At 51.7% G+C, this 63,140-nt stretch overlaps 1 protein-coding gene across 5 annotated transcripts; it reads left to right on the top strand.

The window, feature by feature from the left end:
- Positions 1 to 15,502: 15,502 nt before the first annotated feature.
- On the top strand, positions 15,503 to 59,991 carry SOX13 (SRY-box transcription factor 13). 5 transcript variants are annotated; one of them, XM_060129145.1, is made up of 15 exons: positions 15,503 to 16,099; positions 35,865 to 35,959; positions 48,381 to 48,579; positions 49,753 to 49,876; positions 49,965 to 50,051; positions 51,218 to 51,390; positions 51,820 to 51,888; positions 52,383 to 52,497; positions 54,945 to 55,030; positions 55,239 to 55,401; positions 55,811 to 55,920; positions 56,058 to 56,154; positions 56,470 to 56,613; positions 57,417 to 57,699; positions 58,443 to 59,991. In XM_060129145.1, the coding sequence occupies exons 2-15, from the start codon at positions 35,910 to 35,912 to the stop codon at positions 58,717 to 58,719; spliced, it is 1,977 nt and encodes a 658-aa protein (XP_059985128.1). In that variant the 5' UTR covers positions 15,503 to 16,099; positions 35,865 to 35,909; the 3' UTR covers positions 58,720 to 59,991. The 5 variants fall into 5 exon arrangements, with proteins under 5 accessions (XP_059985128.1, XP_059985149.1, XP_059985132.1 ...); XM_060129166.1 differs by having other exon boundaries at positions 57,483 to 57,699; XM_060129149.1 differs by having other exon boundaries at positions 52,386 to 52,497.
- Positions 59,992 to 63,140: the final 3,149 nt, after the last annotated feature.

Genomic DNA, 63,140 nt, shown 5'->3' on the forward strand with positions numbered 1-63,140 from the left:
GGTCATAGAAGGCATAGGTTCCCACTCTCATCTTCAATCATGAATCATGGAAGGTCTGAATGGAAAGGGATCTTAGTCATAAACTTGTCCAATCCCTTCATTTTATAGGTGAACAGAAATCTGAGGCGGAAGGAATTTTCCTCAGGCTACTTAGTTTTTTTCCAAGGCCAACTCATTTATTCATTTATTTATTCCTTCCTTCATTAATATATTCTTATTCATTCATGTAAGACATATTTGTTGATCTTGTACTATGGGTCAGAGACTGCTCTGTTCTAAGAACAAAGTTGAATAAGTCACAGTCTCTGCCTTGAAAAAATCTCCCAGCCTAATGATGGAGATAACAAGTAATCAGACAATTACAATGCAGTGCCAAGTACCATAACAGAGGTGTTTTCAGGGTGCCATGGATGGCTGGTGTGAAGATAAGGGTGGCCAGTAAAGGCTTCAGATAAGACATTTTAAATGGATTCACCAGTCAAAATAACTCTTCTTCACTCCAGAAAGAGCTCTGCGAATCTACAAACTATTTGTTTTAAACAAGGCAAATAGAAAGCAATGCAAATCTCAATAAGCAGTCATCAATTAATCAATTAGCTAATTTTGTGTCCAGCATCATGATATGAGGTTTGGGAGAATACGAATTATGCAGATGATTAAATCATGCTTTCCAGAGAATAAATATTCTCTCAGATTCCTGTTTACACGTTGATTTTCTTTTTTGCAGATGGCTGATCCCATCCATAGACGGTAAATATATGTTGAAGCTATGGAGTTATCTTACTGATACTGACATCTTATCTATTATCTCCCTACCCATTGCTGCATAAAAAATGACCCCTAAACTTTGCATCTCAAAATAATAAACACTGTTATCTCACACAGTTTCTGAGGTTCAGGAATCCAGGTGTGCTTAGCTGAGTGATTCTGGCTCAGATTCTCTTAGGAGGTCTCTTGGGAAGTTATCAGCCAGGGCTGCAGTCTCTGAAGACTTGACTGGGGCTGGAGTGTCTGCTTCCAAGCTCACTCACATGGCCGTGGGCAGGAGGCCTGAGTGCCTTACCACATGGGCCTCTCCACAAGGCTGCTTGACATGGCAGGTGACCTCTCTCAGAGTGAATGATCCAAACGCCAATCTGCCTTTTATGACCTGGTCTCTGAATCACATATTGTCACTTCTACCGTATTCTGTTCATCAGAAATGAGTCACTAAGTCCAGCTCACACTCAGTGGAAAGGGATTACAGCAGGGCAAGGGCATGCACACCTAGAGGTGGGCATCACTGGGAATCCATCTTGGAGACTTACTACCACAGATATCCTCACAGACTGACTACAATTTGAAGAATCTAGAAGCTTAGTGACATTGAGATTGAAATGGCCAATTCACCTTTGCCTAATTTTCCACATAGAACTGCAAAAAAGGACCTAATTCTTAGAAATGAAATTATCTCATAGATCTAGTTACCTCCTAAAATAAAAAGTAATAGGAGTTTAGGGCCAAGACGGAGGAGCAGAAAGACCCTGAGCTCACCTCCTCCCACAGGGACACCAAAATTACACCTATTTACAGAGCAACTATTGATGAGAAAGACTGGAAGACTACCAGAAAACAGCTTCTGCAACTAAAGATACAAAGAAGGAACCACAACAAGATGGATAAGGAGGGCAGCGATGTGGTATAGTCCAGACCCATACCCCCGGGTGGGCAGCTCACAAACAGGAGGATAATCACAATTGCAGAGGTTCTCCCTGAGGAGTGAGTGATCAGAGCCCCATAGCAGGCTCCCCAGCCTGGGAGTCCTGCACCAGGAAGACGAGCCTCCAGAATGTATGGCACTGAAGGCCAATAGGACTCATTTCAGGGGAGAGCCAGGGGGCTGTGGGAAATAGAAACTCCACTCTTAAAGGGCACACACAAAACCTCACATGCTCTGAGACCCAGGGCAGAGCAGTAATTTGAAAGGAACCTGGGTCAGACCCACCTGCTGATCTTGGAGAGCCTCCCGGAGAGGCAGGAGGAAACTGGAGCTCAACCTGAGGACAAAGACACTGGCAGTAGCCATTTCGGGGAGTTGTTTCTACCATGAGGACCCTGGCGCTGGTAAGTGCCACTTTGGAGTCCTCCCTCTGGCCTATTAGGGCTGGGACCCAAACCTGCCCACCAGCCCGTGGGACCCAGGACCAGGATGCCTTAGGCCATGTAACTAGCTGGGCAGAGTCTCAGCCCCACCCACCAGCAGGCATGCTGCCTTAAGACTCCTTGAGCCCATAGCGGCCCTGGAACCTGGGCCTGTGCAACAGAGGGCCCAGGACCCAGCACCACACACCAGTTCACTGGCACTAGCCCCGGGACCCATAGGGTCCTGCAGCCAGGACACAGCTCTGCCCACCAGTGGGCCAGCACTAGCCCCAGGACCTGGCCTCACTCATCAATGGGCAGGCACCAGCCCTGGGATCCCATGGACCCTGGCCCCACCTGCCGACAGCAGAAACCAGCCCTAGGACTACCAGAGCCTTGCAACCTCCCAAACCAGGACACAGCCCACCCACAAGCAAGCTAGCACCAACCCCAGGACCCCCTGGGCCCCAGCCCCACCCACCAGTAGGCCCATACCAGCTCCGAGACACCTTGGACCCCTCAGCCAGCTGTCCCAGGATCCAGCCCCACTCACCAGCAGGCCAACACCCCAGACCCTGCAGCCAGCCACGTCAGGAACTGGCCCTTCCCACCAGCAGGTTGACACTAGATCTGGGACCCTCAGACTCACAACCACCCACTGCAGAACCCAGCTCTACCCACCACTGGGCCAGCACTAGCCCCAAGATCCTTCAGGGCCTTGTAGCCAGCACCCTTGTGACTCAGCCCTGGCAACCAACCAGACCAGGGGCCAGCCATGCCTACCAGACTGCCCACAGTAGTTAGCCTGCCACCAGAGGAGGACCTATGCAGCCCAAATATAGGGCACCCCTAGAACATATAGCTCTGATGATCACAAGGGAGAGCACTGCTGGAACGTATAGGATCTTCAAAAGGCCATTTCTCCAAGGTTGGGAAATGTAACCAACCTACCAGTTACATAGAAATAAAAATAGCAAATTAGGCAAAATGAGGTGACAGGAATATCTTCCAAATGAAAGAACAAGGTAAAATCCCAGAAGAAGAACTAAGTGAAGTGGAAATAGGCAATCTACTCAACAGAGAGTTTGAGGTAATGACTGCAAAGATGTTCAAAGAACTTGGGAGAAGAATGGATGAACAGAGTGAGAAGTTAGAAGTTTTTAACTGAGTTAGAAAATACAAAAAAGAACCAAACAGAGATGAAGAATACAATAAATGAAATTTAAAATACACTAAAAGGAATCAACAGTAGATTAAATGATACAGAGGAACAGATCAGCAAGCTGGAAGACACAGTAAGTGGAAATCACTGAAGCTGAACAGGAAAATGAAAAAAAGGAATAAAAAGAAATGAGGACAGTTTAGGAGGCCTCTGGGACAATATCATGCACACTAATATTCACATTACAGAGGTCCCAGAAGGAGAAGAGAGGCAGAAAGGGACAGAGAGCATATCTGAAGACATAATAGCTGAAAACTTCCCTAATCTGGGAAATGAAACATCCAGGTCCAGGAAGCACAGAGTGTCCCAAATAGGATCAGCCCAAAGAGGACCACACCAAGACACACTGTAATTAAAAATGAAAAAAAAATTAAAGATAAAATATTAAAAGTGGCAAGAGAAAAGCAACAAGTTACATACACGGGAGACTATCAGATGACTTTTCAGCAGAATCTCTGCAGGTCAGAAGGGAGTGGTAGGATATATTTAAAGTGATGAAAGGGAAAAACCTACAACCAAGAATGGTCTACCCGGCAGGACTTTCATTCAGATTTGACGGAGAGATCAAAAGTTTTACAGACAAGCAAAAGCTAAAAGTTCAGCACCACCAAATCAGCTTCACAAGAAATGTTAAAGGGACCCCTCTAACCAAAAAAGAAAAGGCCATGAGAAACATGAAAGTTACAAATGGAACAATCTCGTTGGTAAAGGCTAATATACAGTAAAGGTAGTATAAATCAACCATGTATAAAGCTAGTAGGAAAGTTAAAAGACAAAAACAGTAAAATCAGCTATATCCACAATAAGTAGTTAAGGGATACACAAAACAAAAAGATGTAAAATATCATGTCAAAAACATTAAATGTGGGCTTCCCTGGTGGCGCAGTGGTTAAGAGTCTGCCTGCCGATGCAGGGGACGCGGGTTCATGCCCCGGTCCGGGAAGATCCCACATGTCGCAGAGCGGCTGGGCCCGTGAGCCATGGCCGCTGAGCCTGCGTGTCCGGAGCCTGTGCTCTGCAACAGGAGAGGCCACAACAGTGAGAGGCCCGCGGACCGCCAAAAAAAAAACCAAAAAAACAAAAAAAACATTAAATGTGATGGGGGTGGGAGGAGTAAAAATGGAGGGTTGTTAAAGTGTGTTTGAATTTAAGAGATCAGCAACTTAAAATAATCATATATATATATTGCTATGTACAGTATGGGGAATATAGTACATAACTATGTATTACCTTTGTTATAGTGACATATCATAACTAGACTTATCGTGGTGATAATTTTGAAATGTATAGAAATACTAAATCACTATGCTATGTTGTGTTACAGGAACTAACATAGTGTTGAAGGTCAATTATACTTCAAAAAAAAAAAGGCCAGGGCAGAGGGATAAATTGGGAGATTGGGATTGACATATATACACTACTATATATAAAATAGATAACTAATAAGAACCTACTATATAGCACAGGCAACACAACTCAATATTCTGCAATGGCCTATAAGGGAAAAGAATCTAAAAAAAGAATGGGTATATGTATATGTATAACTGATTCAGTTTGCTGTACACCTGAATCTAACACAACATTGTAAATAAACTATACTCCAATAAAAATTTTTTTAAAAAGCAAACAAATTCATAGAAAAAGAGAACAGATTTGTGGTTACCAGAGGCAGGGGTGGCTGGAGGGGGAACTGGATGAAAGTGGTCAAATGGTGCGAACTTCCACTTATAAGACAAATAAGTACGAGGGATATAATATACAGCATGATAAATACAACCCACACTGCTGTATGTTATATATGAAATTCTTGAGAGTAAATCCTAAGAGTTCTCATCACAAGAAAAAGAAGTTTTTTTGTTTAATTTTGTATCTATATGAGATGATGGATGTTCAATAAATTTTGTGGTAATCATTTCATGACATATGTAAGTCAAATCATTATGCTGTACACTGTAAACTTATAAGTGCTGTATGTCAATTGTATCTCAATAAAACTGGAAGGAAAAAAAAAGTAATAGGAGTTTTTACTGAGAAACCTATCCAGCCCCGTGCTGGGAGAACTACTTTAGATATTAGGAGGAAACTTCAAGGAATCTTCTGGAAGGATGTAACTATTATCCTTTGATAGTTTAGAATTATACAGGATTATGACTCAATTTATTTATTTTAAGGACTGAAGACAGAAAGGAGTGGGGATGAGGGGTATTATGGACTGAATGTTTGTGTCCCCCCAGAACACACATGTTGAAGCTCTAACCCCCCAGTGTGATTTGGATGTGAGACCTTTGGGAGGTAATTAGGTCTAGATGAGATCATGAGGGTAGGCCTCCATGATGGGAATTAGTGTTCTTATAAGAAGAGGAAGAGAAGAGAGATGAAAGCTCTCTCTCTTCACCAAGTACAAATACAGGGAGAAGTCAGCAGCTTACAGGCCAGGAAGAGAGTTCTCATCAGGAATTCAATCAGCTGGCACCTAGATCTTGGACTTCTAGCCTCCAGAATTGTGAGGAATGAATTTCTGTTGTTTAGGCCACCCAGTCTACAGCATCTTGTTACAGTAGCCTGAGCAGACAAATACAAGGGTTTACTGTCACTTGATTGGGTAGAAGCAAGACTAAATTCACAGTGTTAGGATTCTACTGAGCTTTCAGTGGTGGAAGAACCTGCAGGCTTTCACAGCAGCCTCTGTTTGCAGAGGGGCCGGGCTGATGGCAGGGAGCTCCAACAGCTGAAGAAGTAACTGAAAGTGTGACTGGGGAGCATGAAAGTAACCATTTTCAGGGCCAACTTGGAGTTCTAAGCCAACAATAGAAAATTTGGAGAGGAATCACATTGCTGGTGGAGGGGTGGGGTCAGTATGGTCATTGGTGTAGATTCCTTTGATGAAAGATAGTTTTTAACAGAATAGGTTCTTCTGTTTGCATAGTTTTTTCATGAAAAGGATTTTTAAAGTGGGAACAAGAGCTAAGACCTAGCTTACTTTTCCAGGACTCAAGAAAACAGGACGCAGCAAGGAGGCTTGTACAGTCATGAAATGTGGCAGCTCATCCACCCTCATGCACCCTGGTGACAAGGAAATGTTCTCTTTCTTGCCTACAGGAGCAACCCAGCAGGGATATATCTAACTCTTCTCTGAAACTTCTCAGAAGGACATGATTCCAGGCTCACCTCAAAAGAAGGGAAAGTTTTGGAGGCGACCTACATGCTAAAGAGAACCGATTCAGCTACTGTAACAAAGGCCAGTGTCATAGTGTCTCGGTTTATTAGTCTCTCCCGTAATTTTCCAAAAATAAGCTGTACAGAGCTTCATGGGGGCTCTGTAGTATCAGAGACCCAGACTCCTTTTTTAATGCCCCATCTCATGGTCTGAGATACCTAGTACAGCTCCTGCCACCATAAGGGAGAAAGAATGGGCAGATTACTTCCTTTCTTGTCAAGGACATGACCAGAGAGTTGCACGTATTACTTTACTATAGGGCAGCCAGGAAGTTGTATTATCACTTCTGCTTAGGTCCTATAGGGCAGAACCTAGGCACGTGGCCATGTTTAGTTGCAAGGGAGATGAGGAAATGCAGCCTTTTGATTGGCAGTCAGTTTCTCAGCAAAAACCTGTATTATTCTAGAAGAGAAAAACATCTTGTGGGAAAACTAGCAGTCTCCGACACAATAACCTCTTTTAATCTTGCATGGAAGGAGGGCAAATCAGATTAGTCATAGGTAAAGATACTTTTATTAGACTATAAACTTTATGATGGCAAGGAGACTAGCTCTTTTTGCTCTTCACTGTGTGCCTAGCACACAGTTCATGCACATAGTAGGTTCTCAATATTTATCAAATATATGAATGAATGAGAGACAGCTAAGATGTAAGGATTTCAGAAGACCCTCCACTGTGCCTCTTCCCAAGGACTTTTGTTGCAAGGATCCAGAGAACTTGGTTTCTTGTCAAAATTAAACCTGAGGAGTTATGCTGGGATTCCTTCCCAAAGCGAAATTCCTACCCACCACAGCCACCCTTACAAATAGTGTGGTTTCTTTACAGCCTTGGTCTAACATCTAGTGATGCTTAAGTGTTAGATGATGCAGTGCAGTCTGATGGCATATGATGTGAGAAAGCTAGGCTCTTCCAACAGTTCTAATGTGCTATTACTATAAGCAAACCTGATATCTTCCGGGGAGAATTTTATCCCAAGGTCTCTTATATTACACAGATTAATTCTTATAGATGGGAGGAGCCAGCTCTGCAGCAAACTGGGCATCTATTGGGAATTGCTGGGAGGGTCAGCTCAAGGAGGTACAGCCTCCAGCCTCCTCAGCTTGGGGGCTGGGTTAGCATCCCAGCTCTCCCCTGAGGGCTGTGTTTCCAGCCTCGGCATTTAATAAGCTGAGAGAATTGAAAACAGTAAAATATGGAAGATAATACAACAGTCAATAAAAAGATAAACTAAGAAGAAATAAAAAGATGGTAAGACCAGTTCTACAAAAAGGCAGCAGGCAAAGTGATAATATGAACTAAAAACAAACCAAATAAACTAAAAAGAAATTAAAAGATGGAACAAAGACACGGTAAGGCAAAGGTTAGAAATAGTAGATGGAAAATAAAAAGATAATACAATAACAATAAATCTAGAAGATAAGATGAGATAAAAGAGTATAAAATATCTAGAAGAAAGAAAAAACAGAGATTAAAAATGACTGAGATAAGTAAAATCATTAAAACCAGAAAAATAAAAGACTAAAGGGATTAAAAACAATAAAATGTGTTAAACCGATACCAAAAGAAATAAAACATTTAAAAGACTGGTCTATGAGGGAAGAGAGTAATAGCTCAGTTTTGTTTCAAGTTAAAATAGTGCTGCAATGCAAGTGCAAAAGCCTTCCCCTTCATGCAGACACATTCTCTGAGTCCAGGCAGCCTCAAGGTTGTGCAGACCTCCCAACCCCTAAGCACCCATGGTTACTTGCTAGGGCTGGTCTAACAAAGTGCCACAGAGTGGGTGGCTTAAACAGCAGAAGTTTATTTTCTCACAGTTCTGGAGCCTAGAAGTCCACAATCAAGGTGTTGGCAGAGTTGGTTCCTTCTGAGGGCCACAAGGGAAGGATCTGTCTCAGCCCTCTCTCCCTGGCTTGGAGGTGGCCATCTTCTCCTTGTCTTTCCTCTGTGTGTGTCTGCATGCAAATTTCCTCTTCTTATAAAGACAACAGTCCTATTGGCTTAGGGCTCACCCTAATTACTCCAGTTTAACTTAATTGCCTCTGTAAAGACCCTGTCTCTAAATATGTCACATTCTGAAGTATTAAGAGCTAGGATATAGGAATCTGGGGAAGGGCCCATAATAGCATCCCTAAAAGGAGTTCCTGGGAGGATACCCTCCAGGCAGAGAGATAAGAGCAGAGAGCAGAACCTTTGACTTTTTGCCTAGTTTGGGGCCTCTGACGGAGCTGAATTTTTTTCTCCTTGATTTGGATTTCTGATTAATAGTCTTCATTTCACTTGAACCCACAGGGCAGTAAGGCTGAGCCCAAGAAGGATAAGACTGTGGAGTCCCTGACCCATTTTGTCTCATGACATTAGGGCTGCTGGGAGCAAGAAATGTCCTGGCAGCCAGTCTCCTGTGCCTAACGGAGAGGCCCACCCACAAGGCTGGGCTGGTGTGCCTAGCTTCTCCTGCCAAGACACTTCTGCTCTGGCTACAAACACCTTGTGATATCGAAGGTGCCTTCTAATTCCCTGCAAACCCACAGCAATGATCTCCAGCTGGGTTGTGGCGCTTGTACATCATTGTCTTCTGCCTTTTCCAAGCAGGGGAGCCTTGGAGAGCTGGGCACTGGAACACCCCACTCTTAGGAATGAGTGTTCTGTACTTGGTTTCTCTCTGAGGTGGAGCTCAGAACTGTGTGCAGTGGAGAGAAGCCTGGAAAGTCCTTCTCTTGGGGAAGAGGAAGCCCTGACTCACAGATGACCTAGCCCAGATCACCTAGTTCAATCTCCTCCTTAATGGATGAGGAAATAGAAATCCAGGAAGGAAAGACTTGCTCCAGAGTGTTCTCTCCCTCCCCCCTCAACACGCACATTCACTGGGCGGGCAGGCAGAGCCCAGCCCCCAGGCTGCCTTCTGACAGGGCCAGCTTCCAGGGCCTTCAACCTGTGTAGCCATACATGCCCTGCGCTTGATTTAATGCTGCTATCGCCATCTTGAATTCTTAATACTTTGAAACAAAGATGCCACGTGTCATTTTGCAGTGGGCCCTGTAATTTGTGGCGGCCAGTCCTGCCCCTCGCCCCACTTCCCACTGTGTTCCGATGAGGAAGTAAGCACGAGCCACCCAAGCTCTTTTGGCCACGAGCTGTCGGGAACAGAGACTTTGGGTACAGTTCTTAGCACAAGATAAGCCCTTCAGAGAAGGAGGAGGAAGGGAGGACGCCTTTGCTTCAGGTCCAAGGCTGTCCCTCTGGCCTCGATTCCTCAGTGAGTCCTCAGCTGGGGCACGAGCCTCAGTCACCCACCTCGAATCTGCAGCCTGCGGACTTGGCCTGTCCTAGCCCTGTTCTCTTCAAAATCCCCTCAGTCTCCCCGGCAGAAACCCAAGGGGGCGGGAGAGGGGAGGGATGAAAGGAAAGTGAAAGTATCAGCCTCTCTGGATGGCCCTTCTCCTCCTCCTCCTTCCTCCTCCCCCCCGGTTGCCATGGAGACCAGAACAAAGCCTCTCTTTCCCCTCTTTTCTGGATTGTTAATTGTCTTTACTCCATGGTGCCTTTGTTAATTGTTGCCAGTCCCTCCCAGGATGAGATCTAGGTCTCCTCAAGACAGGAAAGAGAGTTAAAAAAAAAAGTTAGGGGGTGGGGGTGGGGCAGTATAAGCCCCGGGGTGGGGTGGAAGTGAGGAGGGGAGGCTGCAGCAGGATTTTCTAAATTGCCCAGGCTTCTGGGAAGCGGACACCCTCTTTACCTCTTTCACTCCGTCCCTCAATCAGCTGCCTTTTCAGGTGGGGCCCAATGGCCCCCCTCTGAAGGAAGGGATGGGAAAGAATAGAAAGAGAGAAGAAAAAAACAACCATTGTGTGTACGTGCACGTGTGTGCATGTGTGTGCATGCATGCGTGTGTGTGTGTGGCAGGTGCCCTCTCAGAGGGAGGTGGCTGTCCTTGCACTGCACCCATTCCAAGTTGACCATTGAGACATGTGGCCTGCTTTTTATCCCCAGCATTTAGGACTACTAGTAATTAAATTTACAGAGAGAATGCCTGCTAGTTCTGGAGGTGAGAATGACTACTCCAGCCCTCTTCCCCCTGCTCGATTCCCCATAGTAGCTACACATGTGAAGAATAGAGCAAAGATGTTTTAGAAGCACGCACGTGCGTGTGTGTGTGCATGTGTTTGTATATGTAAAGGACTCAAGTCATCAGCACTAGTGCACTCAAGAGCACACGCACCGAGTGGGGTCCCTGTGTGTGCACACGTGCAATTGTGTTGCGGGGGGTAGTATGGGTTGAGACCTCTGTCCTTCATTGGGAGAAAGTCCTCCACTTGGGGGACGGGAGGCTGACTCACGTAAGAAGCAAAGAGCTGTTTCTACTTCTAGGGTCTAAGCTAGAATCTAGGCTGTTAAATAATACTCAAGTGTTAGTTGTATGGGTCAGAGTCTAAGGACCCCATAAGAAGTGAAGCAAGGTGGTATAGTAGAAAAAGCATGAATTTGAGGGCCAGAAACCTGAATTCAAATGTCAACTCTTGCCCCTTCATTATGTGGTCTTGGAAACTTCCCTTCCTCTCTCTGAGTGTTATTTTCCTCATCTGTAAAGTGGAACTGTTCCCATCTTCAGAGAGTTGTTGAGAGATTAAAGGAGATCACGTGGGACTTCCCTGGTGGTCCAGTGTCTAAGGCTCCACGCTTCCAACGCAGGGGCCCAGGTTCAAACCCTGGTCAGGAAACTAGATCCCATATGCATGCCACAACTAAGAGTTCACATGCCACAACTGAAGATACCGCATGCCACAGTGAAGATCCCGCAAGCTACAACTAAGACCTGGTGCAGCCAAATAAATAAATAAATAAAAATTAGAAAAAGAAAAGGAGATCATACGTATAAAGTACCAGCCTTGGTACCTCTCCTTTCTGTGCACAAAGAGAGGACCAGAGGAGATGGTTCTGGGAGGCTGATTCCTTCCAGATCTTATATTCTCAGATTCCGATAGGCAAATGAAACATTCTATGAATCCACCTGTTATCTTCCTGATCAGCTTCCATACTAATCAATACTGAGGGCGACTCTCTGGAAAAACTTGGGTTAAACTGAGTTAGAGGCCCACCAGCGTCAGCTGGAAGGGAGTGCCTTCTCTGAAAGCCGAGGCCCACCTGAGCGAATACTCCTGATTCACTCCTGACTCAAATGTCTGACTATAGGGACCTAGAAAGGCACTTCCTCGGTCAGTAGGAGGAAGAGCTGGTGCCCAGACAAGCTCTGCTAGGCTGGGCCTACCCTGACCTGACCCAAGCTACAAGCTCCCTCCTCTAGGCTGCACAGAGAAAATGGCCCGTGGAAGGTGCCGGTGGTCTTGCGGGGAAACAGGAAGGGCTTCAGGCAAAGCAGCCAGACAGGGATTTCCATGCGCTCTCAGCTCACTTCCTCTCCTGGAGCTTCTCTCCCAGGCCCTGCTCCTGTAACAGTGAGGAAAGCAATTCACAAGATTCTGTGAATTTAATCCTTGTATACTTCTCCAACATGCATTTGCATTTTACACTTTGTCTCTAACCTTGGAGGTTAAAGCAGTGTGGAGAACCTCAGCAGCCCCGGACACTGCAGCCCCCACCAGTGTCTCAGGAGCATGTTTGCCACCACACGAAGTGGATTGGAGACCACACTCCCTGAAGCCAGTCAAAGGCATTCCTTCAGCAAATTTATTTTGAGCATCTCCTATGGGCTCTGGAAATTAAATGGAAAAGTAGAGCAGACAAGTTTCTTCCCTCACAGAGCCTACAGTCTAAAGTAGAAACAGAAAAGCACAAGAAAACAGAAAACCGATAAAATAAGTAAATATCAATTGTTGTAAGTGATATGAAGGCGGCAAATGGGGCCTAGAAGAATAAAGGTGGGAGATGGGGGGTAGGGGATGATTGTAGGTGGGGAAGGAGGATAGATGAAGGAAAGGACATTTGTGTTGAGAGCAGAGAATGAAATGGAGCCACTCTGGGAAGGGCAGGGTTTGGGGAGGCACTTTCCAGGTAAAGAGATATTTATAGGGTTTGAGGTCTGGTTTTAGGCTGATACTTTAATATGGGGATTGGGCAAATTTTGTGAGATAACCATTCAGGATTGAAGGACACAGCAAGGGGAGGGTCTTGAAAAATAAACAATTGTTTGATAAGCTAGTGGTTTGCCAGGTTAAACAAACTATTGTCCTGAGAAGGGGGCTGTTTGAGCAGTCTATTGTTCAGATAAATTGATTTTCAGGAAGTTCCTGAGGCAAATAATGAAGTTACTTACTGGTTTACAGTCTTATCTTCCCGGGCAAGAAATTTCTGGAACAAATATTAAAGTCACATCAATGTAAGCAGCCTTAGTTAAATTATGTGGCTGCAAGGAGTCTCAGTTCTCAGAAGCAGCAAGGCTGTGGTAGTCTAGCTGAGAGATGACGATGGCCTGGGCTAGGGTGGGGACAGTGAAGACAAAGAAGTAGATGGATTGGAATATATTTTTGGAGACAGATCAACAGCACTCACTAAGTAGATTAGATCAGAAAGAAGGAATCAAAGATGACTCCTAGGTTTTAGGTTCAAGCCACTGGGTAGGTGGTATGATTTGCTGAGATGGGAAAGATGGTACAGGGTATAAAACAGGCTTAGGGGGGAGGTTATAGGCTCAATTCTGAACATGTTAGGTTTAGGATGTCTGTGAGTCCTTGGGTAGAAATGTCAAGTGTATGGTTGGGTACATGGAGTCCTGGAGACTTAAATAAAAAATTGGGAGAAACATCAGTGCCTCATTTGTATTTAAAGTAATGGAAACAGTTAAAATTTCACCCAGGGAGAGAAAGTAGAGAGAAAGGAAAATGGGGTACAGGAGAGCCCACAGGACACACCCACCTGGAGACAACGGTGGAGGAATAAATATAAACAAGGGAGGCTGAGAAAGGGCAACCAGCGAGGTCAGAAGAAATTCAGGAGAGTGTGGAATCCTGAAGTGTTTTGAGGGAGTGGTTAAATGTGTAAGTTTGATTGGTGTTCCCAGGAAATAGTGTTGTAGTACAGAAAGACCTAGAATCTTCAGAGTCAAATCACTTCCTCCCATCACTTACTGGCTATGACTCTGAGCTTCATTTTTCTTACCTAAATGGGGATAATGATACCACCCTCACAGAGTTGGGATAAGGTACAAATAGATGTTATATATGAAAATAGTACTGTGCCTAAGACACAGTAGGCAGGTACTGTAAAGATCCCAATTCAAGTGGCAGTGACTGGGAAGGGTGGACACCAATGAAGTAAGATATAGTGGGCGGGGATACTGGAGAGAGGAAAGCCCACTTGCCACCTCTCCTTTCTTCCTGTCTCAATTTGCCACAGCTAAGGATAGCTACAAGGAGGGATCCATAATGAGACTGCCCATTGAAGCTGATCAGGGGCCAGAGAAAACAGCCTGACATATGGAAAACACAGGTATGCTGGCTGGGAGGAGGAAAGGCTTGGCGGTACCTGGCTTCATAGTTTCTGAAAGGGCTTCATCCACAGTCGTCCAAAAGCCGGACTCTGAAGAGTTAATGTTGACTTCCCTCGCCTCCTTACCCCCACCTGTTTCTTCCTTTCCATCTTCCTTACCCCCAGCTCAGGCCCACATTATTTTTACCCTGGTTACCGCCATTGTCTGGTCACTGGCCTCCCTGCCTTCAGTTACACTGATCTCATCAGAGGCCCTGCTTAGAATTCCTCAGTGACTGATTGATTCCCTTCAATCAACCAACTGATTGACAAATATTTATCAAGGATCTGCTCTTTGCCAAGACCTGGCTAAACACAAGGGAGCCGGAGAGACCCATCCCTTCCCTTGTGGTGCTTACTGGGGAGTCAGACAAATGAACAGTTACCATATACTATCTATGACTGGGGGGCTTCCTGAGCCCATACATAGGAGAGGTACCTGACGCAGATTTGGCCATCAAGAGAGGCTCTGGAAGAGTATATATCTGGGCTGAGACCTAAAAGATGAATAAGACAACTTAGCCAAGGAAGGTGGTGGGGAATGATGAAATCCAAAGCCTCAGGAAGTCTTAGAGCCTGGCTGACCATCACCTGCTGAGATGCTGGCCACCTGCACTGTGGGCACAGTGTTATTTGCAGATCCAGGATTGCCACGCCTTTAATCTGCTCTACTTTCCAAGATGCAGTTCAGATGACACCTCTCCCAAGAAGACTCTGATCTCTGTCCCAGACCCTAGTGCTCTCGATGGTCTCCACGCCCCATGTGCCTGGCTGATCTCAGCACTCTTCCACTTCACTGCAATCATGTGTTCACTACCTGTCTCCTTCCAGAAAGGGCAGGGCATTTCTCATTCATCCTGGTGTCCCCAGCACTCATTTGGGCCAGGCATAGCCATTTAATAATACATTGATTTAAAGGAATCCCCCCCCCCCCACTCCCTGCCATATCGAACAGGTCAGGGAAAAAAATAAAAGACTTGAGAGAGTGCAAAATGACAGGACTAGGGAGTGGTCTGACACATCAGGAAGCAGTCTAGCTGCAGGTGGGATCAGGTTCCTAAGGGAGGTTCTGAAACGGTTTTTAAGAAACCCTAAATCCAGGTTATCTGTCTGGAGGGGTTAGTAGACTGGGAGTTGGATTGACAACTTCTTGGGTCTTGCTCTAAGGAGCGAAGATCCTCTATAACGACCTCATACCTGGGCAGTGAGAGTGGACAGAATCCACCTCTTTCTTCTATTCCTTCCATCCCCTCACTCCACTTCCACCCATCTCTGCCGCCCAGGAACCTCAGCTCTTTCCTTTCCAACAGAGGATTCCGGCTGGTGATGCCTGGAGGGACCTGGCTGCAGGGAGGAGGAGGGAACTCTCTGTCCCTCCCTCCTTCTCCATCTCCCCACCCTTCCTCCCTCCTCCTCCCTCCTCCTCCCTCCTCCTCCCCCGGCCCGCTCTCTGTCTCCCTCCCTCTTTCTCCTCTGAGGCTGTGGAGTCGCCTCGCAGCAGCGAGCAACGAGCGCCCTGCTCCCAGTCCCGGCTTGGAACTTAACTGTATGAGTGCGGGTCCTGGAACCCCGGCCCCGGAGCTGCGAGTCCGGGTCTGAACCTGGGGCGCAGCGGTCAGCCTCCGAGGCCCTGATTTGGGACCGAGCCGAGGCTCTGAGCGCGGAGCGGGAGAGCCGGACGGGCCGGCGCAGCAACTGGCGAGTCAGGGAGCAGTACCGCGGAAGGCAGGGAGACGGCCGCGAGCTGAGGGCAGAGGGCAAAGTGCAGAGAGCGACCTGGCTCGGCGGAGGGCGCCGCCCGGCCGGAACGGAGCTCTCCGCCCCGGACGGCGGCCAGTAGTAGGGTGCGGACCCGGGGTCGCCACGAGTCCCGAGCGACTCCCCGGCCGACGGCTGGGGGCGTGCCTCCTCCCAGCCCAGCCGCCCCAGCCCAGCGCGCCCGTTCGTAGCGTCGCCGGGGCATGTGAGCGGGAAGCCCAGGCTGCCAGCCGCGAGGACCCGGACGGAGGAGTAGCAGGAGCGCGGAGCCGAGAGCCGCGAGCCCAGCGCCCGGCTGAGTAGTAAGTGCGCCCCCTCCGTGCCCAGAGCGCGCCGCCGCGCCCCCTCTCCAGCCCTCCGAAGTTTTGACACTCGCGACCTCGCGTTTCTGGGCACACGCCGGCTCTTTTCTCTACGAGTTTCCATCCTTTGCAAAGTTTTTTAAAAAGGAGCGGACCCCCACCTACCCCTCACTACTCCGGCGGTGGCGTCTGTTCGCGGGCAGACCCGGCTCCTTGTGGAGAGAGGTGGCAGCCTGGTAAGGCCGTGGGTGTCTGTTTCTGTGTGCGCACCACAGGAGCCGGGCTTGGGGTGCCCCCACCCCGCCACGGCCGCTTCTCGCCCACCGGCCGGGGGCACTAGGTCTTTCTCACCAGCCCGTCTGCGCGCCCAGTTCAAGGATTTCCCAGCGGGAAGCCGAGGCGACCAGTGCGCGTCCGGCTTGGGGCTCCGGTGCCCGCACCGAGGCGCAGATCTACCCCTGTCCTGGTTGTGTGGGGTGCCGGGGGCCAGCCACGCAGCCCCTCTCACCCTTCCAGGTTCGCTTCCCAGCGGACCAGCCGGGCGCTGCATCCTGTTTGTTTTCTGCTCCGGCTGCTCCAGTTTCACCCCCCTCTCTCTTCCCACCCTAGCCTTCTTCTTACCACCCCTCCACCTCCTGCCTTTGGATGTCGGAGGTGAATCTTTTCATCCCTGTCTCTGTGCAAAAGCAAATGTGCCTGGGGGTAGGGAGGTACGGAGGTGGGAAGGGGGGCTAGTCGCTCTGTTGCCAGCGGCTCGCCATTGTTTTCCCACCCCGCGCGTTCTGTGCGTAAACACACACACACACACACACACACACACACACGTACACACACACGTACACACGTACATGTACACACACACGTGCGCGCCGGCTGCTTCCAGTCCCCAGACGCGCAGGGATCGCCCGCGGGATTCTCCCATCTGCCCGCCTGGTCTTCCAGTCTGGAGGTGCTCCATTACTTAACTGGAGCTGGGGAGGGCAAGAGACGTGGGGGTTGCCGGAGAGTCACGGGCGGAGCCGCGAGCTGGGCCTGGGCGGGAAGTGAATTTTGAACTTCAGCCCTGGACCTTTCCGGGAGGACCCCGAGCGCACGAGCGGCGGCCTCCAGCCCTGGAGGGCCGACGGCAGCTGCAAGGACTCCAGCGGCGCTCTTGGCAGCCGCCTCCGTGACAAGGGCTAGGAGGAAGCCGAGGAGTTTTCCTGGGAAGTTTGCTTTGACTCTGGGAATTTCCGGGCAGGGCGCCTTGGCGCTGGCGCTTGAAGGGGTCTGGCGAAAAGACAGCAAGAGAAGATGCTGCTACTTTGCGCGGAGTTTCCAGAGACCCTGCTTTCTACTGTGCGCCCTTGGGGAGTGGCGCTCGAGATGCTGGGGTTCAGCATACTTTGGTCCTAATTTCCCGTCTATGGACAGTGTGAGCTTGGGCGAGTCCCTTAACTTTTCTAGATTTTCCCCTATGCAAAATGGTCAGAGTTAATGCACACATCTTTGAAACTGGCATCTAATGATCAGTTAAGGGATACTGGTTTGGAAGGTATGAATGCCAGGATGGTAGTTGGACCATTGTAAGCCTAGCTTAGAGGTTAAGAGACAGGGCTCTGGAGTTGGATCCCAGATACTGCCACTGGAGACATGGTCTTGAGAAGTTTAATCTTACTGCTCTGTATCTGCTTGCTCATCTGTAAAATGGGTTTAATATGAACAGTACTCACTTCTTGGGATTGTCTTAATAAAGTGAAGCTCATACAACAGTACCTGGCACATAGTAAGTGCTGGAGAAATGTGACCTGTTATTGCCATTATTACTTAGCTGACTTTGTACAGACCCCAGAAGAGCATTTTGGGGTTGTGCTCATTTAATCAATTATAATAATTGTCCACTTTTGGGAAGGAAGAAACCTCACACTTCTTCCCACCCTTTCCTGATTTTAGCACCTCCCTACTCCTTGCATAGTTCCACCTTGTGAAGTCGTTTTTTTTTTCTTTTTCTCCTTCCTCTCTTCTTCCCTCCCTCCCTCCCTTTACAACTTTTGTGAAAGGCATTTTATTCCCTCCTTTTCCTCATTCTTAAAAATAAATCTTGGCCCAACTGTAGTGTTCTCAGTGGAAATCAGGCCCCAGGAAGGAAGCATATCCCCAAGAGTGTCCTGACCTGGGCTGCTGGCTCAGGATTGGATGAGCATTTGTGTCTCTGGGGCTGAGAGGAGCCCCAGTGTCTGCAGCCCTGGGGAAGAATCAGGTGGGATGGGCTGAGGATGTTCCAGGGGGAGCTCTGCTCCCGAGGTGGCATAGGTGGAATCTGTGTTGCCTGCTGCCGGGGCTCACTTGGGAACCTGGAATATCCCAGCTGCCTGGGCAGACTGGATGTGGGATTTGGGGTAAGTAAGGGGCAAAAGTTTCACCTTCAACTTTCAACTTGCAGTTGGAGTGTTTACTAGGAATTTGGGTTTGTCATAAGCTTCTTGTCTGATTCTGGACCCTGCAAATGCACAACACAAGTAAGGGGTAAGCTGTGTGACAGTGAGGAAGAAGAGCAGGCAGCTGCTGCCCACCCACAGCGCCTTGGACAATGGACTCCTCTCTCTCTCTTCTCTGACCCTCTAACCCCATCACCAGTCATGGGAGAGGATGGCCAGGAGATTGGTTCTTGGAGCTTGGAGATCCTGCAGGTAGGCTCTCAGTGATGAGAACCAGCATTGCAGTCACCCTCATTCATCCCTTTAACAGAAATTTGTTGAGCTCCTATTATGTGCCAGGCCCTGTGCTAGGCAGCAGGGCTTCAAGGGTGACCAAGACAGGTAGTGTGCCTGCCTTCAGAGAGCCTTCTTTCTAGAGGGAGGAGACCGGCAATAAATAACTTGAAATAAGTAACCAAGACAATATTAGATCCTATGTGATTTTCAGAAATATGACACGGTGATGTGATAGACAGTGTATGTGTGGGGACAGGCAGGGGAGGTCCTAGATGGTGAGGCCAGTGAAACCTGCCCTGGAGAGAGACTAGCTCAGTCCAGGCCTGAAGGGTGAGAAGGAGCCAGCTGCACAAAGACCTGAAGGAAGGGGATTCCAGACAGAGGGAACAGCAAAAGAAAAATCCCCGCAGCCAGAACAGGGTTGGCAGTAACAGTGGGGCTGGAGAGGGAGACTGGAGAAGCCAGGAGGGCCAGAGCCTGGTCACACGGGACCTGGTTAGGAGCCTGGATTTTACGGCCAGGGCCATGGGAAGCCATTGGAGAGTTTTAAGGAGGGGAGTGACATGATCTGCTTTATGATTTTAAGAGATTATTTGGTCCACAAGAAAAAAACCAGCTTATTTGGTAATCAGAGTTGCCCCAGGGGAGGGAAATGGTGGCTGAGGGATGGGATGAAGGAAAGATGGTGTTTTCAATGTAGATTCTTTGTCCTTTCCAAATGTAGTACCATGTGCATGTATCAACTATGCAAAAAAAAAAAAAAACCCAAACCAGAAAGCATAGTTAAAAAAGAATAGCTTAAGCCTGGAAAATGTATATAATAAAAAGTTTTTTAAAAAATCTAAAACTGTTATCATAGTACCAATTTTGTAAAGATAATGATACGTACATGCACGTCCATCACGCACCTACACAGATGGAAGCCTAGATGGCTGCCTCAGTGTTAACAGAGGTTAATTCTGGACACTGGATGTATGAGGGATTTTTATTTTCTCCTTTATCTTCTGTTGATTTTTCCAATCTTCTTCAATTGTCATGAATTACTTTTATAAGTGGGGAAAGATGTGAAAAAGAGACATCACTCCGGCTACTACATAAAGAATAGTTTGAAGGGGAGCAGGAATGGAAGAAGAGAGGCTGGTTAGGAGGCTGATTTGAGTTGAGATGATGACTTGGATAAGGCGGGCCAATGGGAGATCATTCTGGAGGTAGAGCCAATGGGTCTCACTAGCACACCGTTGCCTAACACGATGCACTGCTCTTGCCTAGAGAGGGCATTCCACCCCCAGCTCAGATTTTGTAGGCAGGAATGCTGGGATCAGTAATGGTGACAGACAATTTCCAGTGCTGCCTTGGCTTTGGAAATGTCTTGAGTTTTATCCACATCCTTATTTCCATCTTTCCTCCTAATAGGGAGAGCCCCATCCTGAACATTTTGCTACTATGATAATTGGCAGATTCAGGGCAACATGATAGATACAATACGAAGGATTTAGAGCCAGGAGAGATGTTCATCCCATAACATCTCTGAGCCTCCATTTCCCCATCTATGAAATGGGGCAACATTTGGGAGGCTCACGTCTGATTAAGTCTGCAGCAGTGCTCCATGAATGATAAGGGTCTGGTTTTGCTGTTGCCAGACGAGTGTTTGCTTGAGCGAGGCCTGCTGAGGATCTAGGTGTTCCTGTCCTTGAGGGCCTGACACCTGATTCTACACAGGTTTTCTCTTCTCTGGGGGTGCCTTTTGAGATTGGCCCCTATTGGGCAGCTCCCTGAGTAGGTCACCAGGAAGCTGATGCCACTGGAAAAAGTGGAATTCAAGTGCAGCTGTGCCTGCACGCCCCCTTCCCCAGCCTTATTCAGGGGTGAAGCTGAGTGTTTGAAAAGGGCTCTGTGCTGGGAAGGCCTGGCCAGGCCCACAGTAAATCGTGCTCTGAATGGGAATTATTTTTGTGCTCTGTGTTTGCTTAAGAGGGCTCACTCCTGCCTGAACTCGCTGCAGTCCTCACCCTTTGCTAGTCCTCTTCCTGGAACCTGGATATGTTAGCCAGGAAGGCTGTAACAGTGCCTGTCACCACGCGGGGGACCAGGACCCATGGAGGGTTGCTTTCGTATCTCCTGTCATCTCCCTGTCTCCCCACTCCCAAGCAGGAAGGCATGCCCTGGATGGGGTTCTTTGGCTGGGTGACAAAGAACCCCTTCTTTGGGTGACTGCCCCTTCCTTGGTCCTCCTTCCAGCTCCTTGGGAAGACTCAGATTTGTTACAGGCCATCTCAGCAGGGCCACCTTCAGCCTCTGCCAGCTTCTCTGATCAGGAGTGACTCTGTTCCTTTTAAAAATTCAAATACTTTCTCTAAGAAGCAGTGATATGGTAATTCCCTCCTAAGAGAGGGGTGGAGTAGGGTGGATGGGGCATTCACTTCCGCTTGAGTGCCTGTTACATCCATGGGCCTAGCCAGAGAGCCCTGAGACTGGACCTGCTCAAGCCTTATGATGGTGAAGGCCCTTGTGGCTCTCCTAGGAGCAGGTTTCTGTCCAGAGTGACAGTGGTCAGAACTCTGAGAGGCTGTGAGGTGAGGAGGAAGTGGCTGGGGTTTCCCCTGCCTGCTCCCAAGGTCATCAGTGGGTGAATCCAAGGCCTGGGCATGGCTCAGGATGTGTTATATGTGGCCCAGCATCTCAGAGTGTGCACATGAGGGCAAGACAGGAGAGCAGCAGGGACCGAGATTTGTACCCAAAGGTCGAAGATGCCAGCCAGGGGTGTTTTTATGGGGGAGGGGTGTGTTGGGGGGTAGAGGAGAGAAAGGAAGAAGTGGGGACAGTATCTCTAGCTGCCGCCTTTTTTCTTAAATAGCATGATTACCCAGGCTCATTCGGTCACTCAGGGAAGCCTGACACATGTCATCAAATCTGAATTCAGTTCTCTTGATACACACAACAGACTCCCCTCCCCTCATCTGTGGCCTTAGCATTTAAATGGCCTTGGCACAAAGCCCCATAAGCAGCCCTAGGGATTGTGGCCAGGTTGGGGGGGAGGGTTTAGTGTTACTCCCCATCTTGTCCCTCTGTGTCTTCTGGGGACATGTCCGAGGTAGAGTGTCAGTGTTTTGGCTTGAAGGGAAGGGGCCACAGATGGGGCAGAAACACTCAGGCTCCGTTCTCCCCTGGTGGTTTGGGTCTGTAATCCCTGCCAGGCCTGGAGCTCCCTGGGGGATTCGCCCCAGAGGAGGCCAGACTGTTCTCCTCCCCTCAGCCTTACCTCCCCCAGTCCCCACCCCCTGCTTGACTCAGAATGGAATGTGCAGCCTGTGGAACAGGATGGGGTGGGAACTAGTTCCCAGAGGGCCTTGGTCCCCATCCCCTCCCCTCCCCCCACAAAGTGGGTAGGAGCCTCAGGGCTGGGTCCTGCTCCTGCAGGGCTGGAGGTGCCCCGCTCCAGTCGCAGGCCCTGTGCTGAGTGAGGGCAGAGGCGGGTACCATGGGGATCCAGGTCCAGGCATCTGAAGGAGCAGCCAGGGTGGGGGCATTTCTTTACAAGTCCAAGACTTTGGTGGGTGGCCAGTGAGAGTCCAGGGGTATAGCAAGCCAAGCAGACCCGTCCGCAGCTCTGGTAGCTGGGGGTGGCCTACCCCAGACCTCCACCCTCTGTTGACTTCTGTTTTAGTTGCGGCTTATATTTTCTAATTCCTATTTTCTGTAGTTTCCAAAAGTAGTATAACAATGTGTATTACTTTTGTAATCAGGATGGAAGGCATTTAAAATATATGTAGAATTGCCAGACAGGGAAACAGACAAAGTAGTCAGTGTTTCTTCTCTGGAAGACTGGGAGTCAAGGCTTGACCAAACAGTAGAATATTCTGCAGAAAGAGGGTTCCCTGGCAGGAGGGGCAATAGTTGGAATATGATAAGAAGGCCTGTGACACTGGACTGATACCTTTTCAGGACGACCATTGAGTAGGCCTGTGGATCCCCCCGGTGGGCTCTGGGAGGGGGGCTCTGGGCTGAGGTGGGCTGTCCAGGGACTGGGCCCAGAGGCCTCCTACATTGGCTCTGGCACCTGGGGGGAGGCAGGAAGGGGAGTGAGCTTTGATTTAAGCTGCCCTCACACTGACTCAAAACAATTAACTCCTGCCTGGCCACACAAGACAGGTCCGGTGCAGCCCAGAGTGGAGGGTGAGGAGTTTCCTGTCTCAGTGTGAGGTGTGAAGCTCTGGAAACCTTGCTCCTACTGAAACAGCCCTACTGAAGGAGCCTAAAGTCATTCACCCATTCCTGTGAGGCTTTGGTTCCTGGCTTGTCCCTCAAAGGGTGGGGTGGGGTGGGGGGGTGAGGAGGGAAGGACGAAAGGTTATTGGGGAGGGACTGGAAGGAAGCCTGTGTGCAGGTACAACCAGGCTGTCCGAGGCCAGTGGGGAGAGGAGAGTGGGGAGTGAACAGGGAGTTGTTGAAAGCAGAGGGGAGGGGCCCCTCCAGCCCCTGACATTTCTCTGGCTGCCTGGCTCCCCTCTCTGTGGCCGGTGGAGAGGGAGGGTATATGCGTGTAAGTGTGTGTAAGTGGCCAGGCGGGACCTACACCCTGAAGACCTTGGTCAGCCCCTGCTGGACCCCAGCAGGGACAAGGCTGTGTGCCTCTAAGAGCCCCCAGGGGACAGTGGGGACATTAGACCAATGTCAGGAAGGCAAGGGGAGAGCAGACTGGGAGGCAGAGAGAGAGCCTGGCCCGGGCGCTGCTGAGGAGGCCTGCAGAGCAGAGCGAGGCCTCCTTTCATCCCTCCTCCCTGAGCTTCAGTTCTCCAGAGCCTCTGGTGCCTCACACAGATTGGGGGTTCAATTCCAGTCCACCTGGTGAGGGCGGGGCAGTGGGTGATCACCCTCCACCCTCCTTTCCCTCTCTACAGAGATGCAGTCTCCTCCCGCTGTGTCATTGTGAGCATGGGACTGCAGTCACCCCGCCCCGCCCCGAGCCGGGGTGAGGGTGGAGTGGGTCCGGGAAGAGCTCTGGAGACCCAGTGGGGTCCTCTAGCTGGGGCTGGTGGGGCAGGGAGAGGGAGGCCTCTCCTCTTAGTCCGGGTGAAGGGCTCAGCTGTCACAGGTACCGGAGCCAGGAAACAGGGCAGAGAACAGAGAAAGGGGATCTGTCACATCTTGCCTGGGGTAGAGGTAGGTAGCAGAAGAGCTTTCTCTTTGGTATTTGAGGAAGTCAAGGGATGAACGTGACTGTCAAGTTGGAATAAGCATACAAGTCTGGGTGAATGGGGTTCTTGGAGTTGTGCAGTGCACAGTCTGCACAGCTGTACATGCTGGCCCTTTTGGAACTGGTTCAGAGCATCGGGTCCCTGTGGTTTTCACAAAGTGAGTTCCTTTCTCTTTTACCAGCTCTGCCTGGCCTTAGGTCCATATTCCTCAGCATGAGACCCCCAATTTGGAGGTGATTTTTGGCTGTTTGTTATCCCTTTCTAGGTGTTGATTGACCTGGGTTTTGGGGAACCAGAACTGAGGAGCGGGCTTGTGTGTGAGCGAGGGTATGGGTGCGTTGGGCAGTTTAGAGAGGGTCTGGAGAGTTTGACCACCCTCCTTGTGGAGTCAGAGTCCTGTTTGGATAACTGGCCACAGGTGCAGCGAACCTTCTGACTCCTGAGTGAAGGCTCGCTGGGTTTAGGAGTTCTCAGATGGGGCAGGCAGGTGCGGAGGAGGGCAGGGTCCTGCCTCCCCCGACGGTGACCCCTCCCCCAGGCGCCTTTGCTGGCCTGCGACCCACTGGGTCTTCTTTATGTCCCTGCCTTCCTCTCTCCCCCTCCCATCATCAAACTCACTCATCCCTTGTCCTTCAAGATCCTGCTCTTTGATCTCTGAAGAAGTGACTGGCTAATCGGATTTACCAATCTAAATTCATGTGCTGGTGGCAAGTTAGCAGGTAACTCTTGAAGCTCTTTTAACTGGCCACCAGGCCTTATCAATCCAGGGGGGGACTGTCAAAGTGGAACCCTGGGGTGGAGGTGGGGTAGGTGTTTGGGCCTGAGGGGGCTGTTCCATTGCCCATTCGCTCAGCAGGTCGGAGGGGAGCGCCTGCCTCCAAGCTGTGCTCTGTACGCTGGGGCTGAGAGACCAGTGCAGCCCTTACACGGTTTTGAGGAAGATAAGGATTAGATATTCACTGACAAAAGTGAAGGTAGGGAGGTGTGGGGGAGGGCTGTGAGCATCAAAGCATCAGGGAGGGGCACCAACCAGATTTGGGCCATCAGGAAAGGCTCCCTGTAAGAGGAAACAGAATGACCTGGAGGGTGAGGAGGAGATAGCTTGTCAAGAGCGTGTCAGAGAGAAGAGAAGGTTGTAAGGACAGATGCCCCCCATGTTTTCCAGGGCCCCCACCTGGGTCTCCAAGGGCATATCCAATGGTCCTGTCCCTCACCAAGGACCCTGGGGCATCATGACTTTGCGGGGGAGGGTGATTGGTGGGCACTCAAAGACAGGGTGGCTAGGGGCTCCTGACAGCCTTGTTCGACTATGAATTGTGTATGACAGCATGGGGGAGCATGGGTTTTGGGGTGCACTAATAAACATGGGGTGTGCGGGGGCTGCCTGTGGTGTGTGGCCCAAGTGACCCAGGGATTGGAAGCCCAAACCTCTCCCAGGCAGCTGCGGTGGGAGTCGGGGGGCGGGGATGGGGTGCAGGATTGCTAGGGCCAACTGCAAATTAGCCAGGCTGGCGTTAAATGCCTTTGCTGCTTCTCTCCTCCCCTCCTGTCCCTCCCTGCCCTCCCGAAAATCAACAACTGTGTCAACAGCGGGGTAATTGTGCTTGGCCGGCAGCCTCTGGGGCTTCCAGGACCAGGCAGGTGCTGGCAGGGGCTGCTGAGCCCCACGCTGGGAGCAGTCTGGGTCTGGCTGCCAGGGCTGCAGGATAAACAAGGCCTCACACAGGCTGGCTGGGAGGGAGGGAGGCCGCAGGCAGGCAGGAGGGAGAACAGGTGTCTCAGGAGCATTGCAGAAACAAAGGGCCTCTTGTCTCCTCCTCCCTGGCCCCAGGGAGCAGCCCCCTCCCCCCTCTCTCAGGCCCTGCCTCGAGACCAGTGGCCAGGTCAGCCAGGGGGTGCTGGGAATGAGGGAAGGGCAGGTGCTGACCTCCAGACTCCCCTGCATCTTGGTGCTTATTTTTTCTTGCTTGAGGCAGAGGCACTAGCCCTGGAGGCAGGGTACCTGCCTCTGAACAGACCCACTGGCCATGAGGCCTCTGGGGGTCTCAGTTTCCCACCGGAAAGACAGAAAGACCCTCACCGCTGCTGGGACACCCAAGGAAGAAATGGATGGGAGACAGGAAAAGGACCTGGAGCTTTTTAGAAGAAAGAAGCAGCAAATGTCAGGAGTGATGGAAGGTGGGGCAAGAAGTAGGGAGACCTGGGCCAAGGGATTCCAGGTGGGATTTGGGGTGGAGTTGGCTGGGGTGCAGCAACACCCTCTTCCCTCCATAGCCCTTAACGAAACAGACCTTACTGAACACCTGCCATGTGCCAGGCACTGTACTAGGGATGGAGAGGCAAGGAAGAATAGCGTAGTACCCGCACAGACAGATGGACTGGAGCCAGACTGCCTGTATGGTCTTGGGCAGGTAACTTAACCCCCCGTGTCTCAGTTTCCTCATCTGTAACATAGGGTTGATAATAGCCGCTGCCTCATGGGACTGTTATGTAGGTTAAATGTGTGAAGAGATGCCTATTGTATATAGTAAGGGATACATAAGAGAAGGCCGTTATTGTTCCGTTATTGTCCTTGTCCCTGAGAGAGTATCAGGGGCTCAAATCTTGCCAGAGTGCAGGAAGCAGACAGGTAAACAAATAATTGCAGTTCAGTCAAGTGCTAGAGACTAGGGATGTCAAGGGCTCTGCAGTGCCCTGGAGGAACAATCAATTCTTCTAGGATTATTAGGGAGTGATTCATAAAGGAGGGGCAACATTTGAACTGGGCTTTGAGTGAGGTATAGGAGTTTTCTGGTCAGGAATGTAGGAAGGGCCTTCCAGGCAGGGGCACCGTGTGAGCTGCAGCCCTGAGGTGTGAAGGCGCCTGTTTGCACCTGCATTAGGGTCTGTGAGCCCGACAGCTGGAGGGTGACTGGGCTGGGCTGCAAAGGGCCTGAGTGGCAGGGGGTTTGGGCTCATCCCTAGTCTGTTCCAGGGTCAGGTGCCAACTTTGGTCGTCACTCAGTATCTTTCTTCCTCCTCCCCACACCAATACATTATGAATCACTCAGTCTAACGCTGGAATATTCTTCAGCTTATAGAGAAGCAGGATGGTTTGGTGAAAACACCATGGGGTCTTAGAGTCAGAAATTTCTGGATTCGAAGCTTTTGTATTTTGAATCTTGATGTTGGGCCATTTACCTAATTTCTTTGAGCTGCATAAATTGGGGTCATGGCTTCTCCCCTCTGGCAGAGTTATGGTTGGGATTGGAGGAAAGTTTCTAGATATATAGCATTTGCCCAGTAAACGGGAGCTGTTAGGGTTACTCCCTGTGTGGTCTTGCTGATGCCATAAACCTTTCTGGGCCTTGGTCTCTATCTGTAAGGGGGAAACAGTGGTCTGTCTACTTCCTTCCATGATTTTCAAACTGGTAATGGGCCAGGCTGCCCATTTCCTGGGTAGATCAGTCAGGCCCAAGACCCAGGACCAAAAGGATCAGCTGGCAGCCTTCCCAGGGCACCAGCTGGTCCTGCTGGACTGAGTGGAGGGAGCTGACCTCCGGTGGTCCAGCCCAGGTGCTGCTCCCTCTGCAGCAGGCGGTGGGGCTCCACATCCTGCCTTTCCCACAGGGGTGAAGCCCTCCAGCGTTCCTCTAACAATTGCTGTGCTGGTATTTGAAGGGCCGATGGGCAGTAGAGGCCAGTGGGCACCAGAGGAGACCAAGGCCCTGGTCTAGACTGTGTGTCCTCAGGCCTGCCGCTTCACCTCTTAGAACCTTGCTTTTCCCATCCGCAACTTGGGGAGGACCATTTGGACCCCTCCTGGGATAAACAAGAATGCTGTGTTGCTGTGACAATAGAGTCAGATGAGGACGATGACAGCCACCCTAGTAATTTTTGTTGCAGTTTCAAAATCCAGATGTGGAGTCAGACACTTAGTCACACTCCCTCGTGTGTACCTGGTGGTGCCGTCCACAGTGCGCTTCCCTCCACGCAGCTCATCTCAGGGGTGCCTCGTGAAACCTTGTCAGAGGGCAGAGAGTATCTAGCCCCCCATTTTTTTTTTTTTTTTTTTTTTTTTTTTTGCGGTACGTGGGCCTCTCACTGTTGTGGCCTCTCCCGCTGCGGAGCACAGGCTCCGGACGCGCAGACTCAGCGGCCATGGCTCACGGGCCCAGCCGCTCCGCGGCATGTGGGATCTTCCCGGACCGGGGCACAAACCCATGTCCCCTGCATCGGCAGGCGGACTCTCAACCACTGCGCCACCAGGGAAGCCCCTAGCCCCCCATTTTGTGGATGAGGAAATTGAGATTTAGAGACAGGGTGGTGGGGCCTCGTAGTTCCACACTGACTGTGGGTCTGAAGGGATGAGGCTGATCACTTGACATGTCTGACCACGCAGCAGCACAGGAGGGAACCCACGCCAGGATCCTGCTGCAGGGTCCCCTGGTCTCCTGCCCTGGCATGCTGCCACTGGTTTTGAGGAACTGGTGATGGGACGGGCTAGGGGCATCGAGGAATGCCTGGAGTCCGCTGGGTCTCCTGACAGTTGCAGGGAGCCCATCCCGGGTCCAGATCTGGAAGGGTGTTTGCCTTGGCGAGGCCACCATCCTCCTCTCCTCCCTCATTTGCTACCTTGGCTGTGCCCATCGTGGGCATGACCCCATTTTCTCTTCCTCCTCTGTACTCACGTTTCTCCAGTGGCTTCAGGGTGAGGTGAGGTCAGGGAGAGAAGCTGATTCAGGAAGATGGGGCTGGGACAGTACTTTGGGGTCTCCTGGCCAGGTGATCAGATAGCTTCCTAGGTAGCCCTGGAAACTACCTGAGTAAGACAGAGGCAGAAAGAGCAGCAGTGACACTTGGATTTTTCCAAGGGCCATGTACATGTTTACATATAATTTGCATATAACGAATACACTGAACACAATTTTATAATCTATCCCCAGGCGGATTTGCCTTCTACTATTGTTCTTTTCAAAGATGGCTGCTCCTGGCTTTTTACTCTTGTCTGGCCTCACTTCTATTCTGTTCTCCCCATCCCCCTCACAGAGGGCAGGTGATGGGGGGGCGAGACGACACAGACAGAGGGTCAGCTTTAGGTCAGCCCTGCTATTGATCACCCTCCCTGGGGTGAGCACAGAGGGTGGCCCCCGCCACTGAACACACAGGCCTGGCCTCCCTGCCGCTCCCCAGCGGCCCTCTCACCTATGAATGTGGCTCAGGGCACCTTCAAAGGCAGGTGCACAGAGCTTGGCACTTAGCAGGTGCTCAATAAATCTCAGGATAAATCGAGATTAGAGACAGGCAGGAACCTTGGAAAACAAAGACATACCCTGTTCAGGCTCCTTGGTGCCCAGCTTTTGTGCCCGTGAAGGACGAGGTTGATGGGGAGAAGTGAGCCTCTGAGGAGTAGATTTCTCTCCTGACTGTGGCCAAAGGAGGCATTTCTTTCTCTTCTTGGCCTTGCAGGAAATAGTGGTGGGGATGAGAGGAGCAGAAAGAAAGGGCCAGGCCTTCTATTATTTTGTTTTTCAGATCGAGAGTCTGTTAATAGCAATTTATGACGACCAGGTCTGCAGCCAAGCACATTCTGTTCTCCACTGTTGGGGGGAGACTCGCAGGGCCATGGCAAGAGGCTGGACGGGAAAGACAACCAGGTCAACACTTTTATGATCGACCGTTCGGTGCCTCGGCCTGTACCAGGGGCAGCTTTAGCACGGGGCCAGCTTGAGCCCAGTCCTGTGTGGGGATGGCATGGCCTCCCCGTGTGAACCCAAATGGCTTCAGTAAGTGGGGTGAGCTCCCCTCCCACATCATGCTCACTGAGGCTTGGACTGCAGATTGCTTTCTGTGAAATGGGGTCAGGGCAGTGACTCTCAGAGCAGAGTCACTGTAGAGTTTCTCAAGACGGCAGGGCCTGGGAAGAACCCTACAGAGAAAAGGAGAGCAGCTGTGTGGGAGAAGACTTCAGAAGAGGGGGAGTGGGCAAGATGACCACCCTTGTGGAAAGAATGGTGCACAAGCAAAACAACCCCCTCTCTGCAAAAGAGCTGAGCTGGTGGAATTTAGCTCGGCGGCTGTGAGATCGGGGCAGTAGATAGAGCTCTGCGGGCACCTGGGCTCCGTGTGTGCAGGTTGTTGTGTGGGGTCCCGGAAGACAGTGGAGAGGACAGGCGCAGCCCCCGTGGCGCCCCCTCCACCAGGCTGGCCTCTACGCTTCCCTGGGCTCATCACCAGTCCCCATTCCTGGAAGCAAGCCCCCTTCCTCCATCCACTCCTCCTGTAAGTTGGTTTCATTCTTCCCTTGATTTCCCCTCATTCCCCTCCCAACTGTTTGGCTTTGACTGGAAGCAGCTACATTAGCCATTCTTCAAGGGGCCAGCATCCCCCAGGGGGCCAAGGTGCCAAAGGGCAGAGAACTTTGGTCGGTGGAGGGCTTCTCAGGGTTAGGGGCGGTGGTGCCTGATCCCCGGGCCTCTGCTTCATGGCTGGGGGGAGCCCATGCTGCTTCGGGGAGAGCGAACCACTCAAGTGGCTGTTTCTCGCATCCCAACTATGTCCCCAAGCTTGGTGCCGTTGGACGGTTGTTGAAGGGGAGACTCGCTGGAAGGATAAGAAGCTTTTGTGGGACTCTGGAAAGAGCCAGGGCAGAGAATGTAATGCGTTGGGTAGTGGGGGAGAGGGATGTTGGGCAGTGAGAGAATGGGCCTGGTTTCCAGCTGTGAGGATTGGACTATTATCTTATTATTATCCTCACACAGCTGACAGCCACTCAGCCCTGAGACGGGTTCCTTGTCCTCTGTTCTATGGGTTGACATCCTCTTGCCCGGCCAGCTCAAGGCTCTTGCCAGGAGTTCATGAGAGGATGCACTCTGAGATTTGATCTGGCATGGATAAGTTCATTAGGTGTGTATGGAGCATGTACTCTGGGGGCTCCATTAGCAACCCCTGTGTCTTGCTAAGACAAATACTAGTAGGGCTCCTCTGTGCCAGGTGCTGTAAGGAACAACGGGGACTAAGCTACCAGCCGAGAGGCTAAGGAGCCCTGCTGCGGTAGAAAGGGGGGCGGGGGGCGTTAGCTTATAGTTCAGTTAGGAAGAGACCTCCAAGGTCAGAAGGAGCCTTGAATGCAGGCCAAGGAGCTAGGACTTTGTTGACAGCGAGGAACCAGAGAGTGTCTCAGAGAACTTTCAGAACGGGTGGCTCACTCATTCAGGCTGAAACTTCTCTCTCATTATTCTGCAACAAACTTCCAACAGAACCCTGTGCTTTTCCTTTCCATTCAAAGACATTTTTGCTGCCGTCAGGTTGTGCTGAACCATCTGGTAATCAGACAACTTCCCTTCCCCTGCAGGGCTGCGGCTTCCCAGGGTGTGAGGCCAAGCCTGGCAGCCTGTGGAGGGGAGGTCCCTTTTCCTGGTCTGCCCTGACCCACACTCACCCCGGCTTTGGTCCCACGGGCTCAAGTGAGTGAGTGTGGCCAACTTTCCTGGGATATGCCACTCCTCGATGAATGAGCAAACTTACTTTGTTCAGGATTGATCAATATTAATCTCTGGATGTCTTTTTTAAAGGCAGTGGTTTGATATATAGTTTTAACAAATAAGGTATTCAGGGATGAATAAGCTCTACCAATTCCTTATTATGTGAAGGCACTGGGTGGTGGTGGTGGCGGGGAGGAGACCAGACCCTGCCCACAGGGAAGCTGTAATCTGTCTGGGGAGGTGAGACAGGATCATGGGAAATAGCTGCATTTTGGGAACAAGCCCTTTCAGCTGAGTTGGCCCGGGCACCAGGACTGCTGGAGTCATTTCTGTCTCCATGGGCTTGGTTTCGGAGGCTAGGTACAAGGTGGAGTCAGACAGATCCCAGTTTGAGTCCTGGCTCTGCTTCTTCTGAGCTGTGAGATTTCTGGCAAATACTAGAACTTTCTTAGAGCCTAGTTTTTTCACCTACAACGTGGGAAAAGATTAATACCTACTTCCCAAGGTTAAAAGGATTCAGTGAAGTGATGTATATGTTACAGTGCTTAGTTCGGGGCCTGCAGTATAGGAGACTCCAGTGAGTTGGGAGCTGGTATTAGTATCGCGGCCACTGTGGTGGTGGCTGTTGGGGCTTGTGCTGGGGTGGGACAGGGCGGCTCTCCTGGGGCCTGTATGGATGTGGGGCAGCTCCTCCCTTGGGTCATGAGCACGACCTCTGGATTTGGGAAAGGGGGAGGAGCACCTCTCCAGAGTGTGGTGGGTGCAGACTTTGTCGGCTATGACACCTCTCTCAGCCTCCCACTGTATTCTTCCTTCAGATTTGGCACACAAATGTGCTGTGCGACCCTGGCCAAGTTACTTAACTAATCTGTGCTTCAGCTTCCAGAACTGTAAAATGCTGCTGACAGTCGTACCTGGTACTGAGAGGATTAAATAAAAAGGGTTATATGGAAAGTGTTCAGACGGTGTCTGGCACAGGGGGTGTGTCTTATCCAGGCATTTGCTGCTGTAATTATTGCTGTGGTTATTCTGTTACAGGAGTGACCCATGCACTCAAAGAAACAAGGGAATGAGCTGCTGCCCCAAGTGTTCCAGGAGTTTGGAGCAGGGGTGGGGGTGTGGGATGGAGGTGGGCTGGGGCGTGGACCCCAGTGTGTGGACCCCGCTCTGCTGGCGCTGGGGAGCAGCCCAGAAAAGGGGGTGAACTCTACCACACACTAGCTGCAGGCAGGGTGTTGCCAGGTATAGAAGAAATGATATGGCTCAGAGTGCACTGCCTTTTGTCCTTTGCCCAGTGTTGTCCCTTAAACTGGTCACTAAGGGGACAGTTCTACACCAAGTAGAATGGATTTTTGAAAAACTGGTGAAATTCACGTATAAGTTGGGATCACTTGGAAGCATGAAACCACCACATTCACCAAACCCAGCTGCTGGTGAATTTTAATAATTCATAGTAATAGACAGCCTTTAACTAACCTTTGGACTCTGGGCCCTTGGGAGCTGCCTGCAGGAACCCGGCAGGAAGTGGAGGCTGTCCCCCGGCACCCAGCTCCAAAGCCGAGAGGGCTAATTGGGTTGGGAGTGCCTGCGGGGAAGCAGCCTTTTCTCCAAGGTCCTTGTGCTGTGGTTTTGGACTTGGAGTCAGGTGGACCTTCAGTGGGATTTTGCTTCCACCCCTTAGCTTCAGATGCTTCAACTATAAAGTGGGTTTTATTGCTGCCAAAAATACCTGTGAGGCGCTTAGCTTGTTGTGCTCGCTCGAAAAATGGCAGGTGCTGTCATGATCCTTCTGCTGATTTGGGCTGCAGCCTGAGGGTAGAAACCAGGGGCTTAGCAGCACTTATATTTTTGCAACATCAAAGACCTTGGAACCCCACCCCCCCCAGCTTAAAATTTTATCTCTGAGAGAAGAAGTAATAATTCATCCCATGTGCAAATGGAAAAACTGAGACCTTGCAAGGTTGGTGGTGTGTCTCAGGCCCCACAGTGAGTTACAGGCGTCCAAATCCCTTATACTTATATGGGGCTTTCTAAACCATCAAGTGTATTAAGTGCTTTGACATTTAGAAAATCACTATGCTGAGGCTCCAAGCAATCTGGTGGGGTGTATTTTTTTTTTTTTTGGTGGGGTGTATTTTGACTCCCAATTTACAGATAGGAAAACTGAGGCTCAGAGAATTAAGACTTGCCCAGGATTGCACCTTGATTTCGTGGCAGAGGTAGGGCTCAAACTCAGACCTTCTGCCTCCAAATCCAGGGCTCATTTCCACTGTGCACTCAGAATTATCACGTGGGTCTGTGTGATCCTCTCTGCAATAACTTTTCCCCTCCATACCCGTAGATCTGCTAGGTGGATAGTCATGAGCCAGGAGGGAGAGGGTTAAATTCCTTCCTAAGCGAAGGAGCTGGTTTTGAGCTGGGTGCCTCCAGTGACCCCATCATTGACCCTCACCCCCTGGGTCAGGGCGACAGGCTGTGGGGGAAGGGAAGCAGAGCAGCTTTAATGGCCCTGTGCAGGCAGAGGGAGGGCCTAGGGGAGGCAAGAGCAGGGGAGGGGACGCTCATCTCTCTTCTTCTTTGGACAAAGATGGACAGAGATGCCAGTGGCTTTTTTCAGTTTCCATAGAAAATCCCTAAGGTTCTCTTGCAGTAGAAGGCCATCAGCGTGGCCTGAACTCTTAATCAGGCCATGGAGCACAGGCAGCTCTTAGATACTGGAAACGCTGGGATGTGTTCTTGGGTAAGTGGGAACTGGGATAGTTTTTACTGGTAAAGGTACCAGTAATAGAAAACGGAAATATCAAATGAACCTTAGGGGAGGATGGGACTTTGGTCCCAGCCTGTCATTCATTGAAGAGGAAAAGGATGATTCGAGTGGCCCACAGAAACCAGCACCTGTGCAATAAGTGGATGACTCTGCAAACTGGGAAGGCTGCTCCTTTCCCTCCTTCTCTCCCCAGGTGGCTCCACCCCAGTCACCCCCTCTGTTAGCTCAGACCTTCTTCTTCCTTTTTTTTTTTTTTTTTGCGGTACGCGGGCCTCTCACTGTTGTGGCGTCTCCCGCTGCGGAGCACAGGCTCCAGACGCGCAGGCTCAGCGGCCATGGCTCACGGGCCCAGCCGCTCCGCGGCATGTGGGATCTTCCCGGACCGGGGCACAAAACCGCGTCCCCTGCATCGGCAGGCGGACTCTCAACCACTGCGCCACCAGGGAAGCCCCAGACCTTCTTCTTTAGACTATTTGTTTGGATTATTGTCCCTCTGTCCTCCCCAAATGGACCTCAAGGAGGTCCAGAGCTATAGAGTAACTGCCCAGGGTTGTTCAGCAAGTCGGGAGTGGGGAGGTGGGGAGAGAGCTGTTCTGGAAACCAGGCGTCAGCCCAGTGCTTTCCTTGAAACTGCCACCCTAAGAAGGACAATTGAGGCAAAGATTTCCGGGAAAGCCAAGGAACTGACTTAGAGGAAGTGAGCGAAGTCTCTTCCTCTATCTGCATCTTCCTGCCCCCAGATCCCTTTCCCTCCCTGCCGAGGAATCCTGAATACACCTGTCTCTGCATGGCAGGTAAAAGCCTTTCATTGTTCCTAGAGGTGAGGGAGGCACCGAAAGGAAGGCCTAGCTGGTGGGGCGGGTCTGGCACTGTCTGGCTCTGGCCTTTTTAGACACTTCAATTAGTTACGTTAATTATGGCTTTGTGAGCAAGGGGTTCTCTAAAGGCAGCCAGTCTCCAGCCTGCGCGCTCCCTGACCCCCGGCCGGACATGAGTCCCCAGCCTGTGAGTCTGTGTTATGCTCTCACCTCTGCCTGTCTGCAAGATTAAAGGTGCCATGAAGGTGTAAATTATTAACAGTTTCATGTTCTCCATCTTTTTTTTTGTGGTAGCCTATACGATAATGAAATTTACCATTTTAATCATTTTTAATTGTACAGTTTGGAGGCATTAAATACATTTACATTGTGCAACTGTCACTACTGTCCATCTCCAGAAGTTTGTGTCATCCCAAACTAAAACTCTGTATCCATTAAACAATAACTCCCCCTTTGCGCCTCTCCCCAGCCCCTAGTAACCTCTATTTTACTTTGTCTCTATAAATTTAACTGTTAAGTACCTCGTATAAGCAGAATCAAGAAATATTAGTCTTTTGATGATTTCACTTAGGCTTACTTCACTTAGCGTAATGCTTTCAAGGTTCATCCATATTGTAGCATGTGCCAGAATTTGCTTCCTCCTTTGTTAAGGCTGATAATATCCCGTTGTATATGTTAAGGCTGATAATATCCCGTTGTATATGTTAAGGCTGATAATATCCCGTTGTATATGTTAAGGCTGATAATATCCCGTTGTATATGTTAAGGCTGATAATATCCCGTTGTATATGTTTACCACATTTTATTTTATCCATTCATTCCTCCACAGGCACTTGGGTTGTTTCCACCTTTTGGCTATTGTGAATAATGCTGTATGAGCACGGGTGTGCAACATCCTTCAAGGCCCTGCTTTCCCTCCTTTGGGTAACACCCAGAAGGGGAATTGCTGGATCATATGGTTATTCTATGTTTCAGTTTTTGAGAAACCACCATATTGTTTTCCACAGCAGCTGTATCGTTTCGCATTCCCACCAGCAATTGTCTGCATCCTTGGCAATACTTCTTTTTGCTTTTTCTTTTCTTAAAAACAATACCATCATAATGGGTGTGAAGTGGCATCTCATTGTGGTTCTCCAACTTTTTATGGGGAAGTCAGGCCCCGAGAAATGTTGAGACGTGTCCTCCCCATTGCAGAAGCAGTCAGGCCCTGGGCCCACGCTTCCGGGCCTCTGTCACAGCCTCCATATTCCATCCTGTACTCCTTTTGCTACATACTTGTCCCATCAAGAGGAGGCAGGTGAGGGGAGGGGGTATAAATTAGGAGTTCGGATTAACATATACACACTACAAAATATAAAATAGATAACCAACAAGGACCTACTGTATAGCACAGAGAACTATACTCAATATTTTGTAATAACCTATAAGGGAATATATATATGTATAACTGAATCACTTTGCTATACACCCGAAACTAACACAACATTGTAAATCAACTATACTTCGATTAAAAATTTAAAAATTAAAAAAAAAAAAAGAGGCAGGTGAGGTCCTTCTGCTACCTTGCTCTGTCTGCTGTTTGTCAGGGCCCTTTCCTTCCCGTCTGTCATGGGAGCAGAATGGCCCTGGCCCACCAGAAGTACCTGGAGGGTAGATGACCTTGTGGGTGAAGAGGAGGTTTCAGTAGTATGAGATTTAAAGAGTTGGATTGTTTTAACTGTGGGCATTGGATAAAGTAAATTATGGTACAGCCACTGAAGAGATGGGCAACCATTACAAATGACTTCATGAAGAATTTTCCTTTCTTTCTTTTTTTTCTTTTTCTTGGCTGTGCGGCTTGTGGGATTTTAGTTCCCTGACCAGGGATCCAACCTGGGCCCTCGGCAGTGAGAGCGAGGAGTCCTGACCACTGGACCGCCAGGGAATTCCCTAAAGAATTTTAAATAATTTCCATTTTTTAGTAACATGAAAACTTCCCCTGATATACTATTAAGTGTGTGTGTGTGGGGGGTATAGTACAAAAGCTTGCTTATGAGCTGAATGATGAAAAAGAAAACGACACACAGGAAAAATATTTGATGGAAAGAGGCCAAATTGTTATCAGTTGCCACCTCTGGATTAATGGGAAGTGACTTTAATTTCTTTTTGTCTTCTTTATGTTATTCTAAATTTGCAGATTTTCTACAATGAGTACACATTCCTTTTAGAGTCAGAAAAAAACTGATAAAATAAGATGACTGCAACAATAGTTAGGAACATATGTTGGGGGCGTCTGTGAAGTGCACAGCTCTGCTCGCTGCTGTTGGTGAGAAGCTAAGGGAGAGGGAGCGGAGGTGTTGGGGTAGAGGCCAAGGAAGGATGGCCAGGAAACAAAGAAGAGGTGATAGCTTAGGGAGCTCAGGGACTGAGGCAGCCCTGCGCCCTCCAGTGCTGCCCTGAACTCACTTGGAGGATGCTATGTTAGGACCCTGGCTTTGAGTCATTTGATGTCTGCATGTGGTGTTTGCCTTTGACTTTTCTAACATCAACTGAGCCAGGACCTGCTTGGGTCCCTTGACCCCGCATCATGAGAGCAGCAGACGGCCAGCAGAGGTTGGGGTTGAGGGCCTGGTGATTCAGGCTCCAGGTGATGATTTTCCATGGCTCTTGGGACCTCAAACAAGTGGAAGAGAAGCCAGTGTAATCCAGTGCTTGAAAGAAGGGACTCGACAGCCAGTCTCTGGGTCAGTGTCCTGCTCACTACTCACTGGCAGTAGCTTAGCCTCCTTAAGCCTTTGTGTCCTCATCGGTAAAACAGATAACAGTAACTATTTCACAGGGCTGGGGAAAGTATTAAAAGAGCTAATGCCTGTCCGTACCCTTAGCTTATTGTGTGCCTGATTCCTGATGTCTGGTTGAGAGGTGGATTCTGACGCTAGACGGCCCGGGCTCAGATCACCTCTGCGCCTCAGTTTCTCCATCTGTAAAATGGAGATCATAATATCATCTACCTCAGATGGTTATGGTGAAGATCGATTAAAGTGATTCAAACAGTGCTCAGAAAATGTTAGCTATGATCAGAGGGGTACACACCAGAGTGGCAACCGGTAGTGTGTGTCTGGCATCTGCCAACTCATCTGATTGTCCCAAGAGTCCTATCTCACTGGTTAGTGCCCGTCATTCAGTTGTTAAATACTTTGAATGTCACCATTGTTATTTTATTATTATTACCATTGGGGGCTCCAGATGTCAAGGTCCCTCCCAGAATCATACCATACCCCACCCCTTCGCCAGATCTAGCTCTTTTCTGCCTCAGTTTCCAAAGGGTGCTGGTGCTGGAAGTTGGAGTCCCAGGCAGACTAGGGTGCAGGCTGGCTGCTTTGGGGATTGTTTGATGAGCATTTTAGATGAAATCAAAGACTATGAAACGGTTCTCCTCCCCTTGCTCCCCTGCCCTTTCGAAAAGGAGCCAAAGCCAAGAAAAAACAACCACTCATAAATAAAGGGGACCATGAAAATAACAAAAAGAAAGAAGAAATCTTTTGTGGCAGGCTTGTGTGCCGATGTGGTAGATAATGGGAGAGGAAACATGGACTTTGCAGAGAAACAGAACGGAACACTTTGTTCACTGGAAGAATGAATGCTGCTTGAGTAAGAGCTGCTCAACTGGGCTTTCCCATGAGTGAGCTTGTCTTGGGGGAGATGGTGGTGATTAGGTTTTCATAAGGCACAGGTGGCATCCCGCGCAGAAACCCTGGGTTGGGGGAAGGGGAGGCTATGGGGGAAGCAGCAGACCTGAGCAGGGTGCCCTAAGGTGAGGCTAATGCGTCCCAGTTCAGCCCACGGGCCCCGCCCGGTTCAACCCATGGGCCTCGGCCATGATGACTGCGGTGCTGCCAGCCACCTTGTTCCTCCATTGTCTGCCCAAGCTGGGGAGCTGGATGCTCAAACCCCTCTGGAAGCCCCCAGACCTCCCCTCAAGGTGTATCTTTTATGGAACCTTAGGGAGGTACATCCCAGGGAGGAGAAGATGAGGCCAAGTGTATTTGCTGATTAATCATGTGCTGAACTTCTGGGTCAAGACCGTGTCCTGTCAGCACTTGCCTGGTGGCCTTTCTTGGTGACTGGCATCTATTGACTCCTCTTTCTTGTACCACTTACCCATCTTGATCGCTGCCCCATTTCCCCTGCCCCTGCAGTGGCTGGCTGAGGCAGGAAGAGGGAGAAGTAGGGAAGGAACCAGATACTTTTCCTGAGCCCTCAGGGACCTGAGGATGTGGTGTGAAGGTGCCCACTTTGAGAAGGGGCTGTGGGGTCGCAGATGTGTGGAGGCTGGTATTTGAAATACCTTTAAGAAGGACCTTCACAACGTTCACTGGCTTGGGGCAGAGTGCTCTGGCCGGCAGAAGTTCCCTGGAAGCACAATCATTCATTCATTCAATCATGATAACAACACTCTAAGTGCCAGTCTGCTTTGTGCCAGGCATTGCACTAGTATTTTTTTTTTTTTTTTTTTTTTGTGGTACTCACTGTTGTGGCCTTTCCCGTTGCGGAGCACAGGCTCTGGACGCGCAGGCTCAGCGGCCATGGCTCATGGGCCCAGCCACTGCGCGGCATGTGGGATCTTCCCAGACTGGGGCACGAACCCGTGTCCCCTGCATCGGCAGGCGGACTCTCAACCACTGCGCCACCAGGGAAGCCCTAGTATTTTATATACAATACTTATTAACTCTCCAACAACCACGAGAAGTAGCTATTGTTGGTCCCCTTTGCAGATAAAGAATCTGAGGTGTGTAGAGGTTAAGTCTCAAGTATTCACTGGGCTCCCTCTTGGAGCAGCGGGGAACTGGCTGACTCTCCACCTCTCAGCCGTCACCCCCAGCTCCAGATTACAATGGTTATGCCGGTTACAGCTGTTTAGCACGGCTGTGTTCAGGCACTGGCCTTTGCCTGTTATGTTGTTTACTCCTCACAACCACACTAGTGGGTATATATTACTGATCACATTTATAAAGAAAGTAGTAGGTTTGGAGAGTTGAATAAGTCGGCCTGTCCATGCCACTAGTTAGAGGGCTGCTGGGGTTTGAACTGACTGTGCCTGTCTCCAGAGCCTCCGTGTCACCATAGACCCTGAGAGCCTACCTAGTCCACGTGGCTTGGACTTGTCACCAAGCAGAAGCCAAATGCTGCTCGGCCCACACCAGCCCCAACAAAAGGGATGTCTGCAAAGATGAGACTTTGTTCAGCCTGGTGTTCACAGGCCACTCCCACTTGTCCTTTTCCCCCTCTGCAGTCATTCTTCTAGTCTCCACCCTCCTGTCCCCTCCTGGGGTTGGCAGGGGATGGCAGGGGTTAATGGAACAACACTTCACCCTCGAGCTCCGGCTCTGGAGGAGATGAGGGAGCTTGTGAGGGTCTGCAGAACTTCAGTGCCATCGGGAAGGGAAGGCACGGGGGGTTGGTCAGGTAGGCCGTGGCACTGAGGATGTGGGTTTCCTGGGCAAATTCAGGTCCTTTCAGCCTGTCTGCACTAAGCGTGGCCTGGGTGTCTGGCTCAGTGTAGGCACCGGCCAGGGGAGATTTCAGGGTGGTTGGGGACACCGACAGAACACGCAGACAACCTAAGCAGGGTAGTGAAACAGCGCCAAAGAGAGGGGGACCTACAGGGGACAGGTGGAGATGGAAGAAGATGACACTCCCAGTTGTCCTTTGGGTGTGGGTCTTCTGCGTGTTTGGCATGCAGGGGTGGGGGAGGCTTCCCCAAAAGGTGAATGAGAGGGTTCAGTGAGCAAACATTTTTTTTGTTTTTTACAAACATCACATTCAGTCTTCTCAGTAATTCTACGAAATAGTTATTATTTGTTCCATTTTAGTGATGGAGAAACTGAAACTTGCCCATAGTCACACAGTAGTATATGGTGGAGCCAGGCTTCAAACACAGGTCTGGGTGACAATAAAACCCAGTTCTTCTAGCCGTATCAGGATGACTCCCAGCAATGCCAGAGGGTCACACACACCTGCCAGCCTCTGGAAAGCCAGGCACATTCAGGGATAGGTGTCTCACTCTGGGTGCTCTGGGGGTAGGGAGGGAAAGACAGCCTCCTTGCTTTAGGTCTCTCTTCGTCTCTCCTTCCCTGAACATATATTCTGTACCAGATTCTCTAAGCTTGTGAGTACCTTCTAATCACAAAGTAGGTATTGGAATTTCCATTTTACAATGAAGAAGCTAAGGTTTTCAGAGGTTGAATCTTTCCCCCAAGTTTCCAAAGTGGCCTTGGTTTCTTTCGATTAATTCTTCCTTGGCCATGACTCAAGTCAAAAACAACTAGAATCCTGTAAGCAGCAAAGGCAGTGGCAGATCTATCTTTGCTAGACCGGATCCTGTTATCTGGGGTAGAGGAAGAGCAGCCAGGGCACCAGCCGACAGATGAAAAGACATGGGTTTGGGCATCAGTGAGGCCTGAGTTCAGATGGCTCCACCGGGCCTTGGTTGGGTGGGAAAAATGAGTGGCGAGCTCCTCACCCAGTGCTCTCAGCCACGGGGGTGTTCTGTCACTGCATGCTCTTTGTCGTCCTTTCCCTTTGGTTAATGTTCAGGGCTGTCCCAGAAGGGAGGCCTCTGACAAGGCCAGTCGGCCTCGGCTGCACCACTTCTGCTGTGTGCCTGCTCTGGGCTGGGCACTGCTCGTGTAAAAGGCCAGACACTCCCGAATCCAGGACGTAGGCTTGGACCTGGCCACTGGGAGGTAAGGCCAGGACTGTGGCTGCTTCCTAGCATTGTGGGTGGGCTGCTGATGGGGCTTGGGAGGGGCTGGAGACAGCATCGGGTGCAGGCAGGAGGGCCCCCAGAGAAGGGAATCCTGGAGACACAGTTTACCTCCTAAATTTCACCCAGGCCCGTGGGGCAGGCCCTCATCCTGTTGGGAACCTCAGCAGTCCTTCCACGCTGCCCTCTCTGTCTCTTCCTGGACTCTCCAGGAAGAGAAGACTGAGATGGGGCTGTGAATGGGAACGGCACGCTAGTTTCTCCTCGGCTTCTTCAGCCCTTCGTGCCTTGGGCTGGGGTCAGCTCAGTCTTGGGGGCTACCAAGGCTCTGTCTGGAGCTGGGCTTCTGGGCCAGAGGTGCGGGGGAGGCTGCCTTCTCCTGCTGACTGGGAGGACAGGAGCTCTTTGGGGGTTCAGCAAGCCTCAGTCTGGCTGGTCGTAGCCACTTGATCAGCCCAGAAACAGCCCAGGAACGGGGGGTGTTGGCTGTGGCCTCCGCCTGAGCAGGGCTAGACCAGGCTGGGCCACGCCATGGATCTGATACCCCAAGGGCCCACAGAGGCCGGAGAGGGTGAGGGGGCCTCTCAGGAAAGCTTTGTTCCAAGCGTGCAGCCAGCCCAGCTCTCAGCTCTGAGTAAACAGCAGAGATAGGATCGGGCGTAGCCAGGAAGGGTGGCAGGGTGCGGCCTGGGAGAAGAATGGCAGGATGTGGCACCGGGGCACTGTTCTGGGCACCCACGCCTCAGGCTATTGTTAGGGCTGCCTGAGGCTCTCAGCTCTCTGGGGCTTTGAAAGGAAGTGACATTCCCCTGGGACTCAGGCCCTGCCCTTCTCTGCCACATGGTTCTCTCCCTGGCAGTGCCCCTCGGCACCACCTGCTCAGGGTCAGCTTGGGAGTGGGAGTCTCAGTAGAGAGGTTAGGTGTGTGCCCGGTGGAGAAGTGTTGTCATTGGCTCTCCTGGGAGGGTCTGCCTGTCTGTTCAGACTGTCTTCCTGTACCCCTGGGTCTGAGTCACCTGTCATGCTCCGATGACTAGAATTTATCTCTATCTTTATCTGTATCTAGATATTTATGGGGGGGAAGGGCTGTCGTTGTGGAGGGAGAAAGGTCTGAGAGTAAGAAGCCCTTTGATTCCAGTCCAGCTGGGTTGTTGTTGGCTGATTGGAAGAGGAAGTGGCTGGTGATTTGTCTGGGGGAGAAAGGGGCTTGGTGTGTGTGCGCCTGGGGTGGGTGGGGGTCAGAGGAGCTGGGAGAGGGTTGGTTGTGGGGAGGAGAAAAAGGAGATCAGCACCTGTAGTCTGCTTTGTCGCATAAGAACCGTGCTTTGAGCCATTGGCCCTCTGTGGAAGGCAGGCATCTCTCTATGCCTCGTCCTAGGCACTGGATTTGGGGGCCCAGGGCCTCAAAGCCATCAGCTCAGAGACTCAAGATGCTGCGGCATCCAGGTTGAGGCTGGCCAGAGCCCTCTCTCCCTAGGGGCCTACACCTCCTACAGATGCTCAGGTGAGGTAAGGCCAAGGAGAAGAAGACAGCAGAGGGTCTATGGGTTAGGTTCCCCGGATGGCAGGGAAGGCAGAGCAGGAATACTGTTCCATGTCCCAGCTGGTTGAAGGTCTTCTGACTCTGTATTCCTGAAACAGTACTGCCCAAACAAGCCACGTGAACTTGACCTCTCTGGGCCTCAGTTTTCCCATTTATAAAATATGAGTAAGGCTGGGTGAGAGAGAGAAGATTGGGTACATGGGAGCACTTCCACCCGAGTGAGAGTCCCACTGGAGAGTCCTGTGGGCTTGTGGCCTCTGACCAGGACCTGGGTGGGAACTGGTGGAACCCAGTAATTCACATCTCCTGTGTACTAAAAGAGTCTTTGACTTCTGGGCGTCTGGGGAGAGGGGAGGATGTGGCTGCTGACCTTAAAACCTCCTGAAAAACCATGTGTATGATTGAAGCATGGAGCATGCTTTGTAGGGAAAGGGTAATAAGGGAATTTTTTTTTAAGTCTCTGGAAGAGACTTAAGGGAAGACTCCAACAGGGTCTTTAAATTCAAAAGGTGGTGTGGAAAATGTTTCTTACCTGTCCCAAGGTAGGAACAAAAGGAAATGGACTTGCTTTGCTACTGGGAGATTTGGGTCACTCAGGAAGAACTTAGATGCAAGGAAGATGCAGCTGAGGATAACTGGGTGTGGGAGGTGGAGATGTGGGAAATAAACCACAGAGAGCAACATCTATCTAATAATGATGGTAATAATAGCTGTCACTTACTATGCATTCAGGTCTGCCTTGTGCTGAGCTGCTGAACTGTATTAAATTCTCTGAGTGTTGTACAAGGATTTATTGAGCACCTGTATGTTCCAGGCACTGTGCTAGACTCTGGGGCTACAATGAAGAGCAAAGACAAGGACCTTTCCACAGTGTGAGGTTGGATGGGTTCTCAGGCTACAGGGCGAGTCAGAAATAAAACATGTGAAGGTATCATTACCAACTGTGAAAAGTACTTTGAAGGCCAAGATTCAGGGTGCCAAGAGAATGTAAAACAGTCACATCGCATAGGGTCTGGAGTGTTAAATGGAAGGCTCATCCCTTCATACAGGTTTTTTGTTTTGTTTTGTTTTGTTTGCGGTACGCGGGCCTCTCACTGTTGCGGCCTCTCCCGTTGCGGAGCACAGGCTCCGGACGCGCAGGCTCAGCGGCCATGGCTCACGGGCCCAGCCGCTCCACTGCTTGTGGGACCTTCCTGGACCAGGGCACGAACCCGCATCCCCTGCATCGGCAGGCGGACTCTTAACCACTGCGCCACCAGGGAAGCCCCATACAGGGGGTTTTTATTCCCATTTCACTGAGGAGGAAACTGGGGTTTAGAGAGGTTATGTCACGTGGCCACCGTTGCACAGCAATTAATTATTCAGAGTTGGGATTCAAATGGACTCAGGTCTATCTGACCCCAGAGACTTTTCTCTCAACCACCTGGCTCTAGGAGCATCCTGGGCTATATGACAACTTAATGGGTGCTCACCCTGTATCATTAAATGTTCATGGACACCTGTGACGTGGATTATTACACCCATTATATGGATTAGGAGATGGAGGCTCAGAGTTAACTTCCCAAGGTCACACAAGTCAGCTGGTGGCAAAGCATGGATTTGAATCCAGACTGTTGAACCCAAAAGCCTGCATGCACTCTGCATCAAGCCTGGGCTGTTGCTTCTCCATAAACCAGTGGGTCCAGAGAGGGGACCAAGGGAGAGCCAGTGCCAGTGCCTGAAGTAGAGCCAGGCGCCTGTGGGAATGAAGGGCCCTTGTCTGGGCTGCTAGCAGGGTCTGGCAGGGTTGTCTGGTGGGTACCACGCCCTGGTGAACAGACTGACACCTCCACGCTACCTTGGCTGGTCACCAGGAGCCGTTTTCTTTGTTACCAGGTGCTGTGCCAGAAGCCAGGGTGAGCTGTTGGGAGCTCCAGGAGGTAGGCTTCCCAAATAAAGATAATCCCAGTACCCAGGTGGAAGTACTCTTGGGGGTTAAGTGTGGGTAGAAAAGGCCATCAAGCTCAAAGGGAGGAGATGTCTTAGTGCAGCACTGCTACAACAGAAATATAATGTGAGCCACTTATATAATTTTTTTAAAGACTTTCTTTTAATGTGGACCAGTTTTAAAACCTTTATTGAATTTGTTGCAATATTGCTTCCGTTTTATGTTTTGGTTTTTTCGGCCACAAGGCATGTGGGATCTTAGCTCCCCAACCAGGGATTGAACCCGCACCCCCTGCACTGGAAGGCAGTCTTTAACCACTGGACTGCCAGGGAAGTCCTCACATATATACTTTTAATGTTTTCTCGTAGCTACAATAAGAAGTGCAAAAAGAAACAGGTGAAACGAATTTTAACAATGTATCTATTTAACCCAACAGTATCCAAAGTGTAATGTCAACGTGTAATCAACAACCAGTTATTAATGAGCTGTTTTACATTCTGTTTTTGTACTAACCCTTCCAAAGTAGGGATGTAGTTTGTACTTAGCACGTTTGCATTGGGACCGGCCGTGGTACAGGTGCTCAGCAGCCGCGTGGCAAGTGGCCACGGTCCTGAGCATTGCGGTCCTGGAGTTCATTAGGGCAGATCATCGTCTCCTCTGCCTCCGCCTTCAGCTGGGGGGATGCACAGCGGGTCCGCAGCTCTGGGTGGGCGGCTGGCGCTGGGGGCCCAGCCCGGTGTCCGACGCTCCCTTAACTGTGCGCTCTGCGGCTGCCTCCGGGGTCTCTGGGCTGCAGTGGGAAGAAAGGCTTTGAGGTAGGCGCTGGAAGGCCATGAAGTTGGGACCGCCGGGAGGAGAAAGCCCTCAGGACCCCAGTCCCGAGCGAGGAGGCCACCCGGCGGCTTGGCGGGCGCAGTGGCGCGGTGGGTGTGGGCCCGCGGCGCGGAGGCGGCCGGGGATCAGAAGCCCACAGGCCCGCATTGTTCGCCTGTCACACTTCCTTTGGCTTTATTGCCTTTGTCCAACACCCTATTGTCTGGTTTCCTTTTGTCCCCATTTCAGCGCTGCTGTCTTTTATTTTCCAGCCAGCCTGGTTGTTTTCATTTCTTTTGTCTGAAGTTCCTGAGAGGAAGGTTTTATTTTCAGCGGTTTGATTAATTCACAGCTTGAGCCCCGGGTTTGTTTGTTATGTAATTGCTGCCCTCAGCTTCAGGATAATACCACTCCCCGACTTCCCCTCCCCCACGCCCAGCCCCCCTGCTCGGGGCCTGGCTCTGCGCCCCTCCCTGTGCCCGGATGGGCCGAGCGCCTGCTTCCTGGCCGCTCTCCGGGTCCCTGGGTGGTGGGAGGGGACCCAGAGCTGCACCCTAAAGCCTCAGGGTGAGCTGGGCTGGGGTGTCTTCTCCTGGGCTGACGTATGTCTCCTCTGCTCATCCTGCAGTGCCCTGTCCTGAGTCCCACGCCAGCCCCCAGGGCACCCTGCCCTTTGAAAGTGGAGGGAGAGTTTAGTCTCGTCTGATCTGTAGGATGGCATCAAATCAAACACATTAAGTTATTTCATGTGAAATACTGTACATGTATTGTACACAGTGTATACATCTATTGTACATGGCACGTTGCATCATTCGTTATACATTACAAGAAACATTTTATTACACAGTTGACGTAATATACAAATGTTATACTGCACCTGCAGTTTAATTTAAGGGATGTTTTACTATATATAGTTTTTGCCTTACACTCCCCTCCTAAAAATTTAATGCCCATGTAAGCAAAGTTTAAAAAAAATTTTATTTAACAGTGCTTTTCAAACTAGTATGTATCAGAATCACCTGGAGGGCTTGTGCAAACAGATCCATGCCCTCCTCACCACAGAATTTCTGATCTGTGGGTGACCCATGACTTTGTCTTTCAAACAAGCCTCCCACGCCCACCCCCCCAGCTATGTTGAGGCTCTTGTCCTTGTGCTGCATTCCACCCAGCAGTGCTTTAACAAAGGCTACTTCGGTGCTTACTAGTACAAAGCATTATTCTAAACACCTTGTAAATATCAATTCATAGCCCTCACACCACCCATTTTACAGATGAGGAAACAGGTGTGGAAAGGTCAAGTAACTTGCCCAAGGTCACTCAGCAGCTAGTGAAGTAGCTGAGGCAAGACCCATGCATACTTGGAACCTGCTGTGTGTCCCCACCTGTCTTTTCCCGGTCACTTTGGAGGGTGAGCAAGTGAGCTCTGGGCAACTGCTACTCTGACCTTGAGCTTGACATAACCACTGAAAACTACTCCCAGGATCCTGCTCGTCTATGTAGTGATCCCACGCAGTGGGATGTCAGCAACAGGAGGCAGGGGATGCAGTCTCTGCGTATATTACACCAGGGACTGCAGAGGCCCACAGGGGCCAGACTCTAATTGAGAGACTCTAATATAAGAAAATATTTTTCTGAAAGCTACTCATCTCTCAGCTTACTTCATTCCTCACTTTTGGTAGATAGATACACAGATATAAGAAATTGTTCCAAATAGTTCACTTTTATCTTGCTTCTACTCTAAGGAAAACAAAGAGTAAGTGTATAGGGTAGTTGATACTTGGTTTCCCTTTTGGGGAGTAGGAGGGAGTGGTGGAGAGTAGGGCGAACTGGCCTGTTCATAGAGAGTAACTGCTGCTCAATTCCAGCCAATTGTTGCCACAGACCAACTTCAAGAGAAGTTCAAATCCAGAGTTTTATGGGATATCTCTTGATTTTTAAATTTTGGTAACTAATTACAAGTACGTACATACACAAACACACACAGACACGTACTGTATATATGATCTTGGCTTTATTGGGCTCAGAAGGAGCCAGTTGACAATCTCTAGGCTTCTCAGGGAGACCCATCAGTCCACTAGTTCCAACACTGCAACAGGCAGGGCATGCCAAATGTTGGCCCAGTCTTCTCTAGACCTTTCTGTTAAAAAAAAAAAAAAAGGTGGGTGGGTGGGGGGGACAAGAATCTTTTCCGGTTTGTCACAGTGAGTTCCAAATGGAAGCTTGCCTTTTGCATGAGTGTACCTGTTTGGGGCTGGGGGAACAGTCACTGCCTCGGGGTTCAGGACTCGCCTCCCTCCCTCTGCCCCTCCTCCCTCAGGATGTCCATGAGAAGCCCCGGCTCTGCCCAGCTGGCCCTGGATGACGTTGGCACCATGGTGAACTGTACTGTCAAGTCAGAGGGGAAGAAGGAGCCCTGCCACGAGGCCCCCCAGGGCTTGGCCACCGCAGCTGAACCCCAGCCCGGAGATCCAGCCCGGGCCCCCCAGGATGGCGCTGACCCTCCAGCTCCAGCCCAGGTGCCCAGCACTCTCCTAGGGGCTCCTGGGTCAGTGTCCCCACCCCGCCTCTGTAGCTCCTATGCCTGTGCCCTTCCCCCTAGTGGGTGGAGCAGGCACCCACCAGCCTAGCTGGGCAGAGGGGCAGGCAGAAGCGTTCTCCTCTGGGGCAAGACTTAGGTGGGTGGGTGGGTCAGGCTACCTGTCAGAGCGGGACATGAACTCACTTCTGCCCTCACTCACCTGATATGAACTGCTCACCTGTGTGTGACCAGTCCTTACCCTTGAAGACTAGTTGAGAAATAGGACACACATGCTCACAGGCTGGCTTAAAGATAATCTACTAGCTTTTTCATATGATTCGAGAAAAGCAGCCTTATTAACCGAACCAGAGTTAAATTGCTATTAAAGACAATACAGTTCCTCATCCTCAAAATGAAGGAGCTGAACTACATGAGTGGTGAAGATTCTTGCAGCTCTTAAAAATTCCATGATTCCATGCAAGAGATGTAAAAAGGGAATACCAAATCAAAAGCCAAATGAGTGAAAATGAGGAGAGTTTTAGGGCTCTGAGGAGGGATCCAGCCAGGAGGAGTATGTGAAAGGGGGCTAAGGGGTAGGGGTGGTGATCGAGGAAGACTTCCTGGATAAGTAGGGCTTTAAGCTGGGTCTTAAAGAATGGAGAGGACTCAGATGAGAAGAGGAGAGAGGGGACAATGTCTTAAAGAGGGTGGGGTGGGGGCCTTGAGAGTAACCTGCGGGGCTGGAGTGGTAGGTGCATACAAGGGAGTAATAAGTAATAGCTGGCTTTTGGCCTCTTAAGTCTGCAGTGGCAAACCTCATTCACGTGCATTATCTCCCTTGATCCCAGCAACAATCCTATGGCAGGGGACGTATTAGTATTTCCATTTTCGGAAGACCGAGGTCAGGTTCAGAGAAGTTCAGGGACTCATGTGGGCTCAAGCACCTTGTGAATCACTGAGCCCAGGTCTCTTGTCTTTAAACCTTTTGTTCTTTTCACCAAATCTATCAAGCCAAGTCAGAGCAAAGGTTGGGAAGGTGGGAAGGGAGGGCCCTACTGGAGGGTGGGGCTGGGTAGATTCTGGAGTTCCCCTAGGATACACATCCCCGGGGCGCCCAGCCCCCCACACTGCAGTCTGCCCCCATTCCCTTGGGGGTGACAGTGATATTCAGTGTGTCTTACAGGACAGCAGCTCCCTGGAAAGCAATGGGTCCCCAGAACCCAAGAGACCAGGAGGCTCTGAGGCTGCTTCTGGAAGCCAGGAGAAGCTGGACTTCAACCGAAATTTAAAAGAAGGTAAGACGTCGTCTGCCCTAGTTAGGGACGGGGGCCTGGGTGGGGAGGTGTTAGGACAGTTACTCCTTAGCCCTTTGGTATCTTCCAGTCGTGCCGGCCATCGAGAAGCTGCTGTCCAGTGACTGGAAGGAGAGGTTTCTGGGAAGGAGCTGTGTGGAAACCAAAGATGTCAAAGGTGAAGGCCCATATGGGTGGGCAGGGGACAGATGTCTGAACCCCTTTCCCTTCTCCAGGCCTGGCCCTGCAGTCTAGGCCTGTAGGGCAATTTCTGGGGCTCTTGGTGCCCTCACGCCTGGCCTGTGCCACTCTGGCTCGTGCCTGGTCCTAGGGGTCTGCACCATCCCTCACCCGGGGGGGTCCAAGCACTAGGCTTATTCCCATGCAGCAGAGGCCTGGTGGGAATCAAATCCCCTGGGACCCTTGAGACCTTGGGGATGTCTTAGCCACTTCTCAGATCTCACTATAAAATGAGCCGAACGTTCCCTTTCACTGCTGGAAATTAATTCCAGGCCACCAGGACCTCACTAAGTGAATTAAAGTGTTGCCTAGGTTCATCAGGGTGATAAGTTTCCCAGTGTGGTTAATCACACTCCCAGAGGAATCTTTAAACCAATGCAGATCCCCAGGTTCCACCCCTGCCTACTGAATGAGAACCCCAGAGGATGGGGGCCTGGGCATCTGTATTTTTCATAGGCTCCCTGAGTAATTCTGATGCACATGGTCTGCATCCTGGCACTTAGGAGTAACTGCTGCATCTGACATGAACTGGATTAGAGACAAGGAAGCACTGACATTGCTAGTTGAGGACCGTGTGCCAGATCCGGGACTAAGCTTTACATTCAATACCTTTAACCCTCCCAGCAACCCTGTGAAGTGTCGATCGTTGTGCTCATTTATATATTCAAAAACGAAAGTGCAGAGAAGTTGGTAGCTTGTCCAGCAGCTCCCAGGAGGGATGAATTAAAAGGGGAATTTGAACCCAGATCTGTCTTGCTCCAAAGCCTAAGCGTGTCACCCTCCAGTGGGTTAGTTATCCACCCTGACCCAGTGGCACTGGGCACTTGAGGACATCCCAGAGGTGGGCCAGGGCTGAGATGCCCCACCGTCAGCATTTCCAGGGCCTGGAATCGGTGAGTGATGGTGGGGACCTTCTAGAGCAGCTAGTTGTCAGGTGACAAGATGAGGAGGCCCCTCCAGGGCAAGGACTGTATCTCAGTCATCTCTGTGGTCCAGCCCCTGACGGGGGCCTGGGGCAGAGCGATTGCTCAGTGTCGTACGGATGGACCGGTAACAGATGAACAAACAAAAGTTTTCAATGGTGGTTGCTTCACTGTGGAGCAGGGACCCAGGAGAGCCTGGCAGAGAAGGAGCTCCAGCTGCTGGTCATGATCCATCAGCTGTCCACCCTGCGGGACCAGCTCCTGACAGCCCACTCCGAGCAGAAGAACATGGCTGCTATGCTCTTTGAGAAGCAGCAGCAGCAGATGGAGCTGGCCCGGCAGCAGCAGGAGCAGGTAGGCCCTGCTTGGTGTCTGGCTTTCTTTCCAGGGATGGGGGTCTGGTCCAGGGCCTAGAGCGGAGCATGGTGGGGGCAGGTGGGGAGGGGGCCGTGGGCAGGGGCTGGGCATTCCCACCTCTGGCGGTTCATCAGCCCTTGTGAGGGGACAGGGCGTGGAGCGGTGCTGTGGGGCTCTGAGTAAAAGCAGCTGGCGGCTTCCTGCCTAGCCTCCATCTTTGGTCTCTGAGGAAGGGGTGAGCTCTCCACAAAAGGAGAATAAATCCTGAGGGTTGGCTGTTCGGCTTCTTGCCCTGTCCAGCTGTCCTCCATGTCCTTGCGCTAGGCACGGGAGGCAGGGTGTGGATGGGGCCGCAAAGGCTTGTGGGAGGTGGGATCTTGGGGCCTAAGGTGCGTGTTCCCATCACCTACTCTTTCCTTCTGCCAGATCGCCAAGCAGCAGCAACAGCTGATTCAGCAGCAGCATAAGATCAACCTCCTTCAGCAGCAGATCCAGGTAAAAAGAGGGGAGGGCTGGGTGCTGGGATCCAGGTAAAGAGGGGGGAGGGCTGGGTGCTGGGATCCAGGTAAAGATGGGGGAGGGCTGGATGCTGGGATCCAGGTAAAGCCGGGGGGAGGGCTGGGCTCTGGGGGAGCAGGGGCTTGAGGGGTTGACACCAGTGTGGAGAGGTACTGGAGACAGGGAAAGGCAGGGAGTGTGGACTAAGCAGAACCACTCAGGCATGACCCTAAGGAGGGCGGCTCCTCCCCTGTTTTTGTCCCCTATTTCAAGGGCAGGGCCCAGAGTATCTTCCTCCCAGCTGGGACCTGAGGGCAGGAAGACAGAGGCCCACAAAGGGGACATAGGGTCAGATGGATCCTTTTGAAAACTGTCCCTGCCCCAGGCCTGTGTCTCTCATCCCCAGGTCCACCCTCTGTGTCCAGGGATGACCACAGCTGGGTAGCTGGTTGGGCCCCCCAGGGACTCACACAGGGTTTCTTTGCCCTCAGCAGATCAACATGCCTTACGTCATGATTCCAGCCTTCCCCCCAAGCCACCAACCTCTGCCTGTCACCCCCGACTCCCAGCTGGCTTTGCCCATTCAGCCCATTCCCTGCAAGCCAGGTGAGTGTGGGAGGGGAGGGTTGACCTGAGGTCAGGGAAGGAGCCCAGGAACCACTCTCATCCATTAATGTGCAGTGTGGCCTTTCTGGGCCTCACTTTGGGAACTGTCTAGTCAAAGAATAATCCCTTCTTTCTGAATTTCACTGGGAGAAAGAAAACAAATAGCACACTGAAAACCATAAAGTGCTTTCCAGACATAAGAGGATGTTGCCTATCTAGGTCTAGCCCCCCAGTTCTGTGGGACATTTCCTGTACCAGAATATTAATGTTTTGAATGTTGACTGAGATTTGTCCATCTCCCAAATTCATGCTGTTGCTCTGCCCTGACAGTGGCATTGCTGCCTTCTGCCCTGTCACTGAGGCTCAGTGACCACAGATAGAGCAGCAACAAGCGTCAGGTGCTGACTGGTTGTTGGGCAGCCACGAGGGTGATAAAATGTGGACTTTGAGCTCAAGGAATTTACGGTCTGGGGAGGGAGACAGAAGGATACCAGCAGCCGGGGAATCTGGGAAGGCTTCTTAAGGAGGTGGTGCTCGCTTGGGTGCTGGGGGAGTAGACTTGTGAGGGTGAAGCTGGGAGCTGAGGGTGGAGGGAAGGGGCCTGGATCCTGAGGCAGAAAGCCCAAGGGGGTGTTGGAGTTGAGGGGAGCACATGGCAGCTAGTGGGATATGCCTGGGGAGGGCAGTCGGGGCTGAGCACGGACTTTGGGATTTATTTTGTAGAATGTGGGATGCACGGGAACATTTCAGCAGAGGATGTGTTGTCACACTGGCTGTGGGTGGTGGGGAACAGAGGGGTACCAACTGGAGGTAAGACGGGGTAGGGGCTGCTGAGGGGATTCTAGAGATGGGGGATGACAGTCTGGACTAGGGCAGTGACCGTGGGATGGAGGCAGAGATGGAATTATTAGCCTACGATCATTGATTCCTTATGAGAGCTCCTGGGGACAGGGCAGAGATGCTGCCCATAATTGATCCAGGAGGGGAAAGGGTTTTAAGTCAATTCCCTTTGGTCAATGCTCCCTGTTCCATGTGAGAGAGAAGGCAGGGGAAATCTAGCTGGGTGAATTCCTACGGGTCCACCAGCAAGGGCTTTGGGCCGTGGGCACAGTTCATGGACCAGCACCACTGACTCCTGGGTGGGGGAAGGGAAAACACAAAGGACTGAGAAAGTCAGGCCCTACTTTGAAGGCAGTTTCTAATTTGGGGTGGAGGAGTGGGGAATGGGAATGGGGAGGGGTGAAGGGGGAGGACAGGTTGCACAAAACCATTGCATCTACAGGTGTCCATAGAGCCGAGCTGCAGGGGTGAGGAGGGCAGCGGCCTAGTTGTGGGGAGGGGGCCACACCCTTGCTGGACAAGGGGGGCTGGGGGCAGGAAATAAGTTGTGGAGGAAGACCTGGACTGGCTAGGCTGCCCCCTGCTTTGTTTGCTCCTGAATCCTAGTAAGCAGGAAGCCTGTGGCTGTCAGATGCGCCACCACCCCCTCCCCCGCTAAACCCCCCCCCCCCGCCCCCGCCTCGGCTGAGTACGAGTAACACCTCTCCCAGGTCAAAAGCCTTAGGTGGTGCCCGGGTGCCTATAGCACAGGGTCCAAACTCCCGGGCTTAGCCTTCACAGGCCCCGAGCCCTGCTTGCCCATCGAGTGCCAGCCTCATTTCCCACCTCCCGCTTTCCCACCTGCCCACCTGCCACGCCTGCTCACGCCTCCCCTCCCCCCAGGAAGCCTGCTCCAGTCACCCCAGCTGAACAGAGTTCTCTGGTATGCCACCCATGCAGCCCGTATCACCGCCAGCCATGTGGTCAGTGGTTTGTCTACATGGCTTATCTCTCCACCTCAATTGTCAAGTCAGGGATGCTGGTCCTCCTTGAGGGAGAATGAAGCCAGCTAGGTAGCAGAGAGAGAGTGCATGTAGGGGGGAAAGGTCTAGAGGATGCGGCTGGGTTCAGAGTTCAGATCTCAGATCTCAGTGCTCCCATTCAGTAACTCTATGGGCACCCATGTAACTTCTCCCAGTCTTCATTATCCATACAATGGGATGATATATTGAGCACCTATTATATGCTACATACTAGGGATTACGTTGAGATGATGCGCATGAGGCCGGCTGCTTTTGTACCCTGCACGTAGTAGGTACAAAACACAAGGACCCGTAGAAAGAGTGGATGGTGTACCTGATCTCGTTTCACCATCGGGTGGGAACTCCGCGGTCAGTGGGTTGGGAAGGGCAGGAACAGGGTGAAGATGCTGATCGGTGTGCCGGGCAGTGGGGGACGAGGGCACAGGAGGTCCTCAGCAGTGCTTTGGGGCTGGGAGGGCAGTGGTTGGAAGCCAGCTGGGCCAGCTCCGAGCCTCTGCCCACTCTGTGCTGCCGGGACCTCGTCAAGCAGGGCGTCTGCTGTTCTGTGCTCATCCAGGACTTTTCTCCTTGCCGCCTTTTCCGTAGTGGAGTATCCGCTGCAGCTGCTGCACAGCCCCGCTGCCCCAGTGGTGAAGAGGCCTGGGGCCTTGTCTGCCCACCACGCCCTACAGGTACTGCCCCCGCCCACTGGCCGGGGGCTCCCGCCCTCACCTGTGGTGGCTGGCTGCCCGCCTAGGGGACCATGGGGTCCTTTGTCCTTGTTCTCCTGCTTTTTCTGTCTTCCTTTCCTGTCTGCTTGTCTCCTCTGTCACCCTGTGTCCCCGCAGTCCCTCCATCGAGGTGTCCTTTGGTGTCTCTAACCCTCTGGGTCTCCCTCAGGAGCCCTCCCAACCCCTAAACCTCACGGCCAAGCCCAAGGCCCCCGAGCTGCCTAATGCCTCCAGCTCCCCGAGCCTGAAGATGAGCAACTGTGGACCCCGTCCTCCCAGCCGTGGGGCCCCCACACGGGACCTGCAGGCCAGCCCCCCCAGCATGCCTTTGGGTAAGCCGCCCCTACACCTTTCCCTTCAGCCCTCTTCTAGGAGAGAGCTAAGAGGGCAGGATATGACCCTGAGCGTGTCCCTTCCGCTCTGTGGGTTACAGTTTTTATAAAACAAGGCGTTAGACTTGCTCTCTTTGGCCCCTTTTAGTTCCAGCACTCAGTGTCCCGGAAGAAGATCCCCTTCCTGCTCTCCCCACTGTATCTGATTGGGCACCTGAATCAGGGATTCAGGCCATTCTCATTTCCAGTCTACTGTCACCAGGACTCCAGTGTAAATGGCGCCCCCTTGGGGATGTGCAGTGCAACAGAGGGGAAGAGGGAGCACCACCCCAGGGTGGCAAGACATGAACTGGGTGTACCTCCCTCAATAGCCCCTCCTTTCCCTTCCTTTCCTTCCCCTGTCCCATAGGCTTCCTTGGTGAAGGGGATGCTGTCACCAAAGCCATCCAGGATGCCAGACAGCTGCTGCACGGTCACAGTGGAGCCTTAGAAAGTCCCCCCAACACCTCCTTCCGTAAGGTATGGGCTCCCACTACCCTGCACCTGGGTGGGCAGGGGTGGAAGACACAGTGTCTGAGGCTACCAAAGGGAAGAGCGGGGGAGGGGAGTGGGGTGCTGCAGAGGGGGCTGATGTACACGTTGCCCTGTCTACCCAGGACCTCATTAGCCTGGACACATCCCCAGCCAAGGAGCGGCTGGAGGAGAGCTGTGTGCACCCACTGGAAGAAGCCATGCTGGGCTGTGACGTGGACGGTGAGGGCTCGGGGTACTGGGCTGATGGGCAGGAGGGCCCACCTCTGCTTCCCACCAGGGCCAGGGTGGGTCAGGTTGTGTCTGTCTCCAATCGCTTCTCTCCCTTAGTCTGTCTGTGGAGCCCCTTACGTATCTGTCCCTTGTCTGTCTCTGGGCCCCTGCTGGTCTTAACTCCTGGCCATCCCTGGCCCTGTGGGAGCCTCCCGGCGCCCTCTGGTGGTCAAGTAGGGGATGTTTTTTTCTGCCAGCCCTGGAGGACTGTTCCTTACCCCACACTGGCTGCCCTGCCTGGCTGACTCCTCCCCTGCTTCCCAGGCTCCCGCCACTTCCCTGAGTCCCGGAACAGCAGCCACATCAAGAGGCCCATGAATGCCTTCATGGTGTGGGCCAAGGATGAGAGGAGGAAGATCCTCCAGGCCTTCCCAGACATGCACAATTCCAGCATCAGCAAGATCCTTGGTAAGGGCCAGTGGGCGGGGGGGGGGGCGGGTCTCGGGGGGCTCTAGGGGCTCCAGGAGCCATAGTCAGCAGGATCTAGTTGCAGGAGTCAGCTGGGTCTAACTGGGGCTTTCTGGGTGATGGTCCACGCCGTGGTGAACTCCAGTGGAATCTGATGGCGCGTGGGAGGCAGGCAGGATGTGGGACAGCTGGGTCCTGGAGTCCGGTACCATTGTAGGGCTCTTCTGATAGCACCTGCACCGAAGAACTCAGGTGGAAGAGAGTGTGTGTGTACGTTCTTTAGCTCCCCGACCCCATCTCTCCCTAACTTGTTCCCCTGTTTGCCCAGACCCTTGGAGCTGGCTCTGGCAGGAGACAGGAGAGACTGGTATTCTTGGGCTCTCAGTAGAAAGGTCTTTGAAATTATATGTCCTCTTTGGAGGCCAAGGAGAAATGTGGGGCAGGGCCGCTGGAGCTAGAAGAGGGCAATTGTTCTCAAACCTCAGCTCCTCCAGTTCAGGTCTCTTGTCAACTGAGACACCAGGTATTTTGTCCTCAGCAGGGAGCCTCTGGGGATTGTTGGGGGCCTGGGTGGCTACTCTTTTGTTTATGCAAAACATGCAGACCAGAGGCCTCCCAGAGTCGCTGTGGAGTTTGGTATGTGGGTGGGTGCTGTGTCTTAAGGTAGCAGTTGGATATCCTTATACATGCCAACCTCATTCATTCGCTCAGTATCTATGGAGCACCCACACTGGGCCAGGCCCTTGCTGTGTATAGGTGCTTGCGCAAAAATCTGGGGACCAAAACCTTCTCGGGGCCTCCAGGATCTGCAGGGGGCTGGGGGTGTCAGCAGAGCCCAGCTGACTGCCTGCCCCTGGGGGCTGGGCCAGGCTCCCGCTGGAAGTCCATGACCAACCAGGAGAAGCAGCCTTACTACGAGGAGCAGGCAAGGCTGAGCCGGCAGCACCTGGAGAAGTACCCTGACTACAAGTACAAGCCACGGCCCAAGCGCACCTGCATCGTGGAGGGCAAGCGGCTGCGGGTGGGCGAGTACAAGGCTCTGATGAGGACCCGGCGCCAGGATGCCCGCCAGAGCTACACGACCCCGTGAGCAGGCCTCCCCAGCGCCTGAGACTCTGTGTGTGTGTGTGTGTGTGTGTGTGTGTGTGTGTGTGTGTGTGTGTGTGTGTGTGTGTGTGTGTGTGTGTGTGTGTGTGTGCGCGCGCGCGCGCACACACACAGCTCTTGTGAATGGCCGGGGTTAGCGTGTGGCCTTAGTGGGATTCCAGGGGAGCTGTGTGTGTGCACGCATGTGTGTGCATACGTTTGTGTGGGCATTATGTGTGTGTGACTGTAGTGGTGACTGTGACCATGGTGAGTCCCTGGTGGATCAGGATATAGATTTGTGACTGACAGGGGACTAGTGGGTATCTGGAGAAATGTATCCGTGGGTCCCCTTGACAAACTCAATAAAAATTCAGGGGTACTAAAAATCAAGGTACTAATAATCATACGGAGGATTCCGGAGTTGACCAAAACAAGCATCCTAGTGGGTTTCTTTAAATAGGAAGCTCCCTGGGGCATATGAAATATACAGTTTCCCAAAACTGGATTTACACACGATCCTCTGGGAATGTCTGGACCCGTGGCCCTGGGGCTGCACGTGTGTGTTTGGGTTTGTAGCTGACAGTGAATTTGCCATCAGAAAGCAGCCAGGGAGCCGGGTGTATGTGTCTTGGAGCCAAAAGGGTGGGAGCTCGGAGGGCACGCCCTGCGGAGGACCGGAGGAGAGCAGGGTCGGGGTTGAAGTGCGGGTGCATCTATAACCATGCCTTTCTTCTGTCCCGCAGCCCGCAGGCCAGCCAGGTGCAGATGAGCCCCTCAGATGTCCTGTACCCTCGGGTGGCAGGCGTGCCCCTGGCACAGCCCCTGGTGGAGCACTATGTGCCCCGCAGCCTGGACCCAAACATGCCTGTCATCGTCAACACCTGCAGCCTCAGGGAGGAGGGCGAGGGCACAGAGGACAGGCACTCGGTGGCTGATGGCGAGATGTACCGGTACAGCGAGGATGAGGACTCAGAGGCCGAGGAGAAGAGCGACGGGGAGCTGGTGGTACTCACAGACTGATCCCGGCTACGTGGGCCTGGCCCTCCTCCATGGGGAAGACCGGGCCCCACGCCAGCAGGCACAGCAACCCCACCCGGACTGCGTTGGTACTTGGACTTGCGCATGCCTGGGAGATGGGCACAGCTGTGCATTTGTAGATACATTCATGATGGGAGATGCCCCCTCCCCACCACACCTGTGGGCACACCTGAGGATCTGATGGCCCGAGTGGGTCCTGCATGGCGGTGATGGGCTGGGCTGGCTGAGCTCCGTGGTGGCCCTTGGGGCTCGTGGCCAGGGGACACTGTATGACCCTCCCCTCCTGCAGGTCTGTCCACCCCAGGGGTATGGCAGCTACAGACCTGTTCTCCTGGGGCCACATGCTTTGTTTCCATTCTTGTCCTGGCTGGACCAGCCACCATGGGACCAACACGCACCGCCCCACCACAGTACCCCAGATCGCTCCTCTACCACGAGGATCGCTTTGTACTTTGTGCAAAGAGGTCTGGCTCTCCTCCATGTCTCTATCTTCTGCCAAGCCTTTCGTGCCTCTGGCTGGTGTGTGTGTGTGTGTATGTGTGTGTGTATGTGTACCCATGTGCGCAAGTGCACATGTTTTCATCTGTTCTTTCATTGCACAAGGTATTTATTGAGTGCCAGGCACTGTCGCTGACTTCCTGTGGGTGTGTCTCTTGATGCCATTGTTGCTTCTCCGGGGGGCTCTTTCTGTGCTTCTCTTTGTCCCCAAATTGCTACCTCTTTGTCAGTCTGGGTGTCTCAGGTTCTGTGTGTCCTTGGTGCATTTCTCTGTCCTTGTTTCTCTGCAGGGCCTTTTTTTGTGTCTCTCCCTTTCTCCGTGTCTGCCCTTGCCCCTTTAACGCCTGCTGGGTGTCTGTAAGCCCCTGGTCTGCCCTGGGCTCCCCAGCCATCCTGACCTCCCCTGCCTGCCCCTTCACTCCCTCCCTGACTCTGCATGTCAGTTCCCATGGAGCCATTTTTAGCTCCCAGCAGCATGGGAATGTGCTCAGCTTCCAAGGGGCTCTGTCATGGTGCCCCAGCCCCTGGTCCCAACCTGAGTGCCAGGAGTGGGGGCAGGAGGACTGATGGTGCCCCCTTCTGTAAGTGACAGAAGCCCTGGAGAGGGGGCTCTTGTGCAGCTGGTTTCCACTCCTCTGTCCTGAGCAGGGGATGGGAGCTCCCCACCCCCACCCTGTCCTTGGAAGGCTTCATCCTCTCCCACCCAGCTCTGCCCCTACACCTGCCCGCTCCCCTCCCCTCCCCGACTCTACACCCCCTCCCCTCCCCCACTCTACACCCGTAACTTGCCTCAGCTCCTGATCCCTTTCACAAGGTCTTTCCCTAGGAAAATCAAATCCCGTTGGCACCTGACTCCAAAGATCCAGAACAGCCCTGGGGCAAGGTGGGAAGGGAACCCCAAATCCTACAGGGACACATGTGGAGTCTGTGTCCGTTCCCCCATCTTCTCCCCTTCTACTTCCCCGAACCAACTTCTCTCCAGGCTGTTTCTTTTTTTTATGACTGTAAACATAGATAGTGCTTTATTTTGTTAATAATAAGGTAATGGTTAGTAACTTAACCAGCACATTTCTCCTATTTACACTTGGGGGAATTTTGTTTTCTGTTGACATAATAAAGACAGACCATTTCAGAATCTGGTCTTTGCTGGGACAGGATGGGGTGGTGAGGCTGGCCCAAGTCCAGAATTCCTAAATGTGCCACCAGCCCGGGCACCACTGCCCCCGGTGGCAGCTCCGTGGAACTTCAGGCATGGAGCCAGGGAGGAAACATCCTAGGCAAGGGAGCCCCAGGCCAGATGCCACCCCCAGAGCCCACACTCGAGTAAGACCCCGCCCCTGCTTCAAGGAGGTGAGCAGACCTCACCGCAAAGTGCCCACCCAGGTCCTAAGAAAGAAGGCAGTGGTTAAGAGCACTGTAATAAGAGTCAGGAAGCTCAGGATCTCCCCAGAACTAGCCACATGGCCTTGTGTGTGTGTGTGTGTGTGTCAGGTCTCCCCTTTGGGCCTAATTTTCCTCATCTGAAGACAAGGAGTTTATGCCTTAGCCATGGCTCTTCTTTTGGAGAAGGAGCCCTTTGAAAATCGAATGAAAGCTGTGGACCCTCATTCCAGAAAAGGGCTCACATGGACACCACGAGCCCATTTATAAGCCCCCCAGGATACTGATTAATGAAGCAGGGTCTCTATTTATGTACTTCAGGGCTCTGTGACCTTACGCTTTGAAATGAGATCTCAAAGACCTACGTGTCACACTAAGAGAAATAACCATCCCATAGACCTAAAAGAGCTGGGTGACTGAAACTCAAAATGCAACAAGAGTTGATAAAAAGACCAACTCTTGTAGCTGAAAAATGAACCCCATTAATATGGAGTGGGGGCAACAAAGCTGAACAGTACCGTGTCAAAGAGTTGGGCTTGGGTTGGATTAACAGAAGCATGTGTTAACAAGCAAGGTGATGGGCCAGTGTACGCCACACAGTCCTGGTCTCAGGTGCGTCATGCCAGCCCCAGGCCCCTGAAAAGAAAAGGCCATTCTCACACTGGAGGGGCCCAGAGGCAGGCATCCTGTACAGAGGACTGGAGGGAGCCTAGTGGATGGACACGTCCTTCAAGGAATGGTTGAGAGGGCCAGGGATGTTTAGTCCAGAAAAAAGGAGACTAGGGTAGGGCAGAAAGGACAAGATGGCTTTCTTCAAAGCTGTCAGCTGGGCAACACATAGATATTTGATGTAGCTCATGAGGGAGCACTAGGACTTGGCCTTTTGATGGAAGTCGCGAGGGTCAACATTTTTGACTTAACATAAAAAACTTTTTGACAAAGATGGTCAAAAGTGGTAGTGAGCTTCCCAACACAGAGGCTCTTGAATGCTGGAAAATGGATTTCTAAATTGGAGAGGGTGGTGGTGAGAGAAGGTAGGTATGGTTGATTCCCGCGCCACAAACTTGGGAGTAAAGACACCCCAAGAATTAGGGTCCCGATCTTTTGATCTAGGGAGGATCCTGGCTGCTAGCCTTTGCTGGTTTCTCCCAGCCCAGCCTCCCAGAGCTTTGAGTTTCCTTTTCTTTGCCCTCCCCACCCCAGGTCACCGGCAGGGCAGTGGCAAGCAGCAGAGCCCAGCCTCTTGGGCCCCTTGCGGAAAAGATGAAGGCGCTCTTTGCGAAGAGGAGCTTGGCTGACTGTGGCGCCTGCCCCCTAGTGGTCACAGGGGAGAGTTGCTCATTTCAACTTCCCTGTCCATCTCCGCAACCCTCCAGTCCCCACCACCACCCCTCACTATGTTCCAAACCAAATCTGGGCAGTCTGGTCAGGACACTCCTGGCCAGGCTCGCCCTCACCCCCTGCCAGTCCTGAGTTCCTCTCACTTCCCTATTCCCAGGTCCTCTGTGGCCTCAGGAGAGCCTGAGGCCACTACTGCCCACCTCCTACTCCCTCCAGCAACCCTTGTCCTGTCCTCATTCCAGCTGCTGAGAGAGAGTCAGGTGCCCTGCATCCTCCTGGGGTGGGAAAAGCTCTGCCCGGGAACCTGTGGTTGGTGCCCTGGAGCCCCACCCCCCTGGCCCCCGGAGAGGCGGGATGGGGTCAGATGGGTTAAAAGGCCAGGAACAGAGCGTCCTGGACATTACCATTACTGGGAAGGGTGGGGCACAAGCTTGTTCTCTGCCCTCTCTGTGCCTCTCCGGAGGTTAGGGGTGAGAGCCCAGCAGAGATGAAGAGTCCAGGAGTGCTTTGCCTGGAGAGCCTGCTAAGTGTCAAGAAGTGGCCTGAGGGAGTGGAGTCAAGGCCACCCTTGAGTCTCCAAGGCCTGGTGCCGAGCCGGGTGGGCAGGGGGGCGGGGTGGCAGTGAAAGGCGAGACGGTGGGCCTCCAGGCTTTGTGCGGGAGGGCTGTGCCTAAACTCCCCTGCCCCCACCTGCCCATTCCCCTGGAGAATTGGAGGAATGAGGATACTTTCTTAAAGGCCGTAGTGGGATGGTGCCTGCAGGTTAATTCCTTTGGTGCTGGTGGTGGCCGGGCTATAGGGGCACAAGATGATACCTGGGGGGCCCTGCTCACCGCTGTACCACCATCTCAGTGCTGTGACATCAAGGCCCCAGGAGGCTGTAAACGAGCTGCCTTCACAGTGGTTTTCTGCCCTCAGCTCCAGAGGTGGATCTGAGAGGAACAAGGAGCGTGGGCACTGCCATACAGTCCTCAGGAAGGTGGTGCGCATGACCACCTGACCCCACAGATGACCTTCAGAGGCCCTACCTGCCCAGCCCTGGCACCCTCCCTATGCCGGGGCAGATCTTTCAGCCGTGTCCTCCACTAGCGCCCTTCCTAGATGCGATACTGCTACTCGTCAGGGGCCTGGCCACCCTGGATCACCATGACCTTGAACAAGGCCCCAGCTGCCAGTGCCGGCTC

The sequence above is a fragment of the Lagenorhynchus albirostris genome, chromosome 2 (genome assembly GCF_949774975.1).
Source record: "Lagenorhynchus albirostris chromosome 2, mLagAlb1.1, whole genome shotgun sequence".
In the NCBI taxonomy this organism is placed as follows: domain Eukaryota; kingdom Metazoa; phylum Chordata; class Mammalia; order Artiodactyla; family Delphinidae; genus Lagenorhynchus; species Lagenorhynchus albirostris.

Excerpts from the sequence above, each read along its gene's own strand:
- SOX13 (XM_060129145.1), top strand. The coding sequence starts at position 35,910 with ATGAGCACGGGTGTGCAACATCCTTCAAGGCCCTGCTTTCCCTCCTTT. Across the intron at positions 52,498-54,944 it reads GCCCATTCCCTGCAAGCCAG|TGGAGTATCCGCTGCAGCTG; the intron begins GTGAGTGTGGGA and ends CCTTTTCCGTAG. Across the intron at positions 55,031-55,238 it reads CTGCCCACCACGCCCTACAG|GAGCCCTCCCAACCCCTAAA; the intron begins GTACTGCCCCCG and ends GGTCTCCCTCAG.